This window comes from Elaeis guineensis, chromosome 2 (assembly GCF_000442705.2).
Source record: "Elaeis guineensis isolate ETL-2024a chromosome 2, EG11, whole genome shotgun sequence".
NCBI lineage: Eukaryota > Viridiplantae > Streptophyta > Magnoliopsida > Arecales > Arecaceae > Elaeis > Elaeis guineensis.
In genome coordinates this window covers 92236698-92308238 of record NC_025994.2, presented here as the reverse complement: position 1 = coordinate 92308238, position 71541 = coordinate 92236698, and the positions used below count along the sequence as shown (strand labels likewise).

Genomic DNA, 71541 nt, shown 5'->3' with positions numbered 1-71541 from the left:
AGTAGAAGTGGCAACGGTACATGAAAATTGCATGTACGCCCATACCAGGCCTGTTACATGCATCCAAAAATAGGATCCAGCAGTGAGCAAGTATTCACTATCAACCAAAAAGAAATTCACTGACATGTCAATTCATGTTGGTCAGTTGGCCTGCAACATGCATCCAGACAACTTTGTTTTAATGCTGAAAAGAAAAATAGATCACGAGGGTGGTTGTCTGCAGGTATAAAAAGGTTTGTTACAATAGCTATCCTCAAAAGCAGATCTCTAAAATCTTTGTTTCTTTCTGTTTCTGGGCAAACCGTCAAAGAACACAAGAAAAACAGCTTAGGTCCTATAGTAAAATGGCGTTTTCTTTTTTTTTTCGTACGATGCCATCGTGGAAAAAAAGGGATGACGTGACGGGGAGAAAACGCCATTCAAAATGGTGTTTTCCCTTTTTGCATTATTTTAGTAAAAAAGTTAGATTTTGAATTATTTATATAAATAAATTTTTTTGTATTATTTAGAAAAAGAGCTCTAAATTTTGATCTATCTTTGAAGTTGTGCATCCTTAACAGAGTAGAAGTGGCAATGGTACATGAAAATTGCATGTATGCCCGTACCAGGACTGTTACATGCATCCAAAAACAGGATCCAGCAGTGAGCAAGTATTCACTATCAACCAAAAAGAAATTCACTGACATGTCAATTCATATTGATCAGTAGGCCTGCAACATGCATCCAAAATAACTTTATTTTAATGCTGAAAAGAAAAATAGATCATGGGGGTGGTTGTCTGCAGGTATAAAAAGGTTTGTTACAATAGCTATCCTCAAAAGCAGATCTCTAAAATCTTTGTTTCTTTCTGTTTCTGGGCAAACCGTCAAGGAACACAAGGAAAACAGCTTTGGTCCTATAGTAAAATGGCGTTTTCTTTCTTTTTTTTTTTTTCGGACGATGCCATCGTGGAAAAAAAGTGGTGACATGATAGGGAGAAAACACGATTCAAAATGGCGTTTTCTCCTTTTACATTATTTTAGTAAAAAAGTTAGATTTTGAATTATTTATATAAATAATTTTTTTTTGTATTATTTAGAAAAAGAGCTCTAGATTTTGATCTATCTTTGAAGTTGTACATCCTTAATAGAGTAGAAGTGGCAACGGTACATGAAAATTGTATGTACGTCGGTACCAGGCCTGTTACATGCATCCAAAAATAGGATCCAGCAGTGAGCAAGTATTCACTATCAACCAAAAAGAAATTCACTGACATGTCAATTCATATTGGTCAGTAGGCCTGCAACATGCGTCCAAAACAACTTTATTTTAACGCTGAAAAGAAAAATAGATCACGGGGGTGGTTGTGTGCAGGTATAAAAAGATTTATTACAATAGCTATCCTCAAAAGCAAATCTCTAAATTCTTTGTTTCTTTCTATTTCTGGGCAAACTGCCAAAGAACACAAGGAAAACTGCTTAGGTCCTCTTTACTATGGGACAGACGATATGACATGAATCATGTGGATTAAATTAGCTTTTAAAAATTATCAATAAATGATGCAAACATCTATCATTGCCCTGCAGGCATCCAATTAAATATATTATAAAATTACAATAAATTTTTTCTGCCAGAGAACAAGGATGTTGTGATTTGCTTCCTTCCTTCTTCTGGGCTGGGGAAGAAGCTGGGAGGGAGTGAGCGAGTGATGTATTTTTTTTAATTATTTTTTAAAATTTTTATATTCTATGTAATCTGAACAATAAATAATTTAATTATCAATAAAAATTTTAAAATATTTTTTCATAATCTTTCCTATGTATATATTTTAATTAAAATAATAATGAAGTATAAAACTTAAATAACTAACATTATTTACTTTAATTATTAATTTTTTTAATTTATAATATGTTTCATATCATTTACTACTTAGTTTTTAATATTTCAATTAATCAAAAATAAATTGTTAAACCTAAAAAAATAAATATTAATAAAAAAATATTATTTTTTAATATTAAATAAAAATTTAAAAATGAATTTAATGAGCTTAGCACAACCCAAGCATTCATGTGTCTAAACGTGCCTTGGTCGTGCCTGATACGACCTTGTGTGTGTCTATATATATATATATATATATATATATATAAACATATACATATATATATATATATATATGTATGTATATGTATATATTTATATATATATATATACATATACATATATATACACACATATGTATATATACACACATATATGTACTTATTCACAAATTTCACAAGAGTCATGAAATTTTTAAAATTATTTTATATTTTACTTACTTTTTTTTTCTCTTAACGTTTCGCAAGTACCATATGATGGGTTGTCTGTGCTATTTAAAATGAATAGTGGAGGATGCATGTAGTAATTGTTAATTGTGAGATTTTCTTATTTCTCGACGGCGCATCCGAGTCGAGTACCTTCAAAACGGGTTTGAGCAATATTTTTCAAGCCAATGGATCGAACTAGATCCAGAAATCAAGTCCATCCTTTAAACGGATGGGACTCAAATTTACATTGATCTGGCACAAATTCGATCCAAAGCCAGTATATTAATTTTAAATTAATAATTATATCATGTGTTATATAATGTATAATTTTACTATATTTTAAGTATTTAATTATTATCTTTCTTATTTTCTTATGGTATATTGACATGGCTTGCTTGTCTCAATTTATCTTTTTTATGAGAAAGAAGGCATAAAAGCAATGAAGAGTAATTCTTAGGATCATTGTTTGATGGATAAATATTTTGAAAAATTTAATTAATATTTTTATTGATCAATTTATTTATATTCTTATACTTTTCAAGATAGATAAATTATAATTTCATAAGAAATATTTATCCATAAAATTTAAAAAAATTATTTACGTAAAAAATAACTAAATCATTTTTTCATCAGTCACTAAAATAGATATTTAATTTTATTCTTAAGATATTTTATCCTCATATTTAATATCTCTATCATTCAATGCCAATAACTTAGTTATCCACTTTCTCTAAAACTATAGCTCCAGTGTCATTTTCATGTCAAGCGTTATCTATAAGGCTTTATGTTTATTTTTGACATAGCAGCTGTGGTTTGAGTCGCAGCACTATCGTTTTTTCATCTGTTGCATCTCTATAATTTTCAGAACCATTGTTATCATGGCTGAGCAGCAACATCGTGAAAAAATTTATCATGAGAACAAGCTTAGCTATATGCTGGACAAGCAAGACTTGCTATGTTGTTTGTTTGTTTAAATTGATGAGATGTTTAAAAACGAACCACACCTGCAGGGATAATGGACAAAATAAAAAGAAACATAGAATCAGAAGATTATGTTTATGGTCCAATCATGCATGCCAACCTTTACATGTTCTTGCCTAGCTTTCGCTGTATGAAAAAAACCTTACTTTACGTGTCCCTTTCTAGACCTTCTCGTCCTCTAAAATGGGAGAATCCCTTATTTATCAATCCATCCATCAATTGAATTGAAGCCATTGAATTCTTATCTTGTGGACATATGATCAGCCCTTTAGATAGATTAATGTCCAATTGGATTCTAAGTACTATACATCTAACCCCTTAGGGGACAAATGTCAGAGACCTAATTAAATAGCCTGCTGATTGGACATGCCCACCTCTCACCATGTGCATCACATTCAAACTAACTGCAGCAATGTCGTTTGGGTTTTCAATCCAACGGACACTGTAGTAAAATTAGATAAATATATGATGCCAAAAGTTAGGCCACATATTTAACTCGTGTCCACAACAAGTTATCCTGAAATTGGTTGAACCAAGATCGTAATCCACTTTTTCGCTTTTTCCTTCTCATCATGAATCATTTCGTTTCCTATTTCACATGTGAAGGAGCGGTGTGAAAACGACAGGACAGGAATCATCGAATCACAAATAATTCATGAAGTGTCTGCGTCAAAACTTGTGGTCCCACCAATTATGAGACTACTAGTAGACACCACTTTAGCAAAAATGTAATTGCACGCGGATGATGGGATGTCTTCTCAAGACTTATCCGTCCGAACGCAGGCCTTCTCCCTCTATAAAACGGGGAGAACGGATCCTCTGCGATCATCAGTCCATCCATACATCCTGAATTCTTGTCGAGATGGCTAAATTTGCTATAGTGCTGCTTTTCATTGCCATTATTTTAATGATGATGTTTTTAGGAATCATCGCTGTAAGAAACATCATCATTAAAATAATGGCAATGAAAAGCAGGTGTTATTTTAAAAAATCAGGATGGACAACCCTTAATCTATACTTCTATACTGTATATGAAAGAGAATTCAGAGCTCTCACAGTATGCTATGTTGTCAAGCTCTGAATTTCTAATGATGATTATTTTTTTTTTAGGAGCTCTTTCCAAGCCCTCTCAAACATTTTCGAGCCCTCGCAGATGTTGACTTTCGCCCCACTCTCCTTGCTGCTCGAGTCTCCCTCAGGTACTTTCCTCTCTATAGGTCTTTGAAAAAGAGATGCCGATCTTCTCCATGCTCTGCTGTCGCTAATGAGAACATGAGAGCCCTTATTCTAAAAATTGCATGTTACAGATCCCCAAGTAAGGTGCATACTGCATGCATTATCTTACCTCAATGAATACGTACAAAACAGCCATCGTTGTTTTAATGTACGGTTAAGGGAGCAAAAGGAGATTCACTTACTGTGATTGAATGGATTAAAAAGCACCAGAACACTTTCCTGAAGTCAACAGCCTCAATGCATCCCCTCTTATCAGATATCGGCCTACACTGTGATTAAGACATTATCATTTCTCTATTTTTTTTTTCTTTGCTTCTCTTGGGGTCTTAATGACCGCCCGACGTACCAAAAAAAAAAAAAAAAGGAAAAAGAAAGAAAGAAAGAAAGAAAAAAAAGGAGAAGCAAAAGGCATTAAAAGAATCAAAGATCACAATCCAAAGTATGAGTTCTGGTATGAAATTCTAAATGACCCTTTCTTCTAATTATTTGATAATCATCTTTCTTCTCAGTTCTCAGTGAATTGGTTATATGCTTGACTGATGATGATTTGAACTAATATATATTTAGATTTCATCATTATTTTTATGCATGAATTTACTGATGTTAACTACATATTTACTCTATTGAGTAGACAATTGCAGAGGCTATTGGAGACTGATATTTTAGAAGAAGGGAAGCTAAAGATATTGATTGCCCATATCCATGCAGTCCACATGTGGAACCTGATTAGCAGTTCATTGGATAAGATCGAAGCATGTTGGAGCATTATTTTCTAAAATGCTTTGTACCAGCTCTTTGAATGCATATTTGATTTGTTCAATGTGCCATCGTAATGGAAAAATCAATACTACATCAAACTGATTTTTTTCTATACATTATCATGGAGCTCAGACATGGATGTGATGTTTGTTGTTTGTGATATTTAATGTTATTTTGGAGCTGTGAAAATTGTATAAACTGGCATGATATTTAATGATTGCTCAAGAATTTTGTTTGTTGTTGGATGTTAGACCTGATCATATCAGTTTGGATCATTTTGATTGCCTGAAATGTTGGAGGGATGCCGCATGGCATGATGAGAATCATCTAGATGGGATTTAGTCTTATGATGTTGTCCCTAGATAGCACATTTTGAAATCTATCAGAAAATTTATAATAAGCTCTAGGCTGTTGGCATAAGGAAATTAATAAGCTTCTGGTTCTTAGTTACGCTTTAAGAACCAGCAACCTTATACGTGACATCTATGCATCAGAAATGGAGTTGTACATGCTATTGACCTATGTTGTTCATGTTATTGTTGAACTTTGACAATACCGTCATGAAGCATGACCTTGGTTGCTGATTTATGTTTAATATGCTGCTATAAGTGCTTTGGAAGCAATTTGTATATATTTTTAATTGAATATTTAGATTTGCATATTTATATCTGTACTATATACGAAAGAGAAGTTCAGAGCTCTTTTAGTATGGCACATGTCTCCACACAATATTTTCTTTTCTTTTTTTTTTTTTTTGCTTCAAGCCCTTTCCGAGCCCTCTTGAACATTTTCGAGTCCTCGTGAATGTCTATCTTCTCCTTGCTCTTTTCGTGGCCACCGCCCATTGGTCACAGCCATCGTCTTCCTCCCCCGAGTCATTGATGCCGTGCTTCTCGCTCTAATCTTCCTCAAGTGCTTTTCTTTCCATAGATCTCCAAAAAAAAAAAAAGATGTTGATCTCCTCTATGCTTTACTCACCGCCACCTCTCGTCGGTCTCCACCGTCACGTTGCTCCCAATCATCACCAGTATCGACCTTCTCCTCCGATCTCCCTCAGGTGCTTTCCTTCCCCTCCATTTTTTCTCCAGCAACATTTTCATTTTTTTTTACTTCGAGCCCTCGAATCTTTCTAAAACCTTATGGACGCCCACCTTCACCCCGTTCTCCTGTGATCACCTCCTATCAGTCTCTGCAGTTGCCTTCCTCTCCATCATCACTGGCATCAGGCTTCCTGTTGTAGTCTCTCTCAGAGGCTTTTCTTCCCATAGATCTCTGAAAAAGAGATGCTGCTCTCCTTCCTACTCTGCTTGTTGCCACCTCCTACTGGTCTCTACCATCACCTTCCTCTCTATCATCATTGGTGTTGGCCTTCCCCTTCGATTTCCCTCAGGTGCTTTCCTTCCCACCGAACTCTAAAAAAGAGAAAGAAATGAAAAGAAAAAATAGGAAAAAGGGAAAAAAAATTGCCCAAGATAAAAACCTAGCCAACATCTAAGCTTCCCTATTCAGCCATTCCAAGCCTCCCACTGGGTTGGGACTCATAAGGATGGAAAAAAATAAAGAGAAAAATGGAGAAACATGAAAGAAAAATTCTTCGATCTGATCGGATCACCAAGGTGTATCTGAAAATTTTTCTATTCTAAGGATTACATAACAATTATGGATTACTTTGTTCACAGTGAAATAGGGATCAAAATCTCCAAAGAATTCTAGAATCCAATGCCTTGCGAGCCTGAAAGCACAGGCCCTCTACTTCACGCATATGCTAGGCTCCATAGGAAAGAGGGATGATCTCTTCAGGTATTAATCTTTAGAAGAAAAATAAGGGATCGGGATCGGAGATTAGATCACATGCCTTGAAACCTTTTTGGATGAACCCTTTATGCCAAGAAGGAAGACACAAATATTCTCCACACCAAGAAACAAGGGATGCCTCCCTTTCTTGGCCATGCACACCTTTTCTTATCTCATGGTATTTTTTTTCTTTGTTTTGTCGCACACCCAAAGACTACTTCCAACCGGTGGTTGTATCTCTCCTTTTATACATGACGCCTCATATGTATGATCATGTCCTAACCAATTTAGGACATGTAATTCAATCCAAATTGAATTAGTTATAACCTTATCCAACTAGGAAACTAGGTAAGAAAGAAAAGGGAGAGCGCCAAACCTATATGGGCATGAACTCTTCACTGTGTGCTCCCATATGGGGCAAAAATAAATCATCCCATTTCCTCTTTTGATCGGATAAGGGAGAGAGAATCTCAGGTGCTTTGGATTTTTTGGATCACATCTAATCTAGCTTAAATTTGATCTGATTCGAATCTGAGTTGAACCTGATTTGAACCAAATTTAAAGAGGCTGTTAATCCTAATCTAATTAAGATTTTGATCTAAATCTAACTTGAATTTTTTACCCAATTAAGTCTTAATTAAATCAGATCTAATCTAAAATTAATTAGGATATTAATTTAATCTCTCATGAATCTTTTAGATCATTGATCAGATTATTATCATCCTCAAAATTAAACCTGAACTTCATGTCCAGTGCTAGCTAGATATAGTCAACAGTTTAATCCCATCTGATCTCTAATTTAATTCTCAATTAAATTAATTTATTTATTCAATCAAGTCACATACTTTCAAATTGAACTCATAGTCTTAGGTCAATTCTTTCTTACTTTATCTGACTTTGTGCATGATTTCGTAGGTTCGAACACTAAGTTGGTAGTATAAAAAATTATTTTTTGTACTAATCGAAGTTACCATCTAGCAATAATTTTTGACGTTCGGACAGATCAAATATTTGCAAAATAATACTCAAGAACCATGAAATATGGTTGCTGCATAATTCATCCTTTTAATCCTGAATGCTCAGGACGATCTAAGATTTAACTATCAATCATTGATTTAGTCATCCATATTGTATTTAAATCTTTTTCAAATTATGTGATTATGACATGGATTGTCCTGATTGAGATCTTACTCAATTAAAATATAGTGATACATCAACTCCTGAAATACAAAGGGGTCAATCCCATCTTGATCCATACATCGGCTAGCACAAGTACTTGACTGTGTCCAAAAATTTTTCGTCACTGAATTAAAAATTTTGATAGTCTGGCATCAAAGCACAGTGAGTTGCTTGTAAGTCACCATGGTGATCTTAGGTCAGAGGGATACTTATGCCCATATTCTTTGCGAGCAGTCCTTAACAGTAGAGCACTCCGCAAATGAGTCACTTGTTCGATGATGATGTACTCTTACATCTCATCCATATGCCATATCATTATCTTCATATTTTTTGTTTATAAGGACAACCAACTTATATGGCACACAACGATGTACTCTTGATAAACATCATCATTCTTTAATGACATATTATTTGATCGTGGATATATTTAAAAACTATTCGATAAATCTTCTTTTACCAATTGTCATATAGTTCTAAGGACTTCATCATAACACAAAAGTTGTATAAGGAAGATGTACACCTTGTGATGAATAATACCAAATAACTATTATTAATTCATAATTTATATATAAATTATAAAAATTACAATCGCCCAATGATGATTTTAGGATATATTTTCTAACAACTCCCACTCGGATTAAAGTTATTTGGTATAGTATCTAATACCCATCTTCTATTTGAGTTCAATGAACTTTTTGATTTCGAAAGCTTTTGCAAATGGGTCAATCAAGTACTCCTTTCCGTCGATCTTTTAAAGGTCGACGTCGTCTCAATCCATGTCTCACAGATAAGATGATAGCAATGCAGAATATGTTTGGTTCTCTGATGGGACTACTATTCATTAGCCTGAGCTATGGCTCCAGTGCTGTCAATATAGCATGATTGAACCATCTTGGAGGTTGCCACTCCATGCTCATAGATGAACTTCCACAATCAAACTATTTTTTTTACAGCATCAAATGCTACAATATACTCTATCTCACAAATAAAATTGGCTATTTTGTACTATTTGAAATTAACTTTTTCAGTATATCGCTCTTCTATTTATGGTAAATACATAACCTGATACACTCTTGCTGTAATTATAATCTGACTAGAAACTGGAATAAATATATCCCATATATTTTCAGTTAGTGTCTCCGTAGATTAGCCATTGGTTCTTTTAGTATTTCTCAAATACCTAAGAGTTGTCTCTACAACCTACCAATGGTTTTCATCCAGAACAGACAGATACCTGCTTACTATCCCTAGTGAGTATACTACATCCGATCTCATATATGTCATGATGTACATGATAGATCCCACTATTGAAGCATATGGGATTCTACTTATATGCTCTTTTTCTTAAGGAGTTGTCGGATAATCTTTCTTAGAGAGAATAATTCTATGATCTATCAGTACGATATCTATATACGTGAATAGAGCAATCCAAGCAGCCTCTTGGATCTATTCCCATAGATCTATATTTTCAGGATAATGGATGCTTTTTCTAAATCCTTCATGAAGAATTGTGATGATAGCCACAGTCTTATACTGTATAAAATAGGAATGTGATTTTTCATTAGCAGTATGTTATCCACATACAGTATAAGGAAGATGACTATAGAACCATTAGTTTATTTATTAATATATAATTCTTCTTCATTTCTAACAAAGCCATACGTTCTGATCTTATCAAAATGCATGTTCCAACTTCAAGAGTATTGCCACAGGAGAAAAATATCTCATTATAGTCAATACTATAATGCTGACAATATCTCTTGACAATCAAATAATTTTTATAGATCTCCATCTTTCCATCTATGCCTCTTTTTCTTTTTAAAAATCCATCTACATTCTATAGATTTTATCCCTTTGGGTGGATCAACTAATGTCCATACACTAATGATCTTCAAGGACTCCATCTCAGATTTTATAATATTGAGTTATTTATCAAAATCGAATCTCTGCATGGCATCCATGTTGGTGATTCGATCCTCGTTGTTTTTATCTAGTTGAACAAGATTATCATCGTAGAACAAAAAATCATAGTATTTGTCTAGCTGATGCTGTACTATACCATATCTCTTGAAAGGTGCCTCAATAACAAGATCTGAATTTGATCTAATCAAATCCGATTCTATATTTTCACTTATCTATGTCAGTTTTTCTACCTATCGAATTTTCTCAAGTTTAAGATTAGTGGCATCAGTTCTTTCTATAAGAAACTTCTTTTTTAAAAGGAATGTCTTATTGCTAATGAACATCTTTTATTCTTCAGCATGATAAAAGTAGTATGCCCTAGACTCCTTAGGATATCCTACAAATAAGTGCTTATTAGATTGGGATCCAAGCTTATCGATTTGTAAATATTTTATACAAATCAAACACCCCCAATTTATATCTCATATGAAGTTTATATATCGATTTGCTAGAAACATTGTTCAAAACATATCATACAGTCTTATGGGCATAATCTCAAAAGAGATCGGCATACTTGCATAGCCCATCATGGATCAAATCGTATCTAATAAGGTTCAGTTCCTCCTCTCAAAAAGTATCTATTATGAGAGAATCTCATTTTCTTCTAAATATATCAAAAATTTATTGAAAAGATACTCATCTTTTTGGTCAGATCGAAGAGTTCTAATATTCTTTCTAGTTTATTTTTCTACTTCACTATAAAATTATTTGAATATTTCAAATGATTCAAACTTATGCTTCATAAGATAGACATACCTACACCTCGATTGGTCATCAGTAAATATAATAAAATAGTAATATCCTCCTTTGAAATCTATATTCAGAGGTTCATATACATCACTATGTACTAGACCTAGAACATCATCGACTCATTCATCCTTTCTAGTAAAGAATAATATGATCATTTTCTAAGAAGACAGGATTTACAAGTCGGTGATGATTCACAATCATCGATGTCGAAGATTTCTTCTTTGGTCAATCTATTTATCTGATTCTCATTTATATATATACATATATGTGTATGTACATGTGTGTGTGTACACACACATATATACACACACAAATACACATACACACATATATACATACATACATACACACACACATACATACATACATACATAAACACACACACACACCATATATACATACATATATATATACACATATACATATACATATACATATACATATATATATATGTATATATATATATCATTAGCAACGGACTCCAATCACTAATAGTTCGTCGGAAATAAGATTATCGCTAATTACTATTACTAGCGATGGCAACAATCCCATCGCTAATATATATAATTAGTGATGGCATTAGTGACAATAAAGCCATTGCTAATATTTTTTATTTTAATTTTTTAATTAAAATTTTAAAAATTATTAGTGATAGTATTTTTCATCGCTAATACCATCATTAATAGTTTTTATTTTTTTTTAAAAAATTATAATTAAATTTTTTTAAAATCTATTTTAATCATATTAACAAGCAATTATATTTTTTAAAATCTTTTGTAACTAAAACAATAATTATTTATCATAATCATAAATATAAAATTAATTATATTATGTTAAAAATATAAATTATATAATTTTATAAATTTATACTGCTTTATAAGTGTCAAAATTACATGCAATCAAAAAAAATTATATGAGATCCTCCTCGTCATCCTCCTTATCCTCCTTCTGCTGCTGTACATCCTCTTCAGTAGTGGTAGATGAAAGACGAATGTCTCAGTATCCTATTAAAAAAAAATAAAATATTATTAATAAATTTTAATATAAAATCATAAATATTGATATAGAGACATATATTTTGATATATTACTTCAATTTTTGAATAAATTATTTTTACATATTTCATTTATTGATACGGAGCTATAGACATTTCTGACCCATCTATTGGATGGTTAGATCAAATTTTTATCTCCTAAATTTTTTTTTTGTTCATCCTCGAGTAAAGAAAAAAAATTAGATTTAAGTACCATTTAACTTAAAATCTCAAATTTTACCAAATAATTTTAAAAAGGCCACTGATATTCAGTAGAGTGTAAATGAGGTATGTCATTGGGGTATTAATACTAGTCAATATAAGAGTTAAACTAAGAACACTAAACTTTTTCTGAACTTTCCTAAATTATTGCTACTTTTATCTCTAAATTATTAACCTTCATATGGACAAGTATATTGTTACTTCTGTCTTTCATTTATTGATTGATTTTTTTTTCTTTTTTTTTTAATATTGTACTGCTATTGAGTGTCTTAACCCTTTAAACTTTCTGTTTGACCCACGTAGCGAGTTTTCAGTCAATAACTCGCAAACCAGATGGCTTTAGGGCACTAGATATAAAATATCCCTTGAACCTACTTTCTCGAATCAAACAGGCTACGAGTTAAAACTAGCTTTACAACAAAGCTTCTTTGCCCTTCATACCTTTTGATGCGAAACTCAATGTTTGCTTAGGCAAAGAGGCCTGGTTACTCAGTATGAAGTGTTTGAAATTTTTTTTTTTAAATATATGAAGAAATATATAGTTATCCTACACAAGTCCATAAGAAGTTAACTCTTCTTTGATGCTGGTAGAAAAATTTAGAAATGCTCAAAGAAAATTGTTTAAGTTCTAAACTTAACTCTTTATTGAGTTTTCTTAATACTTGATCCCTCGATATCTCACAACTCTCTAGTCTGTACATCAATTTTCTTTTAAAATATGCTTGGTTTAACTCAATTCTTAAATGTAATCTGGTGCTTAAATGCTAAATACTAACTTACTTAAAAATTTTTAAATATATATATATATATATATATATTTAAATATTTTAAAAATATTTTTCTTTCCAACTTAATCGATATTGTCCTCAATGGAGTAGGAAAAATGAATGGTGCATAAAAAGAAAAAGAAAAAGGAGGGATGTCACCAGATCCAGAAGCTTTTTTCAAAATTGGTGCTTCCCTTATTTTAGCCAATATTGCCTTCAAATCCATACAAAGCAAGCCTAGATTAACCTGAACATAATGCAAAAGAAAGTAAAAGTAAAAATTAAAAATTGAGTTGCCTCTCAGAAAGTGCTAAGTTTTAAGTCTTCAGCCAGACTGAACCTGAGATACAGAATCAATTAGAATAAATAGGCTCATGGAGAACCACTGCCTTCTCCTCAACTTTAGTAGACAATTCCAAGAATAGTTTCAATCATTGTCCATTTACTTTAAAAGTAGCACAATTGCTTGGGTTTTTGATTTCTACAGCTCCATGAGAAAAAACCTCTTTTACAATATAGGATCCTGTCCATCTAGATCTAAGTTTTTCAGGAAATAAATATAGCCTAGAGTTATACAAAAGAACTTTTTGACCAGATGAGAATGATTTTCTAAGGATTGCTCGATCATGAAACACCTTAGTTCGTTCTTTGTACATCTTAGTATTGTCGTATGCCTCATTCCTGATTTCCTCAAGTTCATCAATTTATAACTTCCTATGTTGTCCAGCCTCATCTAGATCCATGTTTAGCTTTTTGATGGCCCACATAGCTCTATGTTCAAACTCTACTGGCAAGTGACATGCTTTACCAAACACAAACCTGTAAGGAGATATTCCTAAGTTGGTTTTGAAGGCAGTGCGATATGCCCAAAGAGCATCTACTAGCTTCAATGATCAATCTTTTCTATTGGTGCTTACAGTCTTCTCTAGGATTTGTTTGATTTGATGATTAGAAACTTCAACTTGTCCACTGGTCTAGGGGTGATAGGGTGTGGCCAATTTATGGGTGATGTTGTATTTCTTCATCAAGGTTGCAAAGGTTCGATTACAAAAATGTGTTTTCTGATCACTTATAATGGCTCTAGGAATTCCAAAATGAGAGAGAATATTTTTTTTAAAAAATTTGATAACAATTTTACTATCATTCGATCTACATGGCATAGCTTCTACCCATTTGGACACATAATCGACAGCCACTAAGATATATTCATTTCTGAAAGAATTTAGAAGTGGTCCCATGAAATCGATTCTCCATACATCAACAATCTCAACAACTAAGATTGGATTTAATGGCATCATATCTCTTTTTGTGATCCGTCCTACTTGTTGACATCTAGTGCAACTTTTAAAGTACTCATGTGCATCTTTAAACAAATTAGGCCAGTAAAATCCACATTGAAGAATTTTTACAGTAATTTTTTTGGCTCCAAAGTGGCCACCACAGGCTTGATCATGACAAAAAGACAAGATACTGTTGATCTCATGGTCCGAGACACATCTTCTAATGATTTGATCAGGACATTATTTAAACAGATATAGATCATCCCAAATAAAATACTTTACTTGGGCAAAGAATTTATGTTTGTCCTGAGTGTTCCAATAAGAAGGAATCCTACCAGTGGCCAAGTAATTGACAATATCAGCGTACCATGATTCTTTGATCACGGACATGAGTTGTTCATCAGGAAAAGATTCTTCTATTGATGGTTCGTTAGAGGGTACATCAGTCAATTAAGACTAGTGATTAGCCACTACATTTTTGGTTCCTTTCTTATCCCTGATTTCTAGATCAAATTCTTGAAGAAGTAAAATCCATCGGATCAAACATGCTTTTGCATCTTTCTTTGTCAAGAGATGCCTAATGACTGAGTGATCAGTGTATATAATAACATGTGACCCAACCAAATAAGATCTAAACTTTTCTAGAGCAAAGATAATAGTCAAAAACTCTTTTTTAGTAGTTGAATAGTTAAGCTGCGCATCATTAAGGGTTCTACTAGCATAATAAATAACTCATGGCAGTTTATCAATTCTTTGTCCTAAAATAGCTCCGATGGCATGATCAAATGCATCACACATGAGTTCAAAGGGTTGAGTCCAATCAGGTGGATGAATGATGGGTGTAGATGTCAGTCCCTTTTTAAGATGCTCAAAAGACTCGAGGCACTCAGAAGTGAAATTAAATTTGATGTCTTTAGCAAGAAGATTGGTCAGTGGTCGAGCTATTTTACTATAATTTTTGATGAACCTCCTGTAGAAACGAGCATGTCCTAAGAATGAGCGAATTTCTTTGACTGATTTGGGTGGTGACAAATTTGCAATCAAATCTACTTTGGCTTTATCTACTTCAATTCTCTTCTTTGAGATAACATGGCCAAGTACTACGCCTTCTTTGACCATAAATTGATATTTTTCTCAATTAAGCACTAAGTGTTTCTCCTTACACCTTTCTAAGACTAATCTTAAGTGATGTAGACACTTAGAGAAGGTAGAGCCAAAGATAGAAAAATCATCCATGAATATTTCTAGAAATCTTTCAATCATATCAGAAAAGATGCTAGCCATGCACCTTTGAAAAGTAGATGGAGCATTACATAAATCAAAGAGCATACGTCTATAGGCAAAAGTTCCAAATGGACAGGTAAATATGGTCTTCTCTTGATCCTCTGGTGCTATAGGAATCTGATTATAGCCGGAATATCCATCAAGAAAATAATAGAACTTATGTCCAGCTAATCTTTCCAACATTTGATCAATGAATGGTAGGGGAAAATGGTCCTTTCTTGTGGCCGCATTTAATTTTCTGTAATCAATACAAACTCTCCATCCAGTTTGGACTCTAGTCGGCACTAACTCATTTGCTTCATTTTGGACCACTGTTACCCCAGACTTTTTAAGCACTACTTGAATTGGGCTAACCCATGAACTATCTGAAATAGGATAGATAATTTCATTGTCTAGTAACTTGAGAATTTCTTTCTTCACTATCTCCTTCATAGTTGGGTTAAGTCTTCTTTGGGGGTCTCTGATTGGCTTGGCTTCCTCCTCTAAATAAATTCGATGTTGGACAATTGAAGGACTGATCCCTTTGATGTCAGCCATGGTCCAGCCTATGGCTTCCTTATTTTCTTTGAGGACAGCTAAAATTTTTTCTTCTTGAGTTTGATCTAGATCTGATGCGATAATTACGGGTAGGATTGCTGATAGACCTAGATATGCGTATTTGAGATGCTGAGGGAGTATTTTGAGTTCTAGTTTAGGTGCTTCCTCAATCGATAGCTTGTGTATAGGTTCATCCATCCTCACAAGTGGTTCGACAGGTGGTTGCCATTGTGGATGAACTCTCTGATTATTAGATGGAGATATTTCATAAGCTATTTCAATTTCTTGATCTGTCCAGAGATTACAGTCAAAATCTTCTTCTCCTGGATCAATGATCTCATAGATCTCATCCTGAATCAGATTTACATCAATGAATAGGTCTCTTTTTTTTTCAAGATTAAAAATATTAAGATCAATGGTCATATTTCCAAATGAGAGTTTTATGAGTCCATTGCGATAATTGATTAGGACGTTGGTGGTCGCTAAGAATGGTCTTCCTAAGATTATTGGAATGTGACCTTTTGAATTAATCACTAGTTCAGTCTTGAGGATCACAAAATCTATAGGATAAATAAAATTACTTACCTTGATTAACACATCTTTCACAACTCCTTTGGGGATCCTCACTGATCAGTCTGCCAATTGCAATGTAATTTTTGTAGGCGTTAATTCTTCTATCTCCAATTTTTCATAGATCGAATACGGTAGGATATTCACACTAGCCCCTAAGTCTAATAAAACCCTGTCAATGATGATTTTTCCAATAACACAAGAGATTGTAGGAGATCTTGGATTTTTATACTTGACAAGCATGTGGCTTGATAGATATGAGCTTACATTAGCCGTCAAGAAGGCTTTTTTGAGAACATTGGTGGTCTTCTTCTTTGTGCATAGGTCTTTGAGAAATTTGGCATATATGAAAACTTGTTGGATCATATCTAATAGAGGGATATTCATTTTAACTTGTTTAAACATCTCTAAGATTTGATCCATATGGGCTGAGTATTTGTTGGTCCTAAGTCTATTTGCAAAAGGAGCTACAGAATTGGTGGGTGATGTCTCGAATTGCTTAATCCCTGATATGGATTCTTCCAGTGGCTTGGGTGGTTTGTTAATCTCTATTGATTCCTTAGACTTATCTGGATCCTCCAACTCGGTCTGATCAATTACTTGCTCATGAGGTGATTTAGACAATGGTTCATTTTGATCTTCAGATGTACCGACATGGTTGTCTACTTATTTTTCACATCTTAAAGTATGAATTGCATTTAATTGGTTGATCTGGGCTCCTTGTTGTGGTCCTTGATTGTTCTGGGTCCTAGGATTAGCCTCAGATTGACTCGATAGTTTATCTTTTTCTCTTTCACTTACAGCCGTGGCTAATTGACCTAATTGCATCTCTAAACGGATAATAGCCTAGGTGTTGGAAGTTAGAAGCTGGCCTATGGTTTGCATGAAGTTGTTTAGTGTATTGTTGGTGCTAGCAGATGATTTTGCTAGGATTTTCAGACTCTTTTCTAGTGAGTTAAGCTTTTGATCATAGCTGAAACCTGATGGGGTATTTGATGATTGAGTGGGTCCAGGGTTGGGTTGAGTGAAAGTAGGTCTAATTAAGTTTGACCCTTGTGACCAAGAAAAATTGAGATGGTTCCTCCATCCTGGATTGTATGTTGGTGCGTAGGGGTCATTTGTGGGTCTTTGATAGGCTGCGTTCACCTGTGCTACTTCGTTCTCGACTGGACCCATCAAGAAAGGATATTCTTCCATTGTGTGGTCTATGGCATTACACCCATTGCAAGTTCTTGTTGCAACTTGGTTCACTTGGGTATGTTCCTTGAATTCTAGAGCCTCTATCCTACGGATCAAAGATGCAAATTTAGCCTCTTCAGCTAGGGAAGGTTGAACTTGATATACATCCCCTCTTGAAGGTGTGTGTCTGTCGGATTTTCTAGTAATCTTCCATTGTAGGCTCTTTTCTGCTAAGTCCTCTAGAAATTGCCAGGCTTCTATAGGTTCTTTATTCATGAATTGACCATGACACATTGATTCTAACATGATTTTTGAGTTTGGATCTAGTCCTTCATAAATGATTTAAGAATTTTTAGTGATCGATTTTGTAAAAAATTATTTTAATAAAATTACTAAATAAGTCATAAAATTTTTAATATTTTTTTAATCAATTGCTAAATCAGTTATAAAATTTTAATTAACTTTTTTATTTTTTGATTGCTAAATCGATCGCAAAATATTGTGATCAAAAAAATCGATCACAAAATATTTGTGACTAGAATTTTTGCAACTAGCTTTAATCAGTTGCAAAATTGGCTGCAAAAAATATTAGTGATCGATTTTTGCTATTTAACAATTGAGTTTTCAATCGCTAAATCTTTATTTTCTTGTAGTGTAATTAAAGATTTTACTACTATCTTAATTAGCCTCTCAACAATGCAATAAACATTTATTTTATAGTTATATTTTTGTATTTAAAAAAGAAGTAAATTAAAGTTGTCTATTCATTATATTTTCCTGATTTGTTGAGTAAATCAGTTTTGCAAGATATTCATTGTATACTACTTTTTACTTTTATATTAATAAATAAAAAATTACAAGAGTTTTTTAAACTTTTTAATTCTCTTAAAATTTATATTGTTACATTATTTATTATTAAAATAAGTTAGTTTTCTTAAAATTTAATTTTAATCATCTTCAAAGAAATTTAAGTTTTTTTCTTAAAATTTATTTACTCTTTGTTTCATTTCTATAATCATGCCATCTTCATCTATGATCTCTCATGACCCTCATAGGTATTTTTTTCTTAATGTTATGAACAAAAAAGGCTTACATAATATAATCTAGCTTTAGCTGATGCTATGCTATTGCATTACTTATTTTGTTTATAATTTTTCTTTGCTAGTTATATTATTTTATATGCACTTATATTGTAGTTATTAAGTTTATCAAATCATACTGACTATAGTCACATTATAAATTACTAATTTATACTTTTTATACTATTTCTAAATCAAATGATATAAAATAAAATATATAGCTTTCAACAAATTTGTTTAATTCTTTTCATCAATAGCTAACTGGTCTTTTATCGCTTGAAGCCTCTCCACCCATCCAATTCAAGTTGATTATTACGTGATAGATTTTTTAGAGTTGGTGACCATGTCCCTAGATGCCATATTTATTATGTGAGGATGCATAATAGTATCAATTAGGTCATATAGAGCTCCTTTAGTATTTTCTAATAGTAATTGATTTTGATATTTTAGATTTACTTATTATCTTCGAATAATTTTTTGTCAAAATTTGTTAGCAAGCTTCATATTTCAACTGAAACCCTAAAGATTTTAAGTTAGTGATGAGATAGGTCATTCTAGATTTCAAATGGCATGTCACCGCCCTCCTTCCGTCCCAATTCCAAAAAGGAAGGAACTAAAGAAAAGATATCCTTATTGCCTGTAGGAAAAGTTTAATTATACATTCAATTGGATATCTACATTTCACTGATAGATATTCACATGTTATTTATTACCATTTTTTTGAAAGCAAATTTATGCCATATATGTTATGGTGCATAGTTTTTGTCAATACTAAATAGGATCTTAGCTATTTCTTCAATATTATTTGGCTATTTAGTAAGAGACAAAGAAAGAGATAAAGACATTAAAGATTCACTTTTGAGGATAATTCTTATGACTTGCTTTTTAAGATCTATGTATAGCAGCTGTCTTTTTAACCTTTTTCCTTTTTGGTGTTAAATTTTGTTTTAGGTCTCATGTTGTTATTGTTGTGGGTCTGATCATCGATCTGAATTGACATATGACTAGACTGTTTTATTGATTGAGAGATAGATGCTGTTTTTGAATTTATGAGATAGGCTCATTTATAGGCATACATATGACTGCAATATTTGATTAAGCTAAATATTTTTTTATCTCTTGATTTTGTTATTTAAAAATTTGTAATTATGTATAAGTAGAGACAAATTTATTCAATTAAAACTGAAAAGACCAAAGAAGATAATAAAACATAAAATTAATGACTCGCCACTCCAAAAAATTTGGTTGCTTAAATTAGTTAACAAAAAAGTATTAATAAATAGGTCATTCTTTGCTCGAATTATTGCTAAATAAATCAACATGATCAAAAAGTTATACTTCTTAGTAAGATCATTATAGCTATCTACTATCTTTTGCTTGAATTTGTTGTGAGAAGTATCAATTGATTCAGAAGATGCTGGTGAATGCTTCTAGATAGAATTATTATAGTGGTCGAAGATGCTCAAATAAGTAATTTATTAGTTTATTTTTTTCTACATCATATAGAAGTTACATATAGTTTCCATTTGACAATTACTACATACCCAATATTGCATTGCACACTGACACTTATCAATGCACTCTCCTTATCAACAGAACAATTTTGATTTCTTAATAAAATTTAATTCAAAATTTTGATATTTTTAAAATAATTTCATATTAGATAATTAATTAATATAAATTATTTAAATATAAATTCTTATCTTACATTTTTAAATAATCAAACTTTCCAAAGAGATAAGATTTAATTATTATCTTTATTTCTCTTTATTCTCTTAAAATTCTATGGATACTTAAAATTCTCTTAAAAATTAAGTCTTATCTTAAAATTCTCTTAAAATTTTAAGAGAATATAGAGAAACAAATATAATGATTAAATCTTATCTCTTTAGGAAGTTCGATTGTTTGGAAGTGTAAGATAAGAATTTATTTAAATAAATTTATATTTAGTTAATTATCTAGTATGAAATTATTATAGAAATATCAAAATTAAATATATTAAATAAATTAATTAATTTATAATTTTAATTTATTTAATTTAAATTTAAATTTATTTAAGGCAGACGGAACATAGATAAGACGATTTTTACGGCCCCTGGTGTGATCTTTGGTGTATCAAGGAAGTACCCCTGCAGCAACCAGTATTGCATTAATGAACGGTCACAAAATAGCCGCACAGGCCGAAAGCCGTCTTGGACTGTACCCGAACTTGCAGCAAAATAGCGAATCTTGTACACAGAGTGCAGCTTTCCATCTGACATACAGCATGCCAAGATTCTATTCCTGTACTCCTTCCTTCCGGCACCATACGTATTAAGCTCCAAATCGTTTTATGCTAGAAGCATTGATCTTTTGTGGTGCATGGATTGTCATCAGAAGATGAAGTGTCTCATCCATCTTTTGACGGAGATCGGTGAGGACTCCATGTCACTGGACGGCAGAGGATCCTGGTTGACATGCTGATGGTCTCGCATCAGTCAAAAAAAAGATGTGATATACGCCTCTATCCTACTAAAAAAAAAAAAAAAAAAAAAAGAGGCTATACGGTCTCATAACTCCCGAACCGGTATGCCGGTGGAAACAGCGAAGCCTCACCGCATCCTCGCCTCGCGCCCAAGCCAACCAAAATCCCGCAACACCACTCGCAAATTTTTAATCCGCAGCGAGTGCATCATTACTAGATTCCCACTTTCTCGCTTCCTTCAAAAGCGCAGATCCTATCGAGCGCTTGGCAATCCAGGAGATGGCTCCGAAACTCTCCCAATCCTTCCTTCTATCGGTCCTTGTCTTCTTCCTCTCCTCGATCCTCGCTGCGACCCATGAAGACCCAACGAGGAGAACCATGGAGGAGTTCTCCGGCTACCCAACTGTTCCGCTTCACTCTTTTCTTTCTCTCTCCCCCTCCTCCTTGTTCGTCGACAAGGAGAGCCTTCAGAGGCAGGTAAGGATGGCCAAGAATCCGTACAGCTCTATCTCACTCCAGATATTTAATTAAAGAGATCGATGAGTTAAATTTATTTGGTATTGAGAGTATATGTTTGGGTTTTCACCGGAACCTGTGAGTACAGCTTCGGAAGTGGATTTCATTTGATTTTGGATGTTCTGCAGATAGATGAGCTCTCGACTTTTTCCGACACTCCTGCGCCATCAGTGACTCGCGTCCTGTACAGCGAGAAGGATGTCTTGGCTCGAAGGTATCTTCAAACGATCATTGGCATCTGGATTGGATGTATTAATCTTTATATATTTGGGATGATCGTGAGGCCTTAACCTGTGACTTGAAATAATTCAAAAAATAGTGAGAGCTGCATCTTATTTTATAAATTTATTGGCTTTTTCGAAGAAGCTGTTTTCTTTCTTGTTCTTGGTATGCGAGATGCTAAAGGCAAATCTGCTGATGTGGAAACTTCTGACCTCTGCTAACAACTTGGAGGATTTAACAATTGAAATCTGAGTAGGAATGAAAGAATTTTTGGTTTCAAATCTGTTCTCATGTCAGACTCTCTCTCTCTCTCTCTCTCTCTCTCTCTCTCTCTCGCTTTCATTTGATGTGCTGCAGCTGCTGCTTTGAACTCTGAGTAATAATGGACTTACAGCTCCCTCCATTAGATGTTAATTCTGTGCTCGTTTGAGTTGTTTTGCCATCTAAGAGCATGGAATCCTTGTTGGGAGTTATTGGCGTTTGCATGGAAGAGAAGGGATCTTATTGGGCATAATTTGAAGGTACAAATCAAGGTAAGAATTGGGCTGGGAGGCCTGATAAATCATAATTGAAAGAAATGTTGTCAATAGTCTTTGTTCAAAATCTCATAAAATCAAAGTGAAAGGAGTATCATCCTATTTTGGCACGACTTATGTTTACAATGTCATTTTGGTGGGATCATGAGTACAGTAAAGATCTTTAACAAGGAGGAAACCCGATCCTCTGCTTATATTTTCTCAGGACTTATATTTTGATACATGCTCGAGACGTAATCATGAAAGTCAATGATTTTTTTTTTTTTTTGCCCCGCAAAACAAGTTACTGGAGGTGTTAAATTCAAAATTTAGGTGTGATATGTAGTTTGATTACTCAGCCACCCCACCCAAATCTTCCAAATCCAACCTGCTCACTTCCCATCCGACTCCTTTGCATCTCTCTTTCATGAGATATACATATCAGCTATTTTTTTGCTCACTTTCATTTAGACTTCTATCAGCAGGTGCTGCATTCCATCTTTGGTCCATTATATATCTTATGCTGACCATCTAATCTACATCTTCTGCATGCATGATTCACTTCTCTATCTTAGGGTCCAGTCCTCACTCTAACATATCTTATTATCAAAGCCTGTTCTTAACATATCTTTACTCCATTCCAAGTTTCTGGCAACCACTCTTTTCCAGTGGCACTTCACTCCCTTGGGCTTTAGAAAGAATGAGGTATGGTGTACGATTACTTCACCCACGAAGAAAATAGAATGAAGAAGACACAACTTCCAATTTATACAGAGACTTAAGGCTCTTAATTCATCAAATCCCAAGCTTCATTATTGCTAATTTTGTATCTAGACAAAGGTAAATAATAGAGACATTCTTATTTGGTTTCTTTACTAGTATGACTGCTTCTTTATGTAGTATAGTGCATGTTGACATACTTCCAATGATGCATACTTTTCTTTGTCCGAATGCTCTGTTGTTGGCTTTTAATGAAGTCAATCTCAACTTTATCTGCAGATATATCAAAAACCTGATGGAGCAAGCTGGTCTCTCTGTTCGTGAGGATGCTGTGGGTAACATATTTGGTCGATGGTGAGTTCAGAGTAAATGTTATCCTTGTTTTCCTGCCGACTCATTAACTTGTTTTTAGAGTTTCAAACATCATAAATGTGTTCTTATTATGAAAACCTGATGTTTCACTTTCTCAATGATATATTATTCATCCCATTCAAATTTAATGAGAGAAAAGCTCCTCTTAGCATGTAACAACCATTAAATTAGAGAGAAGTTTATATTTTGTAACAAATGAAATCAGACTACTGTGTCTAAAGCTTATATAATCAGTGGAGACTCAAATAGAAATTTTTGCACTTCTGGGTGTAACTACCAAAATGCTTAAAATTTCAAATAGCTTCTTCTTCTTTGTTTATGTTCTGCTTCACTTGTTGCTTGCGTGAAGATGGTTTCGATCCAATTGAAATTTTGGCCTTGCAGTACATTCTGCTAGGTTTAATATTAATTGTTGGACATAACTTTCTTTCCATAAGCAATGCAGACAATAAATTTCTCTTGAATACATTTACTGTTACTGTTTACATTACTCTCCTGTTAAGTGCTATCCCTGATAACTTTGAAACCAGCCTAAGCAACAAAGATGATTTGAATGCATACTACCATTTAGATGACATTACAAATAAAAATTACGACACATATATATATGCATTAGTTGATGTACAATAACAATACGACTTCTGTAGTCATGTAAGTCCAACAATTGCCAAATTTAATTGTTTGTCTATGCACAACATTGGCTTCTAGTTGGATAAATCATAAATGACAAACTTGCTAAGGAGATGGTTAAAATATACTTAAACGTGGTCGCTAAGTGTGTTTTTCCTTTGTTCCAATAATAAGAGCCAAGGGTTATGGTAGCTGTGATCCCATTTGCCTACCATCTTCTTATCTCCGCCCACTTCTTCTGATTAGCGATACACCACACTAACCCTTCTGCTGTCTTAGTGCCTTAGATCTCTCTGTCATGCATTCTTGCAGTCTATCTAGTCCTTTGTTCTCTTCCTCATTTCCAAATCTCCCAATCATTTCTCTCCCTAATTTCTCCTATAAATTTAGAGCATGTTTTCTATGCTGTTGCTTTCACTCCTTTTGTCCCCATGTTGCAACTTGAGAAACAACCGGTCTGTTTTCCACCTTCAACATTGGTGTTGCATTCTCCTCTTCCTCTGAATCCCAATAGGTATAACTGGATCATATCCTTACCACGACTTGTGGGGTTTTTCATTAGCGCCAAACATGCATTTAGATCAATTTCTATACTCTTTTACTACTCATGCTATCCTTGCTTTCAATAGCCAACAAGCATACTCGATAGCTTTCAATCTCGTAAGTTTGTATAAGGCATGTCTATTAAATGGATGGTCATTGTTTAGTTTTATATAACAAGGATACAACATGCATGTATCATATATTGTAGAGCTAACATGTGGATGCCCACACAACAACTATAACAAGGTTAGTTCTAATGGATAACTTGGAGTCTTGATACTGATGATCCAAGCTATTGGATATGGTCCATTATCCCTAAACTGCTTACCGTCAGAAAAATCATGTGATTTGGAGATCTCTAGCCTATGCATCTAATGGTCAAAAAATATGTGTTGCTTCATATTATTTGGATTATGTATTTTTAAGTATTACATACCTAGGTTAGGAATCTTTCAAATGTATGATTTTTTTATATTAAGCAGTTTAGAGATAGTAGATCACATCCAATAGCTTGGATCATCTATGTTGGCCCTTGGCCATCCGGCAAGGAGTGGCTTATTAGGTCTATTTTGTAGGCGCCCCATGTTAGCTTCGTACATGTATGTATGTATATATCATATATATGCATTTACATATGCATCCATGCATGCATATATGCTTCTTGATGTGTGGACTTGTACTTTCTTACACTCAATATCGTTGGGCAATTTTGTCTATGTTCCACAGTAGAAGTTCTTTTATGCTCATTTCTGTATTTAAGATTGGAAGTTGGGGTCAAAAATTCATTTCATTATTTTATCTGGAAGAAGCATATTTCTATCTACATCTTAAAATTCTCTTGAGCTGATTTTGTATTTGCTAAATTTATTAATCATTCATAATTTTTTTGTTATTTTTTCCTTCCAGGAGTGGTTCTGAGCCAGCACTTGCGGCAGTTGCTACTGGATCTCATATTGATGCCATTCCATATTCTGGAAGATATGATGGGGTTGTTGGTGTTTTGGGTGCAATAGAAGCAATTAATTTGCTAAAAAGGTGCACAATTTTCCTGATTGATTTATTCCCATGTTAGTTGTTGAAAGATAAACTAGAAATGATGGACCATTATCAGCTGGCTATCTTCCCTTTTCTTTTTTCTGTCATCTCTTGAAATGCCATCTGCTTATCTTAATTGCAAGATATTCGAAATTAGGGTTCTTTAAGGTATGTGGATAGAATCTCAAATTCCAGCATGTAAAATTGTGGAGAAAAGTCATGTCCATAATCTCCAGATCTAAATGCACGTATTTGCATGATACTTGATTGAAGAGAGATCAGGTCATTATGAAGGTTCATAAATTATGACATAGAAATAAATTTTAAAAAAGAAAACTTGTGGCTAGAAATATAGAAAAAACCTTACAGAAACATGTGTTGCATATGTGGTGGGTTATGATAATGGAAAGAGGCCTTCAAGCCTCAAATTGAGCTGAAAACAATGGCATGTCTAAGAGTTGTTTCAACAAGGCATGATGGAGTTCAATCAACCATTGCATTAAAAAGATAATTATTGCAACTGAATCTCAAGACATCAGCCAGAGCAACAAATAGCTAAAAACTGATAAGATATGTGTCAAACCACCATTAATATTATTAAGACTGGTCATCAAGATGCCACCTATGGAGTTTGATGTGATTCAAAACAAATGAAGGAACATCCACAGACTTGGTTTGATCTGGACAGAAATCATGACAAGATATTAAGGAAGTCATAAGGGGGAAAGGGAAAAGTATAAGATGAACGAAAATAAGTGGTCCTTGATAAACATGATCTGAATCAAGGTAGATAGTCTTGGTTTGGCTAGGTTCAGACTCATAGATAACTAATAGGGGAACGTAAGATCCTATGAAACCTGAGCAAAGTAGTCCAAATTCACATGTGCAAAGAAAATGGGCAAACATAAATCTACCCTTCAATGGCTTCAGATATTGCACTGTTTCAGGCAGGGTGTCTAGCTGGAGGTATTTGTTTCGTTGCTAATTGCTACTGACCTGATTCACCACAAACCAACAAAAAGGAAAAGCAATGTTAGCTTTGTATCAAAGATGCAACAACAAACTCAGGTCTGAAGCTAAGTCTCTATATGTTGCAACAAACTTTCTGTCATCTAATTAGAAATTTTTTGGATTTTGTTGGGATGCTACATAACCTTGCCATGGCAAGCATGATTGGAAAACTATGATGGCTTGGAAAGATTTTTATAGTTCAATAAAAGAGAGATCCCATGAGAAGCTGAAGCTCAGATGGTGTCTTTGAAGCTAGTACAACGAGTTTGGTTAATCTCCCTTCTTTAAGTGTCAAGCAGCTACAAAAGCTACTTTCATATGAGAAGAATTGACTCCAGTTGTATGAACTTGTATTTAAAAACTGAACCTAATTATCATATCCCACCTTGCTGGATTCTCTTATTTATTTGGCATTCAATAATACTTGCATCCTTTAACATCTAGAGTGAGTGTTATCTTTGCTTATAGGAGGGGCTATAAGCACTGCTGAACTTTCTATGTAAATTGAGTCCAGTTCAAATTGTATTAAGGATATGTGCATTGAACTATTTATACTATTTTTGAAATTACTGATGTTGACTTTAGTCCTTTATCAAGGCTGAGACACAGTCTGCTTTGTTCAGCAAATTATTTTAGCTTACAAATTATTCTTAAGGAATTCTTAACAGGTCTGGTTTCCAGCCCAAGAAATCATTGGAGGTAATTATGTTCACATCTGAGGAGCCTACACGTTTTGGAATTGGTTGCTTGGGAAGGTCTGGATTTCCTCCTTTTGGGAATAATAAGATAAGCCTCCTAGTCATATTCTTCTGTATTCAGTTTGCAGGCTCAAGAACTCTAATATGCATAAAATATGGCTTTGCTGAGATCTAAGCCTGTTGTTTTCCTCATTCATGGCTTAGATGCATGAGTTGAGAATGTGACATCTGAAGGCTTGTAATTAATTGATGTTTATCTCATTCCATGTTTGAAAATGTGCAGTCGCTTATTGGCAGGGAGTGAGACATTAGCTAATGCTCTTAAAGAAACAGTTGATGGTCAAAATATTTCTTTCTTTGGCGCTGCTAAATTTGCTGGTTACAACATACATGAAGAACACTTGTCAAATGTGTTTTTGAAGAAAGGGAGTTATTTTGCTTTTCTAGAATTGCATATAGAGCAAGGCCCTATTCTGGAAGAAGAAGGTTTATTTCTTCAATAATCAACTCCATATAGCCAGTGGCTATGGTTAATCCTCTTAATTGCTTAACTTGATGTTAGGTGTTTCAATTGGCATTGTCACTGCAATTGCTGCACCCGCAAGTGTCAAGGTGGAATTTGAAGGCAATGGAGGTCATGCTGGGGCTGTCCTTATGCCCACAAGGTTTGCATGCTTTCATCTTCTTCCAACTGTTTTGTGTTCCAGAATAACCAGTGTATGGTAGGCTTGGTCAAACGGTTACATATGACATTGCTTATTACACATTGATTGGCATACTTGTACATCTGCCCATGCCCAATTTCTTACATGAAGAAAGCACATCATGTAGTCATCATACTGTTGCAATGAAATTCTCTTCTTTGTCATCTTATCTTTCTTCTCTGAAGTCATTGCTTTCTTTTAGTTGCATTCATTTTCGCATAAGTATTATTGTTTATGAGAACAGGTCATCTCCATCTATATAGGGCAGTCCATAGAAAAATCATCAAACTTGTATTGTTTATTACATTCGGACAATTTCCTTATTTTGATAAGCATGTCAGGAGGGATCATGCACTAGAGCAAAAAGAAAGATTTGAGGTCCCCATTCTGTTTTGTGATTTAAGTTCCCACATAATAATTGTTTTCAGGACCTGTTACTTCTGTCTGAGTTACCAGAATACTGCTTAGGATTTGTTTATGCTCAGTGCTAAGCTTCCAGAGTGGATGATGAATTATTTTCCAGTCCCATCCTTTGACTTATCATCTCAGCAATCCTGTGAAGCTCTTGTCTATTGTCACTAGATCATGCTTTATATTCACTATTCGCAAGGAAATTTTCTTAATTACATTTGTTTCAAAACACCAGCTATTGCTACTCCTTATACCCTTCTCATCTCATCTTCAGCTGGGCTTGGATATTACAGCATTTGTTGCAGTAGATGGTTCTCTTTCGAAGGCTGTATTAGTTGACACCTATCTTCTTAGAAAAAAAACAATATGATAATTTCTCATTCTAATGTTGATTCTGATAGCTGTTACAGAGGAAATAAAATAACATTCTTTATCTTATTTGGCTAGTCAAATATGTTAGATTTCATCTTCATATGGTGACAATTTGTACCTGAACAGCTACAGCGCTACTTAAACAGAATGGGCTAAATGCCTATGGAAATCATGGGTCATGTACCACATATGAATAGAGCAATATGATTTTTTTCTAATTTATTGATTGCAGTTATTTAAAAGGAGTTATATTGCCTTCGTGTGTTTAATGATCTGCTTGTTTAATACATGGGTAAGATTCACTGTAGATTTTAGGAAGGGCTGGTTTATGTATCTTCTTTTCTTGTTCTTGTTGTAAGTAATTTTGTGCATCACATGCTTAGGAGAATACGATATAATCAAACTTCTCTATCTTTTTTCTGGTGAGAATTAAACTTCCTTATCATACTCTGAATTTCTGCCATTTTTTACATTATTTTTCTTCTGACTAGTATATATTTTTATCTTGTGTTTGGCAGACCCTTGTTTTGGTAGTTACTTGCCATTTGCTAGAAAAAGAATTACGCTCTGCAAATCTGATAAACCTTCAAGTTTTTTCCCTCTCAGTTACTTTATTGTCAAAATTTCCTACTTCCAAATATTATATGCTTATAAATTCACCTAGGAGATTTGCATTCTCATCTATGACTAAAATTGTAGGTCTCCTTAAAGATGAGCTGTTAAAAGGGGAGTTATTCATATCCATGCATATATGTTCTGCTAATTGAAGTGCTAGTAATTGCGATGCAGAAAAATATTCTCCATTGCTTCAAGTCTATTTGTATGGCTTTAGTTTGGGTGCTTATAACAAATTTGACAATCTTTTGATTGCATCATTAACAGAAATGATGCGGGACTTGCGGCGGCGGAGCTGGCACTAGCTGTTGAGAAGCATGTGCTAGACTCTGGATCTGTAGACACTGTAGGGACTGTTGGTATGTACCTTCAAGGCTTCAACATGATTTTGGAACCATATTCCTAATTTATACAATTTGTTATCAAAAGCAGAGCTGTCTTTTAAATCGTCATATATGCAATCACTGATGGAAGTTTTGATTTGTTATGTGGTCTTTATCTGTGCTAATCTTTTCTAAATCTTCTGCTTCTTCAAGGTATTTTGGAGCTGCATCCAGGAGCAATCAACAGCATTCCAAGCAAATCACATTTAGAAATAGGTATTCCCCTCCGTTTAGTAGATATATCTGTCACCAAGTGATTCAATATAATAACATTTCTTTATTTTGTTTTTTAGAAAAATGTTGGTGTCTTTTTCTTGAGAGTTTACCCTACTCAGCTTTTATTTAATGCTATTAAATTTTCCTTATAGCCCCTTAGGCTTTCTCTGTACTTTCTTCTGTGTTTTCTTTTCTTTTGTTCTCTTCTTTCTTCTATCATGTTGCACTTTGAACTTTCTCCTAGACCATGTTGTAATAGAATATCTTAAAGTAAGAAGCAATTTTAAAGCTCTTTTTAGTAATCCTAATATCTTATTGTTTTATGATGCCAAATGCAATATGTACAGAAACATATGCAATACCAAATTGTCTTTAGATTGCTCATTATAACAACCTTGTTCAAGAAGTGTTCTACAGAAATTCAAGTATACTTAAAAATTGATTTTTTCAAGAAAACACATTTTAAGCCACCAGAACCATGTACTAAACCAATGCTGTTTTTTATGTACAGTTATTCTTTTTAACATGACCTTAGTAGTGGAAGGTAAATGTTGAATTGACAAATATGCTGGAGTTAGATAATACCCTCTAGTGGCTACATAGATGACCCTGGGTCAGGCACCCTGTAAGAACTCCAAAATGATCATAACTGAATGAAGCGAGAATGATATCCAGGTAACTTCCAGTGCATTAGTTATAACCAAGTGCTAATACATTTCTTTTCCATAAAGGAGTATTTCTTGAAATTATATCCAAATACTGCCATTTACTCTGATGGAATTCTAAGTCATTTTCTGGTCAGTGAAATTAGTCGTCCCTTGTATGTTTTCTTTGTCATTCTTAGATGTTATGACTGAAGGGAACCATGTAATGATTTTGAATACCTAATTATTTTTTCCCCCTCATTTTATATGTCAAATGTTGCTAATATCTTTGGATTGATGTCCTCATCTTTTATGCAGATACACGAGACATTGATGAGAAGAGAAGAAACTCTGTAATTGAAAAACTCCATCAATCTGCAATTGATATAGCTAAGAATCGCAGAGTTAAATTATCAGAATTCAAAATTATAAATCAGGATCCTCCTGCCCTTTCTGAGAAATCAATAATCAATGCCATGGAGGTTGCGGCACAACATTTGAACCTTAGTCACAAGCTTATGATCAGTAGAGCCTACCATGATTCGCTCTTCATGGCCAGGTAGAATTGTTAAACATACGCTTGCACTTACTTTTCTCCCTTATAAAATAAGTTACTGCATAACTAACTTGGTGCAAGTATTTAAATTTTGATTCACCACTTTTTTTCCTTGAACGTTCTCACATTCCATTCAATCACTTTGTTAGCTGTTCACATCTATCTCTTTTGGCAGTGTAATTCATGTTTCTAGAGATATGTTAAAGTAGATCTGACCCTGGAATCCCCCATTACTGGACTCCCTTATTGACATGTTGCTACTGATGACCTGCAATCCCTATGGGACCAATGTGTCAGTAAACCATGTGGGAGTAGGAATTGTAAGTTGTGTCAATTTAGAATTAGTCATCACTTAAAGAGGTGAAAGGCAGAGAGGTTGCAACTATGCTATCACAGGCTAAATAATAGAAGAAAAGGAAAGAAATCTTTTAAATGCATTACCTTATTATCCAGTTGCCTAGAAGTTCGCATAAAACAACTTTTTTGGGGGAAAAATTAATTGCTTGTATGGAAATTTTCCAAAAAGCTAATTGAAGATTCTTCTCTCCAATAGTGAATATTGACACATGGATTCAAGATTTCCATTGGAGCAATCATGACATGAACCATCACCAACAAACTTCTACCATCAATTAGGGTCATGCTGCTCCACTTGCAAGACTAAATTAGCACATAAACTAGTCAGTGCAGCTTCATTGCAAGAAAAAATCTGGGGGTAATTTTACCTGGACACACAATGCAGGCATCAATGTTCAAGCATATTGTTCTATAGAAGCATTTCCTTTAAATACATCTATTGTCCCCCTCCCTCCCCCCCCTCCTCTTTCCTGATTAATTTTTGTTGGTACTTAGCAATCTATGCATTTAGCAAACTGCCTATGGATTTTGGAATGTATGGGCAATTGCTTGGGAGTTACTCCAGGCAGCTTGTATGGAACAATGCCATGAGATAGTTCTTTATTCCCATTAAATTTATGATTATAAGTCACTCTTAATATCGTTTCTAGAGAAGAAGCATAGATATGTTTAAATGTCTAGCAGATCTTTTGGAATGTATGGGAAATTGTAGATGTAGTGTTCTTGTTAATGCTTTTTAATGGTTTCTATGTACTTGCTAAAAGCTAACTGCGCAACGTATACACCTGCAGAATATCGCCAATGGGCATGATCTTCATTCCATGCTATAAAGGTTTGCACTCTATACCACGCCCCGCATCATTATTTTTCTCATTATGAATAGATGTATTATTAGAATTTTCCAAGGGAACAAAATGAAGCACATGGTTAACAAAGACCTTTTAATTAGCCTTAGGGAAGATATATGAAAATGATAAAGAAGATCAGTTGCTAAACCACCTTTTCATTTGGAGAATATGCTTCACTACCTTTTCATACTCAAACCAATCTTTCTCTCTCTCCAAACTTTTTTTAACTGTACTTATTTATATTGTTGATAAATGTCTAACTTATATTTCCAAATCCAATTGCACATGTTACCATACTGGTGTATGTGCCTGTATACAGGAGCATGTGTATATTGTTTACTTCTCTATCATGGGGGAATTTAGCTCTGTTTCTGGGAGGTTTTGGCTTTACCATATATAGTTTCTCAGGCTCAAATTGAATAACAGTGCAAAGTACCTGTTGCAGCCATATATTTTTCATGACCTGTAGTATTTTTTGTTGCAGGTTTCAGCCATAAGCCTGAAGAGTATGCCTCAATTGATGACATTGCAAATGGGGTCAAGGTACTAGCCCTGACCCTAGCTAACTTATCTCTAGACTGACGTCTCACCATGATAGTATCAGCAAACGGTTGTTTATGAATCCAAGCTTTCGGGAGTAGGTTGAGGTTGCATAACACCTGCATATATATGTTTAATGGATGCAACAATTTAGGTTACATTGGAAGAAGACTGTAGTACATGGCATGTAGCAAACTAGCAATTTTGCATTTCAGGTGTTACACCGAAATCTGAGTTGCACGATGACAGGAATACTAGTTGGCAATTTACATCCATTGGAAACTAAACTTGGTCCTTTCGAGTTATACTTGGATTGGTTTTGAGATTAAAATCCAGTAACAAAAGAAGGCAGCTTCTGGTTGAAGAAGAGTGATGGATATCACGAACCTAATCTGTAGATCGATGAGAATGCTGTTCTATATTCCAATGAAAGAGATGGGAAAAAGCATATTCCAGGTCGCATCACTGTGACATCCTTGACGGAAACAGATAGGTGCAACATACATGGACGTCACTCTTTTTATGAAACAGATATAATAAGCAGGCAAATGCACGTCCACCTTGCATTCGATTGGATGACATGTAGTTTTGCGGTGTGTAGAATCAAACTAACTTGTATAAATCAAAAGATTACCGCTATGTATGCCCTAGCATGTGCCCACATGCAAATTTTGCCATTGATATATCACCAAAAAAAACCTAATTAAGATTTTTTTGAGCATATTTTGTGGTCGACGGTACTTTCCAAATCAAAATCCAGACTCTGGATGAAGCTAGGTACTACCTAGAGCATCATCATGATGCGATCCGCCATCTAATGGCACTTCTTTTGAATGCTAATGACGCTAGCGGGGAACATGGGACTTGATAATTATTAATTGGATTTAAATTTTGTCAAACATGTGTCAATCAACATCCCAGCATTTTCATAGGATAACATCATCAAACCATGCTATCCAGGCATCGTGTAACACGTGCCCCCGGTCTAGGATAGTGTATCATGATTCAATTGGATAGATGAACAGGTTATACTTGCCTTAGAAAACACCTCCCATCTAAAAAGTAAAGATTAGGATATGATTTCGGGGGTGGAACTCTTTTGTCAAAAAGGTTAGCAAGAACAAATCAAAGATGGGCAGGCAATTATTAAGGTGGAGTCCTTTCACGGTGAGACAGCGATGACTTTTTGTCAGCCAGGGAAGCCTCCTCCCATTACTTCCTCTCACGGGAAAACTACAGAGACCAATTACGCCCCTAGTCTCAAAACTTGCACCTCTTTCAACCCAATGTTACGCTGGATTCCCCTGGAGGTGGTGGAGGCTCACCAATACTTGTGGTTGACGTTTTGGAGTGGGGTGGCGAGCGCCAAATCTTGGGAGCCCTCGGACAGGAAGACCGGAGCCCTCCATTTCAATCTGAGACGGCCCAATCTGTGGGCTCTTCGGAGCTTTTGGTGGACCCCACCACGCCAGGATATTGAGGTGACATCGCTTTCACACTTGTCCTCATATCATAGACTCGAGCGTTGGCTCGGTAAAACGGCGCCCAGGTTAAATTTAAAACCACCTAAATGGCGGGTAGTACGACTCCCCATCCAACAGCTGACGTGGCTGCCCTATTCCCTCAACAACAGCTGGGTCCCACCTAATTCCCGATCGTACGTCTTCCGCTTCCCCGCAAGCGATTAGGTGCACCACAGCCGTCCATATCTAAATCCTTGAACCGAGGGAGTGCACCTTTCGACGGCTCTGATCTACTAAATTTTTCAGAAGCTGAGATCAATTGCCCGTAAAACCCGTTTACATAGTGGCGGGTACGCGTAACGAAAATAAGGGGTATTTTAGTAATTTTGGTGGAAGTTAATCAGTTTCCGTCACGATTAAGAGGGGGAGATGGCGTGCGTTAAAATAGTTAAGTGGGGTTAGTTTGTGTCGGGTGATCCGGCGGATTAGTAGGGGATCCAAATCACCGGAAGTTAACCTCCGTTCCGGCAACCAAAAGTGCGTCAGCCGTAAACGCCCGTCAGGCGGTAATCTAACCTCCACAGGAAACGGGTTGGCAACGTTTGTCTCGAGCGCACAACCGGCCACGACCAAGCGACTGCAGTTTGACGCCTACGACCGGCCATCAGTTGACGGCGTTAGAGCAGGGGAGCTATAAATTCGCGACACGGCCACAGGGACCGTCGCCCTTTCGGAGCGCAGGCGGAGCGAGGAGGCGGAGGAAGAGGAGGAGGGTTCTTGGAATCGCGTGATCGCTCGGAGGAACCAGAGATCTCTGTCGGATTGGAGATTCGAAGAGCTGTAAGGACTCCGTGGCGATTTCTTCTGTTACTATCCTTGTCTTTGAGTTCTTGATCTGTTTGATTTTATTAATAACGCAATGCACGAGCGACTCGATGGACAAAAAGGTGGTTTCCATTTGTTTTTGATGAATCGATCGGTGGAAGATTGGGATCTGGTGCTTCTTGTTGTTGATGTCACAGGCAAATTAGGTTGAAATTTATATATTTTTCGCCTCCTCTCTAATTATTCTTTTATTTTTTCAAAAGAAATCTTCAGTATATTTGATTGGTTCGTGGGAAATGAGTTGGGTTTTTTGAATTCCATATTGATATAGAAAAATATTCGTTGGGGGGCTTTAATCTTGCTTGATTTGCTGATTGGTTCTTCGTTATCTGATAAAGATCAGTTTTTTGGTTAATTCAGGTGGAAGGTGCGTTTCCTTTGTAATATAATAAGTCAATTTGACATAATCTGTTATTGCCTTAAAAAATTACATAATGTAATGCCACTTGTGACCTTCGCTGCCTCATGTTTCATATTGTCTACGTTTTTTTCTCCTGATTGCTGTATCTATAATAAAATAAGGTGATAATTCAAGCATTCCTCGTTGGGTTTTTACTTTTTTCTTTTTTAAATAAATGGATAGATGAGCTGTTATTTTCATCAGAATGATTTTATACACTATTCTTCTTTCCATTCTATTGGTCCGGCTTCGTGTAGAAGTGGTTCCTGTTAAGGTAATGCTTTCAGCATGATATTGGAAAAATTGATTTGTTCGTTTAGCAATTCTTTTAGCCTCTTTTATGATGGAATGATTGCATGTTCTTGATCGATTCTTGGATGGTCATCGGTTCTTTGATTAATTTAACTTCCCTTCAGCAAAACTCTCATAATGAAATGCTAGTTTTGGTGTAATTAAGATATGAAATTATAAAAGAAGAAATTAGAATTTTATCTGGTTATGATGACTTTAGCTGGTTGCCGTAGAAGGCTCAAACTCTAGATATTATTTAATGTTTCAGAAGGAGGTGGTCTTAAATGTGATGTGATGGGGACCATGCCTGACCTGTTCTGTTTACAATTGATGATGTGTAAATACTTTAGATAATTCTTCAGTCACATACAACAGTATTTTTACATTATCTGCATTTGAGTGTAGTCATTTTCAATCGTATTTTAATCTTTAGTTCTGGTCAACAATAAATGCAGTTACAAGTTAGATAGGTTTATACGTATAAAGCCCCTGTGCATGAAGGGGTTGAATATGCTCTGTCATCTTATGTTTAGGGCCTAGAGGGAGTTGCATATAGCTACATGTTCAAAAATAGTTGTCCCTCGCCCAATAAGTTGTGTCTTTGAATTTCTTTATATTTTTTAGAAATTTTCTTGATTCTTTTTTATTTCTTGTTTGGATGGTATGGAGCCACACAAGGAATGTACATAAAGACTACTTCTTTGAAGTACATTCTCCTGTTTACTCGTCTCAATTTAGTCACAAACATAATTTTCGGTTTGCAGAACTCTATACAATTGTTTGTAGTTCCACTAGATTGGAGATCTGAACAGGCATTTTTTTTCTGCTGTAGCCTTTTTTTTCCTCCTCACAGCTATATTGTTCTGAGGTGAAGAAACGTTGATTGCTCAGTGTTACGAGTCTTATTTCCATATCAATGGGCAAGGTGTAGTTCATGCCAACCCAAAAGTATGGGGGTCAATGACATAGTTTATATTACATTTTTATTGTGTACAAAGTTATGCATAATTTACTTTTCCCTCAAGAAAAGGCATATATGGAATGAATTCTGCTTGAAGATCATGACTGTTTATTTTTACACAAGCTAGAGGTGAATGTTGAGGTTCCCTTGTAAACTTCTTATTATGTTGGGGTTATGAGGATTTAGCCTTGAGGATTACAATTTTGTCTTTAGCATGGTAAAGGTAGGAATTGATGCCTTAGATTTTTAACTGAAGTTTTTAGTCAAAGTTTCAAACAGCAGAAATTTAATTACAGCATCATTTGCCTTGTTCTGAGTTCATAAATCTGGTGATAATCAGACTTTCTTTACATGTTACGATCATAATTTGAAGAAATAGCAGGCATGGGATCTTTCAGGAGATTTGGAGTATTTAAATGATGCAATATGATATGGTGTTTCAAATTGTTAGGTTCTTGCAACTTCTCTAATGGGCAGTATAAAAAAACTTATTTACATGTCATGACCTTATAGTCTATGCCTGTTTGGGTGGGTAGCTGTCGTGTTTGCAGGATATCTCCCATGAGGTGGGAGTCAGTTGCAGAAAGAGGCAGTGGAAGGGATAGTTTTGGAGTTTCTTGAGTCTGATTTTGAAGACAATTTAGGATGCTGGAAAAACATGTTTCTAGCTGGATTTTGGTATCATTAAATTTTCGGATCTGGTTTGTTGGTGTTGCAGTTTTAGCTACATTATTCCTCTGATACCTCCTCTCATCCAACTCCCACAGAATGTGGGAGGGAACTTGGTATCTGTTAGTCAACCATCCAAACAATCCCTTTATTAATTAATTAATCTTCTGCTCGCACTGGAAGTGTGTGTGCATATTTGTTTAGGAAATATGTTATATATGGTTGTGTAAGATTTGTGTCAATTTTCAAGCATCCAAACATACTATTTATTTGATTAATTGATTATCTACGACTCAATGCTTTCATTCTTATTGTGTGCAATTGGGAAAATATGTATTTATATTTGGTTATGTTACATTTATATTATTTTTGCCCTGTTCTCCATTAGTTCCTCATCTGGAATAAAATTAATATATCTGCTTCATTCCTTGCAGTGCAATGGGTAAGGAAGCTCTAGAAGTGTCCACAGATGAAGAATCATATTGTATTGTTATATGTGGTTCCAATGGTAATCCTGATTGTACTGATGGTATTTCTTGCATAACTTCCACACATGATGGGTCAGATGAGGCTATAAATGGCGTTCAGGATTCTCACAACGGGCGAGAAGTACCTAGTGTTGAAAACTTGAATTCGGATAATGACACACCCGATAAGAAACACATGAACCATGAAGCTCAGAAGTCAACAAATCATAAGAAGCAAGTACGTCTTAACTACACTGTTCCTCAGCCATTTCAACTCGCAACTGAAAAGCGTGCTGCCAGTGGATGCCGTGAGTTTGCTGCTGATGCTGCTGGTGATGGAGATAAAGCTGCTAAGGTAAATAATGTACAATCAGCTAACATGCTTTGTTGTCTTCTTTCTTTTGTTGACTTTCTTTAATTCATCCGTCATGTCATCATTGATATAAACACCAGTCCTGTGGTTGGTCTAAATAGTCAAGAATGAATCTAGATGTTTGTAAGTGTCTTTCAGCAGAGTATTTGATTTTTATGTACCAAAAGGATTCAGTTAGATAATTTCTCTGGCAAAATACTTTGATTTCTTTTTATTTGGAAAAATATGCTTCTTGCAGTCAACATGTTTCCATTTTTACTTCTGATCTTAATAGATGTTAGATTTCATGTTTTTTAATTCTGTGACAAAGGGCTTTCTTCCATCTTCAAGTTCCTTAGTTGTTGTTGATTCTACATTATTGGATTTGAAACACCAACCTAACTTACATAGCTTCATGGTATGCTCTTAAAAGGCGACAATGCCGCCTTCTTCTGAATGCTATTGGAAGATTGCAAGTTATAGCTTTTGAATCTTGGGTAGAAAGTGACTTTAAAAAAAAAAAAAAAAAACATTTTGCTGGTATGAAAAATTATTTAGCAGATGTGGTATATTTCATTATGATAGTTGTACTTTTGCATTGCTGTACAGGGAAACTCACCTCTCAAGTCCAGGAAGCCTTTGCATTCTGATAATACAGTACACACAGATGAAGAGGATTCTAGCTCTGTGGCTTCTTCGTATCCTTTTTCTACTTATGTGGGGCTTATGGAAATGTATTTCTGTCTACATGGGATGGTATCAACTTTTCCTGAATTATGAACAGAACTGCAGCATCTGTGAGAACTTCGAAAGCTAGGACAACGGTTCCGATTGCCCCTGTTTTCAAATGCAGTGAGCGTGCAGAGAAACGGAAAGAGGTACTGCCTTTTCTTGCATTTTGAACATTCTGATTTTCTCTAAATCCTCAGAGAGAAGGTTAATATGCTTTTTTGCTTTTATTTAGTTTTACTCTAAATTAGAAGAGAAGCACCAGGCTTTGGAGGCAGAGAGACTGCAATGCGAAGCTAGGACAAGGGTATGTTTTTTTTCCCTTTGCTCCTGTTAATTCTTAAGACTAATGGTGCATGGGGAAGTTCAGCTTTCTGCAATTTCATGACCATCCTATGTTATCTTGGTGTTCCATTTGGTGTTGAACCATGAATTAATCTTCTATTGCAATCATTACATGTTCTGTGGATTTTTCTGAACATGGTATTTGACCATGAAACTCTACAGCAGAATCTTATGTAAGATATAATCGAAAATAGATATTTTCCATGGATAACTAAAGAGGAACCTAAGACCTCTTGCATCTGGTTGCTTCACAATGCATGGTTGAAAAGGACCCTCCCACTTGCCATGATACTAGAACTTATTATGGTACTCTCCTAAAATGTGGGTAACATTTTCATGTTGAATGAGGGTTCTTAAGCTATTGGGTTGAAGACTTGAAGCACTGACCAATTTTATGCTTGTTTTATAATATTGGATGCCACATTTTATCTTCCCCAGTTCCTTGATATTGGATGTCACGTTTTATCTTCTCCAGTTACCTGATTGATATTCATTGCCTAGCTTTCTGGATCCTGGATATGGGCAATTGAGTACATTGTCTTCACAATGAATCTTTCTGCCATTGTATGCATTTTTGCGCCTTCTTTGTTGGAAACTACAGATGTATATTCACGTCAAATTCTTATACTCATCAAAGGTTATGCGTGAAGTGCAGTACCCAAATCTGACATTATTTTTCAGTACAATTCGTTAGTGAGTTTGCAGGTGAAAATTAGATATCCAGTAAATAGGTTAACATTTTGCAATGTCATCCCTGTTTGATTTACTTCACTATTCATTGGATAGTTTGGACGCTATTTGAAGACCTTCAATTAAAGCTGAGACTCCACAACAAATTTCTACAAACTGCTCTTAAAAGAACTTTCCAAATGTCTGTGTTGCAAAGTCACAAAGCATTGCCCCTTTCAAATTGTGAATATCCCCCCATCCCTTTCTCTTCTTCAAGATAACTTGCTCATTTTGATTGCAGATATAGGTCTTAAGATTTTTTTCTTCAGAACAGGCTATCCATGTGTTTACCATGAGATTTCAAGTTTGTTGTATGTCATTGGTTGAATTGTTTATGCTGTCTAACTTTTGCCATTAGATGACAGTCATTCAGCTTCTTTCTGGCTCATAAATATTCTTAGCCCCTTCAGTTTTGTATATTATTGGTAGTTGCTGCAATAACATAAAACCACAATTTTTTTAAATAAGCAACAGATGCTGGACCTATCAGTCTTCTTTGATATTGCTACTTATGCATTACAATTTATGTAGTGAGAAACTACAAATACTCCAATGAGGGCCCGTTCATATATGATGGCCAAAAAACATAACAAAGTGACTGCTTGTTTTATTCTGATCTATTGGGAAAGTAACAAACAGATTTTGGGCTATCGAGGAAGTAGCAAGCAGATGTATGGAAAATATCCAACTCTATTAGAGTAAGTGGATTTTGGGAATTGTTGTTCTTGCTGCATCAAGATGAGAGTAAGTGGATTGACGGTGGCAAGACTGATGATGTTGTGAATCTGAATTATCAAGCTTTAAAGTGGTTGACTCATCAGTTTTTGTTGTGGATTAATAAATCGTAGTTTTGTAAGCAAAGTAAGGAGTTTGACAACTGATGGATGGTTGAGTGACACTGTTTATCCACAAATAGATTAGAGGTGACATTATAAATAAGACTTGTAGGATGAAAGCAGGGAGGAGAAGATTTAGTGATACTTGTTTGAAAGTTTTGAGTTGGAATACGACAAAACTTATAGTAACAAAGGGTGTTGTGCTTCGTGAAGAGGAAGGTAAAGAAGGATTCATATACTGTACTATGTTCAAATAGATTTTTATATTTGCTTTAAGATTGAGATGCTTGATGATAGTCACTTACCATATTGTAGTTTTGGTGTCGTGCATTATGCTTTACCATGACATGCTTGTAAGTGGCTTTTATAAAATTGAACCGACCAAGTTGTTGCAAACATGGCATGTGAAATCCATCAATAATATTTTTAGTTTCCATCAATTCCAGGAAGAGGAAGAGGCAGCTGTAAAGCAACTAAGGAAGAACCTGATTTTCAGAGCAAACCCAATACCAACCTTCTACCACGAGGGTCCTCCTCCTAAAGTGGAACTTAAGAAGGTAATCTACTTGAGCTTCTACTTAATTTGCTATTTTTAAATTAGAAGGATTTCTAATGCTGGCTATATGAAAGCTTAACATACTTTCTTTTTATGGCTGTCAACAAGCCAGTATTGGCAATTGAGCAAGTCCTTAACAGCTTATTTACTGGGAATAATTACATATTCCATGTAAGATATGGAGTTTTCCTTAGTGGTGACTGGAATCTGGCAGATGTGGTTATATGGTTGATTATGTTAAACTTGCCTTGTTATCTATGAAGAAATTATATAGGCCTAGAAAGTTCACCTTAGACATAAATACATCAGGCTGTAATGCTTGACTTGTTATCTATGAAAATGTGGTTTTCATCAGGCTGTAATGCTCGACTTGTAACCACTTCCATAGTTATTTAGTTTTGGAGAGCCTGAGTTTTCTGTTTGTCTGGTACATTATTAGGCAAAGGCACTTGTGACTGCCTAGTGCTGACTTTGGTGTTTCAGTGTAAGTGCACTCCTAGTGTATTTTATTTTCTGATTTATGGCGCCTTTTTGTAAGGATTCAATTGTAGTTGCCGCACTCGTCAATTTCCTTATGCAATTTGGGAATGTTAGTGGATTTTTCATCTTAAGTTCCTGATGCATGTAATCCCTCTTAAGATATTTTTAGTATTACCTGGATGTTCTCTGATGTTCTAATCCAGTGGTGATGCTGGGATGATCCCTAGCGAGATCAATGAAACAGGTTCAGAACGGATCAAGTTAAAGAAAACAGCCAAAGGGCACAGCCACAGTGATACTACTTCTAGATTCCATCTATCTGTTCTGATGAAATATTTTCAATTTGCTGATCAATCAGATAGTATTTTTTGACAGAAACGAAGTAATACTTGCTTTGGATTTTTCTCACTGCAACAACTGATGGCCATATGCACTGGCATTGTTTAGATCATGGAGTTTGTCTTGCTTTAATCCCCTTTTTTTTGTACAAAAGGTGCCTCCAACTCGTGCAAAATCACCCAAGCTTGGTCGAAGGAAGAGTTGCGGGGATGCAGTCGATCCATCCCAAGTAGATAACAACAGTGGAGTATGCGATCGGTTGCAACGTCACAGTCTGGGCAATTATAAAGAAGCTACCAACAAATTACAGAGTAGTCCGAGAGCCGGAAATGCAACTAGAGGGAAACAGGGGCCAAAATCTATGAAGGATAGTTCCAAGCCTCTTGCTGAGAAGGTCACAGAGCAGACAGCCACCGACGTCACTGTGGAGACCTGATTCATGAGTTTATTTTTTTCATGTTCTTTAAATTATAATTTTTATCTTACAACACGAATGACCTTTACTTTATCCAGGGCATCCACGTGTTTGTCAAAAGTTCTCCTTCCAATGTGAGAAATTCGGGACTGAGACTTTACAATGTATCATGTTGTAAATTTTGTAAGTTATAAAGTGTGATGTAACAACTGATTCTGCAATCATGTAAAAACTGGAGTGACTCTTCTTTTGAAGTTTGGCGGAGTCACTAAGCTTTATGTGATATTTTAATGCATGAATTCTGGCAAATTGCTCCATCTCGACACCTTCATGTTATAAATATTTTCTACAACAATATGGATGCGATCAAAATTTTTAGGAGTTAAATGCTACTGGCAGAATGAACTAGGTTTTTCGTGTTCATACTGGTTATCTAATAATGATGCAAGTCATTTGGGTTTTGTTCATGCGTCAGGCAGGATTCTTCTTAAAGTTTCGCGGTCATGAAGAAGACGCAATTGTTGTGATGAAGCAGCTTGCCATTAATTAGGCACATATAGTTCTTCAGACCATAACTATAGTGTGAAGACCTACCGGTGTCAGTTCCAATTAAGCACACCATTTTTTTTTTCCCCTGAATGGTTGATAGCATAAAGCTTCCAATGCCACCCGAGTGCTGCTACCCATCACCGTTCTATCCCCCGCTCGGTTACCCGATTACCCAATCCTATTTTTGGCGCAGGGATTGGTGCAAACTATGGTAGGTAACGTGCAGGGTTGGCCATTCGTTTAAAAGAAAAAAAGAAAAAGGCAAAAGAAAGAACGAATGCAAAACGTGGTAGGTAACGTGTGTGTGAGTCAGGGTTGGCCATTCATTAAAAAAAAAAAAATGGAAAGAGGAAAGAAAAAAAGAAAGAATCCATTGACTACAACGTCACAAGTGGGCAAAGGGGTGGCAATATTTATTATTTTTTCTTTTCTGCTTCTTTTTTTTATAAAAAAAACTCGAGCGATCGAGCATGAGACAACTGTCTAATGGCACTCAATTTCAACTATTTGAATACTTTCTTACCATACCAAGCCGGCAATGTTCGTATTTGCTTTCATGTCATCGCTTATGACCAGTTGAAGCCGGCTGATTTTGGTCTTGAAGTTGGTATATCTCGGTTGCAGTCGGCATGTATGCGGATCTACCGTATCTTTCGGTTCAACCATCTGAATACGTTATCATCATACCGACCGACCAACTTTCATATGGGCTTTCATACGTCGTCGCTTATCATCACTTGAAACGCAGTAGATTTTGGTTTGGAATTTGTTCCTTGCTAGTAGTTGGCATTCTTGAACCATCCGGATCTACCATAAGATAACCTGTCTCCATTGCGGACGATTTCAATTGTTTGAATATCTTTATACCATACCAAAGAGTACTGCTACTAAGGAAGGACTTGTCACATTACTGTTTAGTTCACCGGCCTTACGTACTAATTGGGAATTAGCACAGCATTTGGTGATGTCGGATGGTACGAGTGGACCCCACCTACGGCTTAATACATTAACAATTTCTGCATTGAATTGGTGACTTGAGTGGTGATCTGGTTAAGCATTTTCCTGCAAGGAAATTACCAATCTACCAAACCGCCATGCTCCCTTCCATGCATCCATGACCACAAGCCACGCGAAGAGGTATGAACGGCTGTGTTCACTTGTCTAATTATTTTTTCGGTAAGTGGTTCTAATTAATTTTAAAATTTTGTATTATTTAATGAAAACGTATTTATTTCGTTTTCCTTAATTTCTAGGAGAACAAGAACTACAATGAAATGGATTGATTTTAGGATGGGATCGGCTGTAGATATGTGTAGAGCAGAGAAGCGATAAGGTTGACCATTTGTAACGTAGGATGTCCACATATATTATTCATAGGATATTCCTTCTACACTGTAGATTAAGAACAAGCTAGAAAAATGAGGCGAAACTCTTTTTCGATCAAGGAAACTTGTAACTCTTGTGGTCCTGAAATGTTAGAAGGCCCTCAGTCACCTTCCGAGAGGAATCCGGCACCCATATTTGAACCATAAGCTTTGCAATAGAAATCTTTCTTTCTTTCACTATTGTTTTTTCTTGAAGAAAAAGGAGATTAAGGGATCTAGACACCATCAGTCACCAAATTTATTCATCAAAAAGAAAAGAATTACATGAAGAAAGCTTTTTTTCCCCCCCTATCTTTCTTTTACTACTTCTCATCTAAATTTCGAATTATTTAGAGAGTTGTCCAGTAGATTACTTGAGCATCGGAACAGGATGGTAAGCAAGTTGTTAAAGATTTTTATTGGAGGTAAGTCGATTTGTAGGTTTTCGGTGCTCAAATAACCTTCCACCATTGTGACGTTTTGAATGAAGATTTTGAGCCGCTTCAAAGGCACCTAGCTAACCTTGTCCGGATTTGGATTTAATTTGAACTTATGGAACTAACATGGACCCAATTCTCAATCTAGTGCGCTGGAGGCAACGTTCAGCAACGTGCAAAACGTAATGAGACCAGAACCTCGCCTCCACGCTGATGCCCAGGGAATTTACCCGGCCAAGGATACCGCAATTTGAGCCTAGCCAAGCCGACTCAACGTAAGATTGCAGCCACAAAGCCTGGCCCATTAACAAAGAAATATTGAAGCCCATTTACCCAAAAAAACCAAATAAATATTTAAACTCATGCTTAACAAAATAAATCCCCAAGTTTAACTAATTTTCTACTGGAACAAGCTCGTTGCACAGCCAGGTTTAGCTTGTTAGCTCAGCCAGATTTCTAGCAGTACATAAGAAACACCTTGAAAGAATGATTTGCATGTGCTACTCAACGATTCACATAACAATCTTTAAAAGAGGAGAAATGTAAGACGGTACTTTGATGGATTTTTTTTGTTTCTTCAAAATCACCTTTGATTGTAAAATATAGAAAAAAGATATTTTTAATGGAGCATGATCTGTAATCAGAAGCTCTACTAGCATTCTATCAGTCATGAGGGAGAGTTAGAATCTTTAATATTACAATCCTGATGACGGAATTGCATGCAATATGAGAGGGGTTAATTCATACTCCACATATATTGAGGGCTTTCCATATTTATTTAACTTTTTTTAATAATTAATATTAGATTTCATTAGATTGCTGATGAGTGACATACTCATTGCTCTCATTTGAAGCTTCACATATCTGTACAGAAATTAATAGTGTAATTGGTTAGGTAGCGATTTATGTATCGAACATATCTATAGAAAAATTAATAGTGTAGTTGATTAGGTGATGGTTTGTATATCGAACATATCTACGGAGAAATTAATAGTGTAGTTGGTTGGTGACGGCTTATGTAGCTAATAATACTGGAATTATATTATGGGACCTTATAATTGATCTTTTTATTTAATTTTTAAATATTTTATTTTCAAATTTTTATGAATATATTTATTTTAAAATAATTTAATTTTATTATATTTTAAAAAAAAAATCAAGAAATGTGGATAATTTGCAACATTCACCATTGCTTCCCCATCTTTGCTCTCTCTGGCAAATCACCGCACGTGTCCCAGCACCGGCATGTTTTATCCCGTTGAGACCGTTGAGATGGCAGCACTTGGCGAGCGTCGCGGCCAGCGAAGACGGAGAGCTAGCCGTGCGCTCTTCTTCCCTTCCTACCCCATAACCCATGACCGCCTTTTTACAGGGCTCCTCCCTCGTCCTCCAACCCATCAAACCCTTGAAACCCCACCTCCCCCGAAACCCTAGACTCCCCCGTACGTCAATCAGTATCTGCGTGGCGGAGCCCAGGCCCATCAAGAACGGCGGCGGTGGAAGAAGGAGTTCCATGGAGGCCGGCGGCGGTGGCGCCCCTCGAAGAAGAAACCCTAGAAAGAGCTCGTACGGGACCTCCCGGAGGTCGGTCATCAAGAAGTCCTTCGCCCAGGAGCAGGTCGTGTTCGCCAGCCCGGTGGCCAAGGATCCCGCGGTCGCCATCATCGGTGCGGGCATTTCGGGGCTGGTCTGTGCTTCCACCCTCGAGGAAAGGGGGATCCGTTCCACGGTCTTTGATACGGTTAGGGCTTGTTTCTTTCATCAATTTATAGCCAGAAAAATGAGTTTTTTTATGGGTCTTTCATGCTTTTTTGTCTTTATGAGGTTAAGTGAATCGAAAGATGCATTTTTTCATCCAAAAGATATTCGTTCTATAGATAACTAGTCGAAGACCCGTGCAAATGTACGGAATCAGATATATGAAAATAATTTTTTTTTAATAAAAAAATTATATTTAAATAATAAAATAATATTTATTTAAATTTTTAAAATCACTTCATATTCTCAACTATATATATATATATATATATATATATATATATATATGATATAATATAATAAGAGCATTGCAAGCAGCCATGATCGAGATCAAGATATGATTGAAGGCTACCGACCACGAGATCAATTTTTGACTAAGTTATTATTATTAATATATATATATTTTTTGTGCATGTTGAATTATTTTAAACAAAACTTATAAACGTGGAGGCATAATTGTATTTCAGATGCAAACTTCCATTGCAATGCCTTTCCTACATAACTTTGTTGATTTGTATCTGGTTGCCGGTGGTTTCCCTTCTATTGTTTCCTTCTGTTTTGAATTTAGAAAACGAGCTTTTGCTTTGAGGTTATTAAGATGCAAGGGCACCGTCATTGTGATTATTAGTATTGTTGGTATTATTATCAGTAAAGAAATGACTTGCCTTGGATCTGCTGGTCCTGTCTAGGGTGTGCATGGCTTAGGTGGTAGGATGGCGACAAGAATGATTGATCCCCAGCCACTTGTATTTGATCATGCAGCTCAATTCTTTACTGCAAGTGATCCAAGGTTTCAGAAGCTGGTTGACATATGGTTGGAGAAAGGTTTGGTACGTGAATGGAAGGGGCTGTTAGGAGAGCTTGAAGCTGGTGGTCGTTTTACTCCTATACCTTCTTCTACTGCAAAATATATAGGCGTGAAAGGAATGCGTCCCCTTGCGGATTCAATTCTATGTCAGGTTAGAATTTTATTATATATATATATATATATATATATATATATATTTTTTTTTTTTTTTTTTTTTTTTTTTTTTTTTTTTTTTTTTTTTTTGCATGCGATGTTGGGCGGGTGGGGTTGGGTTGTACAAAGCACACCATGATGTCCCTCTCCTTGATATAGAGTTTATGTTGCATGACTTTTAAGTGAAAAGATCCGGTTTCTCATCTCTTAATTGTTTCAGTCCTAAACTTGCTTTTCCAACCATGAATTTGGAATAGAACGTGGATTGTCAGCCCTATTAAATTATTAATCAGGGCGGATGTCTTTCCCTCAGCTCCTCAATGATGCTTAACTGCATGACTTTGAGGTTTTGTTTTCTCTGGTCGCATTGTATGCACTCATGAAACTTATGTAATTCTGCAGAGCAGGAAAAAAAAAAAACACTATTTACATTCTACATCCTGCCTTAAAGTGCATGGCCATGCATATGAAATATACATGTTCATATTAGTGATTCTACTATTTTTGTATGTAACTATGCTTATTCATGATGAAAATAATAATAATGGATCTTAGTGCATGGAAACATTTTGTTCACTGATGAGACCAGGAAGGGGACAAAATTTGAGGATACCATCATGATGGTCACAGATGAGCAATTAATTCATATTACAAGTGGCTAAATCTTTGTTAGTTTAAATTTTTCTTAGTTACTAGGTATTGAATGGTCTTGGAATATAATTATCAAAAACATTACTCTACTCATCATTGGATCAATCTTCATCAGAGCCTCACTGCAAACAACAATCTGGAGTTCTCAAATTTAATCATTGTTTATCATTTCCTACTTTAACATCTCTTCAAATAATCATTTATTGCATAGATGGTATTTACCAAGAATATCTGCAAGACTGATGTTCTAGGACTCATTTAATACCTTCTTTTAAGCACTCCAATTTCTGTCATTGCTAGGTTGGTATGCCTCTACCTTTTTTCTAAGTAGCATTTCACCTGCAAGTGCAGAATCATATGGTTAACATTGTGAGGCCTTGCTGGATAAGTAAGCTTGAGCCGTTTAATGGGATGTGGTATTTAACTGAGAAGGAGAAACCCCATGGCCACTTTGATGCAATAGTTATTGCACACAATGGTAACTATATTCCACTGTAGCTGTTCTTGGATTTCTATTTTATGTATCATCAACAATCTTAAGTGATCAATTATTATTATTATAATTGTCGATTCTGTAGTGTGGTTTCAGTTGCTTCATCACTGGTGAAGAAAATTTCTAATGGTTTGCTTGTGCAGTATATATTGAAACATTTCTTTAAAAACCCAATCTGCTTTCTTGGAATTTGGGCCTGTTTGGGGTGGAGTGGTTTTGTTGGCTGCTGCAACATGAATTCCATTCACCACTCAGCAGTGGAATTTGAATTTTGTCATGGCTAAAAGTCATGTCAGATCTTGGTTTTAAAAGCTCCAAGTTAAATTTGGTGTAGTGATGGTTATCACATGTGCATGTGGGACATGAGCACATATTTTACTTAGCTGCATGGCTTTTGACTAAGATGATGTTAACCATACTATTTTCATTTGTTTTTTTCCTCTGATTTTAAATTCAGCTTTTCCTCATGTAAGCTACAATGTAAATTACTCACACATGTATTTTAACTACAATCTATGGACCAGTCATGAAACTATCTTAAACCAAGGCATTTTATAATTATGAGGTGCTGATTGTTGAAACAGTCCCATGTGTGCCACTCTGCTGTTGATAACTGTTGTCTAGATTGTTTTCAATTTATTTCCTTGAATTCAATCTAACGATCAAAGTAATTTGGACAGGTCTGTACAATTCACATTTCATGCACATTACAGGAGTATCATTTTTTTTTCCCATTCTCATGTTAATTCTTGTTCTCTTCAACTCCGATGTGCTACAAACCGATGTTTATGTAGAAACTTCGATGCAATTTTGTGCTTCATCTGTTTCTACTTCATGGCAAAAGTTTGAATGTTTGCTTGTTTGAGATTAACCATATCAGACTACCATTGGACCATGTAGACTTGCTAATTTTAGATATATGATGGTTTCCCTTCTTTGTATTATTATACTATAATAGCGCTTCATATTTTTTATGCATGTTAGGATAGTTGACCATTCTAGTTCTTCATCATCAGGAAAATGTGCAAATCGATTGCTTTCAACATCCGGTTTGCCGCTGCTAACAAGACAGATGAAGGTACTTAGCTTCTAAGGATATAACTGACTGGAAGCATTCTGACACTACAAACTATTAGGGTTAAACAGGCGTTCAAACTGAATAAACAAATATTTCTGATTCAACTTAATTTTGGTGTTTGTAGAGGCTGAAACTGAGTGCTGTCTGGGCACTTCTTGCAGCATTTAAAGATCCACTTTCAATTCCTCATAATGGAGCTTTTACAGACTTTGAAGGAGCTTTTGTAAAGGGTGTTGATTCTCTTTCATGGATGGCCAACAACACTAGCAAACTTTTTCCTTTACATGGTGACATGCCTCAGTGTTGGACGTTTTTCAGCACGGCCGCTTATGGAAAAAGGAACAAAGTGCCACAGGTTAACAACTTACTGATCTTTTCTTTTATTTGCAACATGTTACATGGACCTAAACGTGCAAAGGTATATATTTTACAACAATTAATGCCAATGAAAGATCCACAATCCTGCATCGTTAGTTTTTTGAGAACTTTTGAGAAATTATAGTCCCATGGTAATGTTATGAGTGTTTTCTAATGGAAATTATCATGTTCATCAGGAGAATATCCCTAAAGTCACAGCAGAAAAAGTAAAGGAGGACTTGCTTAATGATGTAGAATTTGCTCTTGGACTATCCAAGGGATCACTTCAACGTCCATTTTATACACGAGTCCAACTATGGTCTGCATCATTCTTTTCTCACAATTGTTCATGGAATCTTTCCATAAGATTGCTAAGGATTTATCAATATTCTATGCTTGGTTCTCTTAGGGGTGCTGCTCTTCCAACCAACACTCCAGGAATTCCTTGTATCTTTGATCCACATGGGCGGGCGGGAATTTGTGGTGACTGGCTACTTGGTTCTAGTGTGGAAGCTGCAGCTATTAGTGGATTGTCTCTTGCTAATCATGTAAGTGCCATATCTTTTTATTCTACGCTGGTTCAAAATGCATAGTTTATATGGATTGGATCATTAAAAAGCTGGTGTACTTAATTTATGGTAATACTTGTACCAGAATCCATGGTGGGTTATTGAATCAAGTGACTTTTTAATAACAAAGTGTGATATTATTATTTCATTATCTAGAATAAGATGTCATCTGATGATTTGATATGCAGTTGAAAAGGGCATGTTCATAATTTAATGATTATTACATCTAGAGTATCGATCTTACCTCTGTTAAAATCTTTAGTTGTGGGAAAACTATATTTCATTTCTTTGTTTATTTAAAAGATACATAGATCTATTTCCAAAAGCAAGGATAAAGAGATTAGAAGTTTTCTTGTTACTGACAAAGAAAAGAAGAGGTGAAAAACTACTCCAACAGGAACTACCGTAGAGCCAACTATATCACACCCATGACCATGACTTTGACTTGTGCATCAGCACTGCATTGTGATTAATAACATTCTACAACATATTGCTTGTGTTTGACACTCAGCAGCACCCAACATTAAAATAATAATAATAATAATAAAAAAGTCAGCTGTCTAACTCACTTGAGTCAAACCTCACTAGCAAGCTATGGCTAACCAGGTTATCGGTCTATTAGCCTTCTCATTTTTTTTGATCTACTTGCAATTTACATCAAAAAAAAAAACAGTGCTTTAGAGTGCTTGGTTCTAGATAGTAGGGGAAACAGGTCATATTTTTCAAATCTAGGCGGTATGTCGTTTATAGCTGATGTGCTTATGTCGTCTGCCATGCAGATTGCGGATTATTTCCAAAGCGGTGGAGCTTCACCTGATGACTTTGCGGCAGGTTTGCATAATGAGTTTCATGCAGTTGCTGGTCATGATATTGGTCAGTTTCCTGGTTTGAAATCTGTAAAACAAGTGCGTGAACCTCAGACATGGGCAGCCTGATTACAGACCATCCAAATACCATTTTGATCTATAGATGCAACGAAAGGCCAAAAGCAGATCAAATTATGTCTCCTTGGTGACTTTCACGTCAAGACGTGATAGCTAAATACATTTTCTGTGATTCCAATGGTCTGACGAGATATACTGGCTGGCACCTATAAGTGGTTATGTACAACATTTCAGTAAATCCCTGGAATGTGAGAGAATGATATTTGAATTCAGAGTTTCCCTCTTGCTCTCTGAGAAACAGATACTCATGACATCCATAAACTTTGATGGAGAAATAGATAATGATTATAGATGATTTAGAGTGCAGAACTAATGGTTTGACAATGGTACCTCCAATATATATCCGAGCAAGGTAATAGCTATCAGCTATTAATAGTGCTAAAGAATCAGTATGCAATCAAAAAGCTGAAATATGAAAACTGCGACCAGAGTTCTGGCGATACAATCCTGAATACGGCCTTCCATCTGACCCGGTTCAACTAAAAGAGCACCTGCTAAACGTTCCTGGTTATATTATAGACATGAAGATATTCTTAGCTGGCTCAGATAAGAGAAGATATAATTGGTTAGTTTTCCCAGGAAAAGATGAGGTAGTTGGGCCATGTCCTCTACCTGCGATGAAACCATTACTATTTCGTGATGAACCGTTGTTAATCAAGGTACAATCAGTACCCATCAAAAAGTGTATACGGAGTCATTATCTTCCTCATAGTTCAGCATATTATACTGCAGCTGATAAGGTAAGATTTAACCCTGTAGCAAAGCCTATGGACTGAGCAAGCACCATAGCCTATAGCTGAGCAGCTATCCTGTAGTTCTCATATATTTAGTAAGAGCTTACAATACCAGATGTTTACAACAGTCCGGATTCATAAATAGAGTTCAATAAACAGGCTAAAGACTACCAATACACAACAAGTTTTATATGCCTGCATTATAGGATGACCTCGACTCTTCCGAACCGAAAAATGGATGAATAAAAAGCTGAAGAAATAACATTTAGTTGAACGAGGACTCGAAAATCAAGAAGCACGAGGACAAAATGGTCAACTCAAATTATACTGTACAATGACTTCACTGTCGGATGCTGCCAAATTGATCGGAAACTGAAGATCACAACATTATTAAGTCTAAAAGCATTCTGAGACATTAAAAACCAAGAGCATTTTCCTAGAGTCACAACAAAAGAAAAAAACGATCCCTATCCGCCAGGAATCTACTCAGTGGAGGAAGCTCATATATAGGAAAAGCACACCAAACTTTTTCACAGGAATGTAGCCAACAAAGGCAACCGTTATATGGGTGCTGCACATGTTGTTCTGAAATGACCTGTTTGATTGCACCGGCTACAGTGCACGACTCGCTTGACCCGACCACGGTCCTCTGCCCGAACTCTCTTCTTCCTCGGCCTGCCTGGAGGCCTGAGGGATTTGGGAGGGTTTATGATTATCTCAATTTTTTCCCCTCCATTTTGATTTGTTTCTGATAGTTCCTTCCAAAGGCTCTTATCTGGAATGGGATGTATCGTCTGCGAATAGGTCTTTCTGTAAGTGGCAACAGTGAAGCAGCTCTCAGTGTACCTATGAACATTCTGCCGGCAAGAGAGCAGTGCTGCCACCCCATGAGCACAGGGCAAACCATAGAGCTGCCACCCACGGCACAAACAGCAGCGGTTGCGAATATCTACGATATTTGTTCCCTCATGAGGGGAGACGACTTCAAACTCAGCCTCATTTGCTCGTCCTACTTGATAGCCCCGTGCCCGTTCTATGGCATCTGATACACGCCGCTCCGCTGATGGTACAAGGATTGTTGTCCACTGCATGCTTGTCTCACGTCGCTCATTAAACCATGTCATCAACTGCCGTCGGATGCTCTCCATCATCTGAATTATGGGAAGCCCAGAGGCTTCAAGTATCCAACTATTCAGTGACTCGGCAATGTTTGCTGTCAAGTGCCCATACCGCGTTCCCTCAAAATAAGCTGTAGCCCAGAGACGAGGAGGAATGCGTCTGATCCAAAAGGCAGCCTCCTGTGATATTTCTTCAATCTCCAATATCTTAGCTTCAAATTCAATAACCGTGAGAGCATGGGCAGCTTCCCAGAGGAGGTTAACAAGCATAGTGTTGTTGAACTCTTTGCGGAAACTTTCACTGAGGTGGCGCATGCAGTACCCATGGAAGGCAGTTGGGAAATTGAAGTCTACCCCATCTACAATCCCTTTCTGCCTGTCTGACAGGATTGTGAGCCTTGGCATATTCTCTGTGTTGGCCTCAAGCAGAGCATGCAGTTCAGATAAGAACCAAATCCAATTCTCATCACTTTCCTCATCAACCACCCCAAATGCTAGAGGAAATAAAGCACCATCTCCATCAAATCCTGTGGCAAGAAGCAAGGTCCCGAGATATTTACTTTTCAATAGAGTCCTATCGAGCCCAATAAGCGGCCGGCATGCATTAACAAAACCATATATGGAAGCATAGAATGAGATGAAAAGGCGGCGGAAGCAATTATCATCTGGATTTCCGTAAACTGATGCGATACTTCCTGGATTTGTCCGTTTGACTTGTTCACAGTACTGCGGTAAGAGACGATAGCCTTCTTCAAAGGCCCCGCGGACTGAAGCCATGATCCGTTCCTTCCCTCTCCAAGCCTGCTTGTAGGACAACGTGATTCCATGCACCCTGTGGATCTCTTCCAGTATCTCCTTGGGCTTATAGTGTGGGTTCTCCCGAAGCCGTTCCTCCACAGAACTTGCAACCCACTGAACTGACGCCTGCTGATGCCCAAGATGGTTAATTCCACTGCAGCTATGACTCTCATGGATAGTCCTGATTGTGAATGTGGGCACACCAGGAAGCTTTGCAGCATGAACACGCCATGGACAACCCTCAGCTGCACACTTTGCAGTGAAACGAGTCTTATCCGACTTCACCGTCTGTATCTCAAAATGGCAAGCAATGGCCATATCCCGCAGCGCCCGCCGACAGGCTTTCACATCTGGGAACTCCTGGCCTACAGTGAGCTGGTGTTCCGGGTTCGCAAGGAGCCTGCGAGACTGCAGGACCTGAGGAATCAGCATGTGAGCCTGTGATATGTCGTGGCCGGATTGGAGAGCAAGCTCCTGAGCCTGCTCGACGGACAGCTGGTCCAGGCTCTGGTCGACGCCGAGGTCATGACCTTCAGCAAGAGCCAATTCATGGTTGTCTGATAGACCCAGGTCATGGTTCTGTGCAGCCAGGGCATCCGCATCGGGATCATGGTTCTGACCCAGAGCCAGTTCATTGCTGTGATCATGGTCATGGTCATGGGGATGGTGGTGGCCAAGAACCAAACGGCTGTCATGGTGATGCCCAAGTCCAAGATCATGCTCATGTGCCTGCCGTAGACCAAGCTCGTGGTCATGGGCATGCCCCAGACCGAGACCATGCCTCTGCCCCAGGCCAAGGCCGTGGCCCTGCCCCATTACCAGGTCATGGCTCTGCCCGAGGGCGAGATCAGGGTTCTGTCCCAGAACCAGATCATGATTGGCCATGTATAAATTATCAAACAGCCTTTAGCTCGAAACCTTGTTGGCGATGTACAAATTATCCCACCGAGAAACAATCTTTAGCTCAAAGCCTCGTCGATCACCGAATCCTTAAATAGCAAACCAGCAAAAATAAAATTTTCAAATTTTTATGCTCCATTCGACATAACTGTACAATAAATAGGCAAGAAAACAAAAAAAAAAAACCAGCTCACACAAATCCAAAATTTTCTCTCATTTCAAGCAGCAAAATTCTACCTTTCGCGGAAAAGAAAAAACAAAAAGAAAACCAGAAATAAAGGGAAGAAAGAGCCCACAAAGTTCATCAGGAAAAGGTCGATGAAGAAACCATACCTCGGCTATGGAGTAAAGGAGCGAACGCCGTCTGCAGCGTAACCCGAAGTCAAAAACACGAGATTTTTGGAGGGAAACAGTAGCGCAGAGCTCCAAGAACGAATCCCCGAAAGGAATTGGTGGGAAGAGGAAAGAGGGGCAAGAGATCTAGGAGAATCCAAGAACTAGGTTTTGAGTAGGCCAAAGATGAGATTTTTTTTTGAACGGAGAGAGGGAGAAGGGAAGTTGAGGTTGGCGGGTGGTGGGAGAGGAGGGATTTGAAGGAGGGGCAGTGAGAATTAGAGAGAGAGAGATTTAGTTGGCGAAGGGCAAGGAGAGGAGGAGAGAGATGGGGAGGCGTTGCAGGGGCAAAAGGGCAGAAGAGGGTTTGGGAAAGGAGGAGGGAGGCCGCGGCGGTGAATAAAAAGAGGGTATTTAGGTCAACCTCGCGAATCACCTCCTTATCTTCTATAACTTTATTACCATTTTGCCCTTCACAATCTGAACAATTCTAACATTAATTTTCTATACTACCCTCTAATCCATCGTCTGATAATTAGCAAAGTTTGGGTTTGATCCATGGATATCAATAATTTGATTGAGATTGGATGGATTAGTAGTTGGGAGTTTCTATTAAGATGGTGGGACCATCTCATTGAGATTGATAGAGTGAAAAAGCTAGAGTTCAATGTATTTAATGTGGTGGATAAAGAATAGCCAACAACAATATGATACGTATTCTAAAATTTTAATCTTTTATTTTTTTTTATGAAATGAGATCAATTATATGTAAGGATGTTTAGTAAATCTTTGATTTTGATGCGATCAGTATATTCTTTATGACTGACGTTCTTCTTATATACACATCAAATTTCATGTTAGCGATCTAAAATCCATGATATTTTACTAGATTTGATCCTAAGATCTTGATAGTTAGGAGAATACTGATGTTTAGTAAATCTTTGATTTTGATGTGATCAATATATCTTTTATGACTGACGTTCTTCTTATATACACATCAAATTTCACGTTAGCGATCTAAAATCCATGATATTTTACTAGATTTGATCCTGTTGGGTATAAAATACCCCCCAGCCGAAGTTCGTGACAGAAGTGGCCCTCCGGGGATCCAACCGACTTCCGACCTTCGACGACGTCCCTTCGAACCTCCCGAGCGGCCGAGCCCCCGCAACACTCCAAAGTTTTGCTGACGGATAAGCCCCCACCAGCGTCGACCGGATTCCTCACGACGGACGGACTCCACCCAAATTTCCATGATGATCGACCATCTTCTAGACTCCGTCCGGACTCCTACGGGAGCCGGACCTCGTCCCCGACTCCGGCTGCAGGCAGACTTCGTCCGGACTCCTACGGGAGCCGGACTCCGCCCATGACTCCGGCTGCCAGGCAGACTTCGTCCGGACTCCTACGGGAGCCGGACTCCGCCCACGACTCCAATTGCAGGTAGACTTCGTCCGGACTCCTAAGGGAGCCGGACTTCGCCCCTGACTTTGATTGCAGGTAGACTCTGCCCGGACTCCTACGGGAGCCGGACCTCGTCCCAAACTCCGACCGCAGGAAGACTCTACCCGGACTCCTGCGGGAGCCGGACCTCATCCCCGACTCCGACTGCAGGCAGACTTCGTCCGGACTCCTACGGGAGCCGGACTCCGCCCATGACTTCAATTGCAGGTAGACTTCGTCCGGACTCCTAAGGGAGCCAGACTTTGCCCCTGACTTTGATTGCAAGTAGACTTTGCCCGGACTCCTACGGGAGCCGGACCTCGTCTCCGACTCCGGCTGCAGGCAGACTTCGTCCGGACTCCTACGGGAACCGAACTCCGCCCACAACTCCAATTGCAGGTAGACTCTGCCCGGACTCCTACGGGAGCCGGACCTCGTCCCCAACTCCGACTGCAAGAAGACTCTGCTCGGACTCCTACGGGAGTCGGACCTCGTCTCCGACTCCGGCTGCAGGCAGACTTCGTCCGGACTCCTACGGGAGCCGAACTCCGCCCACGACTCCAATTACAAGTAGACTTCGTCCGGACTCCTAAGGGAGCCGGACTTTGCCCCTGACTCTGATTGCAGGTAGACTTCACCCGGGCTCCTACGGGAGCCAGATCTCGTCTCCAACTCCAGCTACGGAAAGACTCCGTCCGGACTCCCACGGGAGTCGGACCTCGTCCCCGACTTCGACTGAAGGAAGACTTCGTCCGGACTCCTACGAGAGTCGGACTCCGAGCTCTTCTCAGGCGGGTAACTAGCCACCTCTCTCCACCAGACACTCCAGTCGGACTTCGACCGACAGGCCTGGACCCTCTAGCAGGCCACAGCAACGGCCACGACTCTGCTCCACTTCCTGCGATGGATTCTGCGCGACCCCATCACTCCCTGGCAGACCACAATAATGGCCACGATCCTGCTCCACTTTCTGCGACGGATACCGTGCGATTCCTCCATCCTCTGGCAAGTCGCGATAACGGACGCCGCTCCACTCCCCGCGACAGACTACACGTGGCAGGTCCCGGTGATAGCCATGATTCCGCTCCACTACCCTTCGCAACAAACTCCTCCTGACCATGGGCAGCCCACTGCTAGACGGTTACAAACATCGCTATCAGTCTGTTGCTCCCTCCGCCTATAAAAGGAGGATCCCAGATACATTATTCTCTAAGCTCTCATTTCTTACCTAGAAACTCTGCTAAAATTTTCGTTCGAGTACTCCATTCTTGTTGAGGCAGAGAACTGACTTGAGCGTCGGAGGGTCTTGCTGGAGCAACCCCACCTCAGGTTTAGACTTTTTTTGCAGGTCCCGGCGGCGACCGCGACTCCCTCGACTCTAGCTTCTCCGACGCAGACGGATTTTTGCACAAACAGAATTGGCGCTAGAGGAAGGGCCTGAACCTTCGCAGTACCCTTATTCTTAAAGGAGTGCTCAACGGGACCGCCTCCGATCATCTTTTCCGGTATCCTCTCCTCCCTCCTCCACTCGATCTTCGCCCGATGCCTCCCCGCAGGGCATCCACGCGACGATCCACGGCCTCCACAGTCAGATCTCAGACTCCGGCCTCACCTCCCATTTCCCAACCTCATCCTCCTCCTCCGGCAACGGCGGTTGGCGCGGAGCAATTCGACCTACTGGTGCAGCAGGTCAGAGGCCTCACTGAAGCTGTGCAGGCCATGCAACAGCAGCAGCAGCTGCAGGCGTCAGTGCGACTGGAAAGAGATCACCGGAACACCAAAATCCGACGGTAAGACGGGCCACTTGGGCCAGCCGCCCCGTCTTTCCCGGAAAGATGAATCCGAGGGTGGAGAGCCCCCAGTCGGATCACGATTCCACCCCTGAAAGATCTCTACCTCCATTCTACCAGAGAATCCTCGAGACCCGTAGTCGAGAGGATTTCCTGGACCGGAGGCTCCAAGAGATGAACCGACGGATCGAAGAACTCCGCCACGCTCCCCCCGCTTATGGTGAGGACATTTGTACTGACCCCTCCTTTTCTCAAATGATCATGCAGGAACCGATCTCGCCAAACTTCAAGCTCCCTCAATTTGAAAGCTACGATGGGACTTCAGACCCGGTTGATCATCTGGAGGCCTTCCAGATAATGATGCTACTTCATGGCGCACCCGACACCATCCTGTGTCGGGCATTCCCATCCATTTTGAAGGGTGCGGCGAGAAACTGGTACTCGGCGCTGAAGCTGGGCACCATTTTTTCCTTTGATCAGATGAGCTACCAGTTCGTGGCTCATTTCGTTAGCAGCCGGCATCCCCGGAAGGGCTCGGAGTCCCTCATCAACATCAAGCAGAGGGAGGGGGAGTCAATTCGGGCCTACATCAACCGTTTCAATGTCGCCGCGCTGGAGGTCCGGAACTTGGACCAGTCGGTAGCGATGGCCGCTCTGAAGGGCGGCCTTCAGAAGAATGACCTTTTGTTCTCCCTGGAGAAGAAGTACCCCAGGAATTTTGCTGACCTATTGGCTCGGGCCGAAGGATACGCCCGAGTGGAAGAAGCCTTTAAAATGAAGGATAAGGAGACCGCGAGAGAGCGACAGGCGGGAGACTCGAGTAAGCCCGCAATCGAAAAAGGGCCGAGAGAAGCTCGGCCACATTCTCGAACTCCTCCCGGGCACAAGCGTGTCCAGACTCCTCCCCGGGTGCGCAGGCAGGGAAGCCCGGATCGTCAGACTCGACGGGGTTCTCTCCCAGGAAGATTCCGCAACTATGCCCCCCTCAACGCATCAAAAACCCAGGTACTGATGGAGGTCAGAGAGCAGCTTCCTAGGCCAGAGAGGATGCGCACGTACCTCGAAAAGTGCAATCCGAACAAGTTTTGCCTCTACCATCGTGACCACGGCCACGACACGGAGGAATGCATCCAGCTCCGAGACGAGATCGAGGAGCTCATCCGACGAGGTCGGCTCGACAGATTCATTCGACGCCGGCCTGAGGGTAGAAAAGATCGGCCAAGAGCCCTGCCGCAGCCTGAGCCGCCCAAGAAGAAAGAGCAGCCCGGAGATCGGCCTCCAATCGGGATCATCAACTCCATCTCTGGAGGACCCCGACAGGGGGCAGACCTTCCGCAGCACTAGGATTTGAAAACTTGTAAATGTATAACGAACGACTCTATTTTAAATCTGGATTCCTTTCAGATCTACACATCTTTTTCTTTTTGGCATGGACTTGTAACGACAGGGGACGACCTCTTCGGGCAACAAAAATAAACCCTGATGTGGGCAAAGTTGAAGGCCCGATTCCTCTTAGACCGGATGGGGGGAGAGGCCAAACAGCACCCATATGCGCCCCCACAGCCATGTTAGGGATAGGAGGAAAACCTCGCCCTAATATAAGCAAAGTCGAGGGCCCAGTTCCTCTTAGACCGGATGGGGGGAGAGGCCAAACAGCGCCCATATGCACCCCCACAATCATGTTAGGGACAGGAGGAGAACCTCACCCTAACATGAGTAAAGTCGAAGGTCCGATTCCTCTTAGACCGGATGGGGGGAGAGGCCAAACAGCGCCCATATGCGCCCCCACAGCCATGTTAGGGATAGGAGGAGAACCTCGCCCTAACATGAGCAAAGACGAAGGCCCGATTCCTCTTAGATCGGATGGGGGGAGAGGCCAAACAGTACCCACATGTGCCCCCACAGCCATGTTAGGGACAGGAGGAGAACCTCGTCCTAACATGAGCGAAGTCAAAGGTCTGGTTACACTCAGACCGGATGGAAGGAGAGGCCATACAGCGCCCATATGTGCCCCCAACAGCTTCGTTAGAAACAGAAAGAAAACCTTGTCCTAACCTGAGCTGAAACTGACCACATCAGAAACAGGAGAAGAACCTCTTCGCGACGTCAACTAAGGTCCGACCGTTCGAGACTCAACAAGAAAAAGAAAACTTTCGTGACGACCCCTCTACGCCACCGTGACCCTCTACCCCAACGAAAAATGGAGGCCGAACTACATTAAAAGCACAAAGGACCTCATCTCTATGAAGAGGGAGGAAGAGAGAGTAAAATCTACGGTCGCATACGAAAGACAAACCGACACGGCGATGACCAGAAACCTCCAAGCGGCATCGACGCCGAACCGAAAACTCGGCAATGACGACCTAATACACAGATGAACAAGGAATCCTCGAACAACATCGGCATCACGTGGGACAAAAATGAAAGAAGTCCGGCACGAGATAGTTCAACACGACATGCGGGTAAGATGGCAAAGACCTTTTCATTTCATTAGCAAAACATGCGTTACAGAGCCTGAAAGCCCGAAGAAGAAAAACAATAAAAACAACAACAGCAGCGACAACGGCGACAATGAACAGACGAGTGACAAAAGAAGACACTTAGAGGAACAAAGGACAAAAAGAGCCCTAAGGGGGCCCGGCTTCCTCTGACCTCGAACTTTCGACTTTGACCCTCACCAGGGAGCGCCTTAAACTTTCGACTTCTGCTTTCAATTTCCTCTCTCTCATTAATATCTTTATGTATCTTTGGTGAAATCGCTGGCTTTCGTTCTCCACCTCTCGACACCTTTTTTTCAGGATCTCGGATTCTGCCTCCGCATCCTTGACGGCCTGCTGCTCGCATACCAGCCGGATCTTCAATTACTGCAGCTCGACCTTCCCCTCCCCAAGGATGACAAATAGCTCTTCTGCGGTTCTTCTCAGGGATTGGAGTTCGCTGGAATCCCGAGCGGAAGCATTCTGAGCCCCTCCAGCTAGCTGCCCTTGAAGGCAGACAATCTCGTTGGTCGCCATTCTGAGCCTCCCCTTGTATTCGTCCATCTACTTGCGCCAGCCGGCCCGGTACGCATCATAGCTCACCTCGGCATCCTGGAGCTGTTGCTGAAGGTCGGAGACCTTCTTCGACCATTCCCAGTCGCTGTCAGTCCGAGTCAAAAGTCGGGATGGGCTTCCTTCCAACTGGCTAATCCTCTCCTGTGCAGCCGACAGCTTCACTCGAAGGGAACTGATCTTGACAGTTTGAGCCCAAATTCGATCGCTGGTGCACTTCTTGTGTTCCTCAAGCTCCTTCTTGAAGTTCACCTTCCTCTGGCTGTACTCCATGATCCCCTTCACGTGAAGGTTCCGGAAGCGGATGGCCTCTACGGCGGCTTCAGAGTGGCTCTCCCTCAACCTGCGAAGCTCACCTTCTATCTTCTTCATCCTTTTTGTCAAATGAAGAACTTCCTTCTTCAGGCGTTGGATCGTGGACTTCAGTGGAATCCCCTGGGGTAGAGGAAGTGCTTCGGCAGGACACTGCCATCGGGAGACAAAAGCGTCAAGGCGCGTCTCATAGCAGAAAGAAAAACAAAAAGGAGGAGGAAGGAAGAGTGGAGAAGAGTGGAAAAGTCGTCCACAAGGAGAAACTCAACTTTATTGATTGAATATTTCTTAAAGATAAAAAGGAAAGAAAAAATTGCAGTAAGAGAAAAATACAAGGTCGGAGGTCTCAGACCTCTGCAGTAGGAGTTGGGGAGCTTGGTGTCCTGGGAAGGGGGCTGCGGCAGTAGTAGTAGCAAGAGAGGGACTGGCCTCATCTTCAGACTCCTCGTCCAAAAGTTGAGATCGAGCTCGGGAAATTTTCTGGTCACTTTCTCCTGGCAGAGCTCAAATCCCTTGATGAATGCCTCTTGGCCGAACCTGACGTTCAGGTCCCTCATCTCCGCAGAGGCCTTGAACTCCTCCACCGCCAGAACCCTGGCCTTCGAGACCAGGATCGGGATCTGCTCCGCCAAATTTACGACCTCAGCCTCTGCCTTCCTCACCGTCTCCTCCGAGGTCTGCTTCTCTTCCTCCCGGGCCTGCTTTTCTTTCTCCAGGGCCTCTTGGAGGGTAACTACTTCGGTTGTCTTTTCTTTGAGGTGAGCGACTTCGATCCGGCGATGCTCCTCCGTCTGGATGGCGTCCCTCCTCGCCTGGTTCGTCACCTCGATATTGGCAAGGAGCTGGTGCCCAATATGCAAGGGCGGCTAGGGAATCAGAGTAAGGGTCAAAAAGCCAATTAAATGAAGATTTGTTTACCTCGAGAAAGAACCCTAGGGAGTCCCAAACCCGCTGCTCAGGATCGGCGCGATCAATCCTCTCGATGACTTCGGGCAGAATGCAGCCGTCGATCAACCGCTTGATCAAGTCCTTGTCATTGAAGGGATTCTCCGGCTCTTCTTCAGAACCGTGGGATTCTTCGGTGGCGACCCGACGGCCACTTATCCTGCAGGCCACCGACTTCCTTCTCCTCCCCCTCTCGACCCCGGGCGCCTCCGCGAGACGGACCCCCGAAGCAGGAGCCTCAGTGAGGGGACTCCTTGAAGAGGCCCGGGGGTTCGGCATCCGAGGGAACCTCGACCGTGGGAGCCACCTGAGCAGGCGTGGCCAAGCTCATCTCCTTTGTTCTGGGCTTCTTTGCTGATCCGGAGGCCGCGGCGCCTTTTCTTTTGTGGGCCTTGAGGCCCCTAGCGAGCATCCGAGCTGCTTCGGCGTCCATTCCTAAAAAAAAAAATCAATCGAAAATCGATGATGGGGTGAAAAAGGAAGAAGTGACACGCAAAAAAAAAAAAAGAAGAGAAAGAGAAGAAGGACGGAGAAAAGAAGAGGAAAGAAAAGATGGAATACTCGTAGGATCCTGGGGACTCAAGCCGATGTTGAACAAAAGCTGCTCCTTCAGAAGGTTGGGAAGGGAAGGAGCGGAATAGCCAAGAAGCTTCGGGCGGCTTGAAGGTCGTCCTCCCCCAGGCTGGGAGCCCGGTGGATAGAGTCCCTCAGAGAGCCCCAAGGGGGCAAGCTCAGCCTCAGAGTCGGGTAGTGGATGAAGAGGTACTTCTCCTTCCAGTTGTGGATTGAAGAGGGAGCACCTTTCAGCAACCCCTTCTTGCCAAACTGGGGGGAGAAATACCACCAGTCCTTTGTCGAGGGATGACGTTTGAAGGTGTAGAAATGCCTAAACAAAGAGAGGGATGGCTGAACTTCGACTACGTGCAAAGGGAGAGAAATCCTATAAAAAACCTAAAGGAATTCGGCGCCACTGAAGCTAAAGAAATATCTAAGAAACGGAAGAGGGCGACAACGAAAGGCGGAAGCGGAAGCCGGAGTCCGGCATAGAAGGCCTCCTGATACAGGCAGCAGCGGCCAGGCGGGGGGGGTGCTAGCCCGATCGGCGGGACGGAGAGCTCCAGATCGTACTCTGGAGGAACTCATACTGAACCCTTATCAGTAGGAGTTCATCCGGAGTCAAGAACAGGAATGGCACCCGGCGTAAAAATCGGGTGAAGCCCGGCCCCAGATGTGGGTTCGTCTACAGTGTGGGGTCCTGGGGGGCTGAGGCAGATGAACTTCAGAATCGCTAGAGGCGGAGGTGCCTGAAGATATTTCAAATGAGGACCCTAAAGATCTCAGAGAAATCAGGCAGAATAAGAGGCGAAAGGTTTGCGGGGAACCAAACCAAAGGAGGACGGCATGAGAAAGATGGAGGAAAAGGGGCACCCGAATGGCAAGAAGGGGAACAAAGTTTCGGGACTAACCTAAGTCGCTCCAAAGATGTAGAAGGTCGAGGACAGGGATGACTCGAAGGATGCCTAGGGCAAGGTAGACGCCAAGGAGGGTCAGGGCTCTCGAAGAAAAGACGGACACCGATAGAATTTCAGGCGGAATAGGGCCCCTAAAGGCGGAAGGCGGGTTTAAATAGACCCTGGGATCCGAGCCATAATGATCGCGAATCCCCCCAGGCCGACCCGCGCTCGCCACGTGTCCCACTCACCGCGGCAGGGGCTAAAATGGCTGACAGCTGACAGAGCCATTACTGCACATGCCTGGGCCAACGTACCAGCGGAAATTTGAAAGGTCCCTTCGAATCGTCTGATTCGAAAAGACTCCAGCACGCACGTATTTAATGCCAAAATATATGGGGGCGATCATGCACAGGATTCAAGGGACAACTTCGGTTGCAAAAATTTTCTGTACTTCTTCATTCGAAATTCGTACTCGAAAGTAGGGGGACTGGTGTTGGGTATAAAATACCCCCAGCGAAATTCATGACAGGAGTGACCCTCCGGGGATCCAACCGACTTCCGACCTCCGACGACGTCTCTTCAACCTCCCGGGCGGCCGAGCCTCCGCAACACTCCCAAGTTTTGCTGACGGATAAGCCTCCACCAGTGTCGATCAGATTCTTCACGACGGACGGACTCCACCCAAATTTTCACGATGATCGACCATCTTCTAGACTTTGCCCGGACTCCTACGGGAGCCGGACCTCGTCCCCGACTCCGGTTGCAGGCAGACTTCGTCCGGACTCCTACAGGAGCCGGACTCCGTCCCCAACTCTAATGCAGGTAGAGTCTGCCCGGACTCCTACGGGAGCCGGACCTCGTCCCCGACTTCGGCTGCAGGCAGACTTCGTCCGGACTCCTACGGGAGCCGGACTCCGCCCGCGACTCCAATTGCAGGTAGACTTTGTCTGGACTCTTAAGGGAGCCAGACTTTGCCCCTGACTTTGATTGCAGGTAGACTTTGCCCGGACTCCTACGGGAGCCGAACCTCATCCCCGACTCCGACTGTAGGCAGACTTCGTCCGGACTCCTACGGAAGCCGGACTCCACCCACAACTCCAATTGCAGGCAGACTTTGCCCGGACTCCTACGGGAGCCGGACCTCATCCCCAACTCCGGCTGCAGGAAGACTCTGTCCGGACTCCTACGGGAGCTGGACCTCGTCCCCAACTCCGACTGCAGGAAGACTCTGTCCGGACTCCTACGGGAGTCGGACCTCGTCCCCAACTCTAATTGCAGGTAGACTCTGCCCGGACTCCTACAGGAGCCGGACCTTGTCCCCAACTCCGGCTGCAGGAAGACTCTGCCCGGACTCCTACGGGAGCCGGACCTCGTCCCCGACTTCGACTGCAGGCAGACTTCGTCTGGACTCTTACGGGAGCCGGACTCCGCCCACAACTCCAATTGCAGGTAGACTTCGTTCGGACTCCTAAGGGAGCCGGACTTTGCCCCTGACTTTGATTGCAGGTAGACTTCGCTCGGGCTCCTACGGGAGCCAGATCTCATCTCCGACTCCAGCTGCGGAAAGACTCCATCCGGACTCCCACGGGAGCCGGACCTCATCCCCGACTTCGACTGAAGGAAGACTTTGTCCAAACTCCTACGAGAGCCGGACTCTGAGCTCCTCTCAGATGGGTAACTAGCCACCTCTCTCCGCCAGACACTCCAGTCGGACTCCGACCGACAGGCCTGGACCCCTGGCAGGCCGCAGTAATGGCCACGACTCTACTCCACTTCCTGCGACGGATTTCATGCGGCCCCATCACTCCCTAGCAGGCCGTAGTAACGGCCACGATTCTACTCCACCTCCTGCGACGGATTCTGCGCGTTTCCACTACTCCCTGGCGAGTCGCGACAACGAACGCCGCTCCACTATCCGCAACAGACTCCACGTGGCGAGCCTTGGTAACAGCCATGACTCCATCCCACTATTCTTCATAATAAATCTCTCCTGTCCCCGTGCGGCCCATGACCAGGCGGTTACGAACGTCGCCATCAATCTGTTGCCCCCTCCGCCTATAAAAGGGGGACCCCAGATATGTTATTCTCGAAGCTCTCATTTCTTACCTAGAAACTCTGCTAAAATTTTCGTTCGAGCACTCCATTCTTGTTGAGGCAGAGAACTAACTTGAGCGTCGGAGGGTCTTGCCGGAGTAACCCCACCTCCGGTTTAGACTTCTTTTGCAGGTCCCGGCGGTGACCGCGACTCTCTCGACTCCAGCTTCTCTGATGCAGGCAAATTTTTGTACCAACAGGTATAAAAATAATGCATGCCCCACTGTCACCTCCTCCAAGTAGCATCACAGATAAATAAGCAGAAGATCAACACTTTTGCCCCTTAAGATCGTTCTGTTAGAGAGGCGATCCCAAGCCACCTTCCACAGAAACAATCTCACCCTCAGATCTCCAAACCCATGTGCTATTCAAGCACCTAGTTGGCTCCTCCCAGTATCTATCATAGAGATCTACCGCTTTCACCCTCGAGCTATATCTAGAACTCCAAACCCTAATGTCATTTCTTCCATGATAGGGAATTGCTACGGATAACACTCTCTTTACCAAAAGGATGCCAAAGAGTTGTAAGATCCTATCCACATCCCAACCGTACCATCTAAGTAGAACATGTTGCAGACTCGCAAGGACTCCGTAGCTTCCACACTGACGAAGGTAGGCCATCTACTCAAAGTGAGATCACCAAGCCAAGAATTATGAAGAAAATCTACTGACCGACCATCCCCAACCAGCCATCTCACTTAGGGGTGGAATTGGGTCGAGCTGGATCGGACCCTACCTCTATCCGAATCTGATCCAAAAATTATTTTTGAGCTTCAGGTTAGACTTTGGCCTGATAATTTTAGGACCACTCAGGCTCGAGTCTAGGCTCAAGCCCGGCCTGAATCCATTTGGGCCAGCCTGATATATTACTTGGCCCAAGCTGGGGGTAGTCTCCTCCCTCTCTTCCCTCTCCTGCCTCTACCTCTCCACCTTCCACCACCGCTACGGCCTCCACCACCTTTTCCTCGACAAGCTGGTTGGCCCAAGTCTGGCCCAAGGAGGAGAAGTGTTTGATCGGGCAAAAAAGCCCCTTCTTCTCTAGAAGGCATCATACATTTGTTGTCTCTTCCACGCTGGTGATGAGCTTAAGAGCTTCTGCTCCTGCCTCTGCTGGCTCTGCATCAACCAATCCGACGCCCCCTATGCCGTTGTCTTCTGGTCCTTCTTCTTCCTCCTTGGCCTCTTCATCCCCGCCGCTTTTCACTTCCTCTTGATCTACTCCCCCGACCACTGCCCCCACAATCTTGTCATCCAGCTCTCACTGATGGCAGTCTCCTCCCTCTCCTGCCTCTGCCTCTCTGCCTTCCACCTAGGGCTATTCATAATTCAATTTCTGATCAAAAATTTGCTCAAACTGAATCAAAAAACCAAACCAAAAATAGTTCAATTCGCTTTTCATTTTTAAAAATTTCGGTTCGGTTTGGTTAAAATTTGAGAAATTCAAAAATTGAATCTAAAAATGAAGTTAACCTTGGTCAACTTTATAAAACAACACCATTTATACTTTCCTCTTTAGTCAATTTAATTTTGTTCGACTGGTATTGACCTAAAATGCTAAAATAGAACAGACATTGTTCAGTTGCTCCTCTGACCTCTGCTTCTCACATACTTGCATGTCGTGCCTCACCAAGACACCAACACAACAGCCCATCGATCACTGCCATCAGGCCACCTCTAGCCTCTACTCAACTAATTTGAAAGTCGAAATGTGATTGCTATGGGCTATGGTTGTGCTGTGGGTCTATTGTCTATGTCTTCAATGTTGCTGAACATGATGATTTAGAGAGGCTAATAGCAAGGTTTATAAAGAAATTTGATCGAATTGCTTAGACTACTATGTGTAGTGAGCTGGATAAGATCACTCTTGATGAGATCTTTAAGGAAAGAGACACTCTAAATGAAAAGATAGTATTAAGTTTTGACTTTTGGTTTATCCTATAGTTTTTTGCTCTCTGATTCTTACTTTAATTGTCTGTGAATTTTTCATTCTTGATTAAATATACTAACATTTGAAATATAGAGAAAAATTGGATACAAATATTAGAATTGTACATGTATGTGGTGCTTGAACCATCCCACCACATATTTTATGCTTGTTATCTATATGTTATGCTATGAATTTTTCTATCTTGCATCCATCGTATATATGTATACTAGCTTCTCCCCATCCTCTCCCTTTTTTATGTGTGTTTTTTGCCTATTGATAAGCAACTACCTGAATGGTTGAGGGATGAAAATTAAGAGTGACATAGTTAAGAATAGTTGTTTATAGTGATTTATATGACTTTTATGGTTACCTTAGAGTTGTAACAATTGAAATACTCTTTTGAATATAATGCATCTATTAAGTTGTTATTAGCTAGATATCTGCTTCATAATGTTTTATCAATTGTATAGAGAAAATATGCTTTGACATGCTAGCCATATGAAAAATATTAGAAATATTCTTATCAAAAAGAGAAAATAAATGAAAAGTAGAAGCCCATGATGCTTGTTTTAAAATCAGTAAGTATCACTAGATATAATTGTGTTATTCTTGTCTACCTTTTTACTCACAGTGGCTTGATAAAATTGTTTGACTATAACTTTTTTTTGTCAGTGGTGTGGACAATTGATCAAAGAGTTGTTGAGTTTAAGTTGTTCAATTAAATTGATTGCAGATAGAAAGAGCTACAACCATGGACATATCGATCGAAAACTCTTACAATGTGAGTATATCAATTTTTTTGGTAATAATGTGTACATCAATTCAAAATAATAATTATTTGATTACTTGTGAAGTCAAATATATGACTGCTCATATGTTATATTTGTTTGAATTTTTGTTAGATGTCTGAGTTTCCAGACAAATCAATTGAATTTTTCTCTTTCACTAATGTTGATGAGTTGGAGGATGAGTGTCTAGTTGATACCCAATCACGTACACAATCTGATCCTAGTACACAATCGAGTCCAAGACTAGTAGTGTCACTATGCAAGAAAGTAAGAAAACCAAGAGGAAGCTGGCACTAGGGGTAGATTATTGGAATCTCTTTAAAAAAATAAAGAATGATAAAAGAGAGATTAGGGTAAAGTGTAAGTACTGTCCAGTAGAGAATGCAGCTAATCTTATCATAAATGGCACAACTAATTTGAAGAAATATATATCCAAGTGTCCAAAGAATCCTCACAATAAGAAAGACAAGCTCAAAACAGCACAGACAAAATTAAATCTTCAACCTACTGAGAAGGATAGAGAAGGCAGTGTGGGTTACTGGAGGTTTGATCAAGATGCAGTTAGACAAGTTCTACATGCCATGATTATTGTAAATGAGCTCCAATTTAGATTTATGGAGAATCAGAGTTCAAGCAATTCATATCAGTTGTATGTCTCAAGTTTCGCATTCTTTCAAGAATCACTGTGGTGCGAGACTGCTACAATCTTTGTGTGGACGAGTAGAAAAGATTAAAAAATTATTTCAGTATCCATTGTTAGAGAGTTTGTATTACCACTGATACTTGGATCTCCATTCAGAGAATCAATTACATATGTTTCACAGCTTAGTATGTTGATGAGGATTGAAAATTGCAAAAAAAAAATCTTAAACTTTTGTCCAATTTCTAGTCACAAGGGCGAGGATATAAGTAAAGCTGTTGAGACTTGCTTGATGGAGTGGGGTCTAGATCCTAAACTCATGATAATGACAGTTGATAATGCAAGTTCAAATGATGTTGCTTGTGGATACCTTAAGAGGAAACTTACCTAGAGGAAGAGTTATGTGTAAATGATAGAAAGTATCTACATGTGAGATGTATTGCTCATATTGTTAATTTGATGGTGTAAGATGGCTTAAAGGAAGTGGGATAGTCTGTTCAGCGTATTCGGAGAGTAGTGAGATATATGCAGCAATCTCCTGCTGGATAGCAAGATTCAAAAATATGTTGAGAAGGAGAAGATAGAGTAATGCCATTTTATCTCTTGATGTGAGCACTAGATGAAATTTCACATATCTGATGTTGAACACTGCTCAGAAGTTTGAGAGAGCATTTGAGAGATTTGCTAATGAGGATTCATTCTTTAGGTTAGAACTTAGTTTTGATCCTAGGATGCCAGTTGAAGAGGATTAGAATGTTGTGAGATGATTGGTGACCTTCTTAGAGTGTTTTTATTTAGTGACCAATCAAGTTTCAGGCACATCATATATCACTACCAACAGGTTCTTTTTTGTGGTTGGAGGACTTCT

General features: G+C 39.0%; 4 protein-coding genes and 1 long non-coding RNA gene across 12 annotated transcripts; 4 read left to right on the top strand and 1 right to left on the bottom strand.

Annotated features, from left to right (window-relative positions):
• The first annotated feature begins 21454 nt into the window (after positions 1-21454).
• On the top strand, positions 21455-33556 carry LOC105053076 (ureidoglycolate hydrolase). The gene is made up of 12 exons (XM_010934101.4): positions 21455-21838; positions 22006-22091; positions 23614-23688; positions 25786-25914; positions 27594-27680; positions 27907-28109; positions 28186-28288; positions 29993-30084; positions 30262-30324; positions 31287-31527; positions 32673-32713; positions 33214-33556. Exons 1-12 carry the CDS (start codon positions 21641-21643, stop codon positions 33309-33311), a joined length of 1416 nt encoding a protein of 471 aa, XP_010932403.1. The 5' UTR covers positions 21455-21640; the 3' UTR covers positions 33312-33556.
• A 1627-nt stretch (positions 33557-35183) lies between these two features.
• Positions 35184-43503, top strand: LOC105053096 (protein WVD2-like 3). 6 transcript variants are annotated; one of them, XM_073252197.1, is made up of 8 exons: positions 35185-35572; positions 38373-38446; positions 38527-38760; positions 39367-39455; positions 39542-39635; positions 39722-39793; positions 41843-41953; positions 42926-43503. In XM_073252197.1, the coding sequence occupies exons 2-8, from the start codon at positions 38408-38410 to the stop codon at positions 43205-43207; spliced, it is 921 nt and encodes a 306-aa protein (XP_073108298.1). In that variant the 5' UTR covers positions 35185-35572; positions 38373-38407; the 3' UTR covers positions 43208-43503. The 6 variants fall into 6 exon arrangements, with proteins under 6 accessions (XP_010932425.1, XP_073108298.1, XP_029123213.1 ...); XM_073252198.1 differs by lacking the exon at positions 35185-35572 and adding an exon at positions 35597-35763; XM_010934123.4 differs by having other exon boundaries at positions 35184-35572; positions 38373-38760.
• LOC140855712 (uncharacterized) lies at positions 41960-42550 on the top strand. The gene is made up of 2 exons (XR_012138699.1): positions 41960-42428; positions 42491-42550. It is a non-coding gene; the product is annotated as an uncharacterized lncRNA (long non-coding RNA).
• Positions 43504-46753: 3250 nt separating the features above from the next.
• On the top strand, positions 46754-52639 carry LOC105053086 (uncharacterized). 3 transcript variants are annotated; one of them, XM_073252192.1, is made up of 8 exons: positions 46756-47277; positions 47984-48253; positions 49258-49384; positions 50416-50477; positions 50602-50832; positions 51032-51153; positions 51244-51382; positions 52183-52639. In XM_073252192.1, the coding sequence occupies exons 1-8, from the start codon at positions 46891-46893 to the stop codon at positions 52336-52338; spliced, it is 1494 nt and encodes a 497-aa protein (XP_073108293.1). In that variant the 5' UTR covers positions 46756-46890; the 3' UTR covers positions 52339-52639. The 3 variants fall into 3 exon arrangements, with proteins under 3 accessions (XP_073108294.1, XP_073108295.1, XP_073108293.1); XM_073252193.1 differs by lacking the exon at positions 50416-50477 and having other exon boundaries at positions 46754-47277; positions 50639-50832; XM_073252194.1 differs by lacking the exon at positions 50416-50477 and having other exon boundaries at positions 46755-47277; positions 50684-50832.
• A 726-nt stretch (positions 52640-53365) lies between these two features.
• LOC105053111 (uncharacterized) lies at positions 53366-56626 on the bottom strand. The gene is made up of 2 exons (XM_010934154.4): positions 56231-56626; positions 53366-55986 (listed from the first exon to the last, which is right to left on the bottom strand). Exon 2 carries the CDS (start codon positions 55880-55882, stop codon positions 53642-53644), a length of 2241 nt encoding a protein of 746 aa, XP_010932456.1. The 5' UTR covers positions 55883-55986; positions 56231-56626; the 3' UTR covers positions 53366-53641.
• Between the last annotated feature and the right edge of the window lie 14915 nt (positions 56627-71541).

What these genes read in the sequence shown, in the direction of transcription:
- LOC105053076 (XM_010934101.4), top strand. Translation starts at nt 21,641, where the DNA reads ATGGCTCCGAAACTCTCCCAATCCTTCCTTCTATCGGTCCTTGTCTTC. An exon ending in AGGAGAGCCTTCAGAGGCAG is followed by an intron (nt 21,839 to 22,005) that starts GTAAGGATGGCC and finishes GATGTTCTGCAG; the next exon opens with ATAGATGAGCTCTCGACTTT. An exon ending in AGACACTGTAGGGACTGTTG is followed by an intron (nt 30,085 to 30,261) that starts GTATGTACCTTC and finishes TGCTTCTTCAAG; the next exon opens with GTATTTTGGAGCTGCATCCA.
- LOC105053096 (XM_073252195.1), top strand. Translation starts at nt 36,869, where the DNA reads ATGTTCAAAAATAGTTGTCCCTCGCCCAATAA. An exon ending in TCTAGCTCTGTGGCTTCTTC is followed by an intron (nt 39,456 to 39,541) that starts GTATCCTTTTTC and finishes AATTATGAACAG; the next exon opens with AACTGCAGCATCTGTGAGAA. An exon ending in AATGCGAAGCTAGGACAAGG is followed by an intron (nt 39,794 to 41,842) that starts GTATGTTTTTTT and finishes CATCAATTCCAG; the next exon opens with GAAGAGGAAGAGGCAGCTGT.
- LOC105053086 (XM_073252192.1), top strand. Translation starts at nt 46,891, where the DNA reads ATGACCGCCTTTTTACAGGGCTCCTCCCTCGTCCTCCAACCCATCAAA. An exon ending in GTTCCACGGTCTTTGATACG is followed by an intron (nt 47,278 to 47,983) that starts GTTAGGGCTTGT and finishes GGTCCTGTCTAG; the next exon opens with GGTGTGCATGGCTTAGGTGG. An exon ending in AAAGGAACAAAGTGCCACAG is followed by an intron (nt 50,833 to 51,031) that starts GTTAACAACTTA and finishes CATGTTCATCAG; the next exon opens with GAGAATATCCCTAAAGTCAC.
- LOC105053111 (XM_010934154.4), bottom strand. Translation starts at nt 55,882, where the DNA reads ATGGCCAATCATGATCTGGTTCTGGGACAGAACCCTGATCTCGCCCTC.